This window comes from Mobula birostris, chromosome 13, assembly GCF_030028105.1.
Source record: "Mobula birostris isolate sMobBir1 chromosome 13, sMobBir1.hap1, whole genome shotgun sequence".
NCBI lineage: Eukaryota > Metazoa > Chordata > Chondrichthyes > Myliobatiformes > Myliobatidae > Mobula > Mobula birostris.
In genome coordinates, this window is record NC_092382.1 from 63,570,228 (window position 1) to 63,642,316 (window position 72,089).

The window sequence follows — 72,089 nt, forward strand, 5'->3', positions numbered from 1 at the left end:
CTCCGGGGAGGGAGAGAGTCTGAGGTGAGGGAGTGTCCAGTGTTTAGTGAGGGTCTCGGGGGAGGGAGAGAGTCTGAGGTGAGGGAGTGTCTGGTGTTTAGTGAGGGTCTCGGGGGAGGGAGAGAGTCTGAGGTGAGGGAGTGTCCGGTGTTTAGTGAGGGTCTCGGGGGAGGGAGAGAGTCTGAGGTGAGGGAGTGTCCAGTGTTTAGTGAGGGTCTCGGGGGAGGGAGAGAGTCTGAGATGAGGGAGTGTATATCCTGTTCCTGTGGTGTGTCAGCCTCCGTATTGGTGAGAACAATGTAGATTCGGGTTCCGCATTGTAGAACACCATCGGTTCGCAGACACCCTCTGAAATCCATGCCTTTGGCATCAGCGACTGAATGTGTAAACAATTTTTCCCAGTATTCCTATCCAAATGGATCTACCGCCGATCAACAAGTAAGGATACCCAGTGAATCCCAGTTTGATTGGCAAATTGAGCTTAAAACTGCCTTGCAACAGAAGGCAAAGTTTCATTGTGAAGACTTGCTCTGCGACTAGCCTTTTAAAATATCCTACTTTGGTGGCAAAAACAGGAAAACAGATTATCTGAATGGTGGCCGATTAGGAAAAGGGGAGGTGCAACGAGACCTGGGTGTCATTATACACCAGTCATTGAAGGTGGGCATGCAGGTACAGCAGGCGGTGAAAAAGGCGAATGGTATGCTGGCATTTATAGCGAGAGGATTTGAGTACAGGAGCAGGGAGGTACTACTGCAGTTGTACAAGGCCTTGGTGAGACCGCACCTGGAGTATTGTGTGCAGTTTTGGTCCCCTAATCTGAGGAAAGACATTCTTGCCATAGAGGGAGTACAAAGAAGGTTCACCAGATTGATTCCTGGGATGGCAGGACTTTCATATGATGAAAGACTGGATCGACTAGGCTTATACTCGTTGGAATTTAGAAGATTGAGGGGGGATCTTATTGAAACGTATAAAATCCTAAAAGGATTGGATAGGCTCGATGCAGGAAGATTGTTCCCGATGTTGGGGAAGTCCAGAACGAGGGGTCACAGTTTGAGGATAAAGGAAAAGACTTTTAGGACCGAGATGAGGAAAAACTTCTTCACACAGAGAGTGGTGAATCTGTGGAATTCTCTGCCACAGGAAACAGTTGAGGCCAGTTCATTGGCTATATTTAAGAGGAAGTTAGATATGGCCCTTGTGGCTAAAGGGATCAGGGGGTATGGAGGGAAGGCTGGTACAGGGTTCTGAGTTGGATAATCAGCCATGATCATACTGAATGGCGGTGCAGGCTTGAAGGGCCGAATGGCCTACTCCTGCAACTATTTTCTATGACTACGGGGTCCTCTGGGAACATGGGGATTCCTGACTGCCTCTGACCACCCCATTAGTAATGCCACCTTTGTAAACAACTTACTCACCGCTGTACAGCTACCTTGAGTTTTGTCTATTATTAAATGTGCGGCCTACACCCGCATATCCGACCGGGTCACTACAGGCAATGTTTTAGCGGATAAGACAGCCAAAAGTGCGGTCGAACCCTTGGTAGTTGTAGTTCCCTCGGTTTCCTTCAAGCAACCTTCCGTGACTTAAGCAGAATGGATTTGCTAGACATGCGGGAGGTACGTACTTTTCAGGGGGATGCCTCTGAGGAGGAACGCAAACTGCGTCCCAGATGGGGTGCCAGAAAGACCCCGATATAGGTTTTTGGATCACCCCAGTGGGACAGGTTTGTGTTCCTGCACAGTTTTTACCAATATTGTACACATCCCGAAAAGGAGGGAATGGTTGGTAACCTGTACCCTGTACACCGGGTATGTCTCCCTTGACAGGTGAACCTTTTTCACGTCTACAAGTTGATTTTATTGAATTGCCTAGAGTGCATTGCTATAGATACTGCATAGTTATTATAGACTTGTTTAATAGATGGATTGAAGCTGTTCCAACTACCAGTAATGCTGCTATGACTGTTGTGAAGGTATTATTACAGGAAATAATTCCCAAGTACGGCCTGCCAGAGATGCTGAGCTCTGACAATGGCCCACACTTAGTGGCGAAAGTAAACAAAGGGGTCTGTAACAAACTAGCTATCAAGCAACAATTCCACTGTGTACACCACCCACAGGCTGCTGGCATAGTGGAGAGAACCAAAGGCAAGGAAATTGGCCGAACTAACAGCAGAGACTGGACTCACTTGGTTGAAGGTCCCACCGTCACCCCTATTCCACATGAGGGTTACCCCACAGGGAAAACAGGGTTGTCACCAGCTGAAATCATTTATGGACGGTCCATGAGGACACCCTAGGGACCAAGACCTTGTCTACCATTGCTCCCAGAAAGTCTACCAGCAAAATTGGATATGCATACCCTAGGGGAAGAGATGGGGAAATACATATGCCAACGAACCAAAATTCTCCAAGCATTACATTCACAGGTATGACATGCTTACAAGGAAGAGAACTACCCCGCAGAGAGGAGTGACTATCCCACCATAGAACCTGGGAATTTTGTCCTGATCAAGAACTGGGATTGAGGGAAACTCAGACCTCGGTGGAGAGGACCATATCAGGAGTTACTGACCACTCCCACGGCTGTGAAACTGAAGGGGCAATCTCGGTGGATACATCGAACAGACAACAAACCTGTTACTGAAGGAACTGAGTAGAAGGACTCTCTCGACTAAAGGAAAATGTATTGGTTGATAGTGGTGTTCGTGTTTATGTCTTTGAGAGGGCTCACCCCAGCATCCGGGGGCCCCATGTTAACACCTTTCTGTCACACCTATGCCAAACAGGTGGAACTAGGGCCCTGCTGGGTTTGTGCCGAAATTCCCCAGCATGGTAAAACTATGGTTCCAATGTCAGTCATGTTACATGCTTAAGGAGATCTGTGTTTTTTGTGAGAATGCGGTAATGGTCTTTTGGAGGTCACCTGATGTGATTTTCCCGCCGATGTGAGGTCAGGTGATGACATGTGCCCCGTGACGAAATAAGGGTTGACTCAGGTGACGCAGTGGGTTTTTGAGTTTGTGGATTTCCAGGTAGAACGTGTTGTGCCTCTGTTTCTGTTACGTGTTTGTTTTTGTGACGCAGTTTCATTTTTAAAACAGAAGGTGTGTTCTCTTACAAGATATTGTATTTGAGCTGGGAATTTGTGGCTGGAAGTGCCAATTTACTCAATTCTGACAGTTTTGAAGGAAGAGTGAAGAATTCATCTAAGTGAAGGATCGAGAGAAGTCGACATCGGTTGGCAGTTTAATAAAGGATCGACCTTATTGAGTCTTCATTGGAGAGAACCTGCATTGAGATAACTCTTGCAATAGCGCAATGAGTTCATGCACAAACGCTCTCTCTCTCTAAAAGGAATTTGAGGTCAGTCGATTTAAACTGTTTATTTTTGGCATCGGGAATCCTGTGGACAGAACCGGCAGTAAAGGTGCGTCGGTGAAGAAATCGTTCTCCAGAGAAGTCTCTCCCAATTGAATGTGTAAAACTGTTGGACTTTCGAAGTTATCGCTTTAAGAACTGTACCTGACTGTATCGCTTTAAGAACTGTTTTCAGCATTTAACACTTTAAGAACCAGAGTCGAGTGGCGAGCTGGTGAACAACTGCGTACCTGTTAACCTCCAGTTAAAGTTTTCCTTTGTTTTTACCTCCTTATCGTTTATACGTGTTTAATAAATGTTTGGTTGTTTTTATAAAACCTGTCTCGGTAAATATTCATTGTTGCCGGTTACGCAACAGTAATCCCACTGAACCAGAGTGAGGAACTCTCAGCCTGAGCTTTCTCAAATAACACCCAGGGAAGTGAGGTGAGGAACTGTGGTCCAGTCAGAGATGACTGTGGCTGTCAGTGTTCTGAGGGATGGTATCTCTCAAACAGAACTTCCTATACTGGGAATCATGCATCCTGGCCATACTTGCAGGTGCCCAGCAGCGGAGAAGCTGAGACTGAGCGATTTTGGATGATCGCTTTTCTCTCCTATGGAGTAGCCAGGAATTCACGAGAGATAATCAATTTGGCTACAGCACTTGAGGAGCTGGCCACAATACTGCAGGGGCCCTGACAGAATCACAGGCCCAAGTAACAGAAATATCCACTGAAATGATTGCAATCCGGCAAACAATCCCACAGAATCGTATGGCTTCAGATTTTATCCTGGCTGAGAAAGGGGGAACCTGTGCTATTATTGACACAGAATGCTGCACCTATATCCCTGATGACTCTACTAACATTACATCCCTCTCCAAGCACACTGCCAAGGAGACTGACAGCATCAAGAAAGTAGGGCAGGATTTACATGGGTTCACCAAAGGGTCGAAATGGTGGTCTTCGAAGGCCTGTTCAGTAATATGTGGGGCATTATATTGCATTATGGCCGAATAGTTGTACATATGATTGTTATCATTACCGTTGTTGCTTTCTCTGTAAAAAATTACTGCTTTGTAGATCAAGTAATAATCAAAAGGAGGGAATGATAAAGTATGTAAAAGGGTTAACACTTCGTTAAACAATAGCAGCCTATTTTTCTGAAAGAAAATGCTGATGATCAACAGATGTGCTGAGCCATTTCTTCTTCAGGGTAGCTAGCTGGGGTTTCAGGATGCTTATCTCCCTGTGCACTCATGTGTAGAGATAGGACAGCTTCAGTCTGTTCTATGTGTATAAGCCATTATGACTATTTTGTAACTTGTCTTGAAAGGTTGTCATGTAGTAAATAACTTTGGCTCCAGCCTGTCTTGTGTGGCGGGGTATCTGGACAGATATATCTGTGGTGTAAGGGGAATTGTTAGTCAGTTAGTGGATTGGGCGGGAACAGTCATAGACTGAGTAAGCCCCGGGTGCTTGGAATAAAGAGTTTGTACTTAAACGGTCTCTGAGTGACTTTATCTGGATTCGACTTCCACAGAATGGGAGTGGTTTTAAAGGGCTGGGCTGCTGGAAACACATTACCAGACCTGGAGTGATTGCAGCTGGGTCTGACAGAGGCATAACTGGCTCTTCTGGGCACATTCAGTCTCACCCCAACTGCTTCCTACCTTCTCTTGTACAGATATGTAATGTCTAAAGGACTAGTGTTTGAGTAAATAAGACTCACCAAACTTTCTCCTGACTGAATCACTGGAATCTCCGAGTCAGATGAGTTCTCTCCAGTTGATGCTCTCAATCCTCGGGCTGGTTCACTTGTTGCTGTTCCCTCGTCTTCAGTCGTGGTTTGCTTCCATTTGGGGTTTTTCTTCCAATAAATCTCTCACCGCAGGTCTAACTTTAACATGTAATGAAGCCCATTAACAATAAAAAGGAGAATCAAATATATCTGCTTCATGTTTCTAAGAACAAAACTCACTGAAATTTAAACATTGAAGGCAAATATAATCATCTCAGTGAACAATCTTTTATTGTCCCTCACACGTCACAAAACGATATGGGATAAGAAGGAGCCATCAGTCAGTCATGGTAAGACATAAGACACAGGAACAGAATTAGGTGATTCGATCCATCTGGTCTGCCCCATCACTCAACCATAGCTGAGTTTTATTCCAACACCATATTCCTGCCTTCCTCCTGTAACCCTGAAGCTACTTAGCAATCATGAACATATTAATTTCTGTCATAAATATACCCAAATGGCAGCTTCAACCAACCTCTGCGGCAACAAGTTCCACAGATCAGACATATTTTCCCCAATTTTTTTTTCTCATCTCAGTTTTTAAGGGAAGCATTTTTATTCAGAGACTGCTGTAAGATTACAGACTCGCTCTCTAATGGAAACATCCTCTCCATGTCCAGTGTATCCAGGCTTTTCAGCATTCAGTAGGTTTACTTAACTATACATCCCCTCACCACCCCCCCCCCCCGTCCCTCTGAACTCCATTGACCACAGGTCCAGAACCATCAAATGCTCCTCATACATAAAGCTGATCATTGCTGAAATGCCATGTGGTGATTGGTAAGTTCGTGGCCTGAGGTGGAAGGAGCCAATTTCAGAAAAAGTAGCAATTTTCAATTATCTGAAATACCACAGAAGTTATTAACTCCAAACTTTCTGCCTAATCACTCAAAGAGTTGAACTACACGTGCATGTAACGAGAGCTGTATAACTTTAGGCCTTCTAACTTAGGCCACGAACTTATCAATCGCCCCTCTTACAGCTCCGGCACCTAAAAAAATTGCCTGCACCCCTGCTCCGGCCGTCCGGCAGAATAGTGCTCCTTTCCCAATGCCCTAACCCAGATTTACACAACCATGAGGAAATCTTACTCACCGCCGCCCGAACGGCACACACCGGCAACTGCGCATGCGTTTAGCGGGAGGTTCTCCGCAGCACCTCCGGTGGCCGGAGGTCTGCTCATCCCACCAGTGGCTGGAGGTCCATGCAGCGCCACCAGCGGCTGGAGGTCCATGCAGCGCCACCAGTCGCCGGAGGTCCCTGCAGCGCCACCGGTGGCCGGAGGTCCATGCAGCGCCACCGGTTGCCGGAGATCATTCAGACAGACCTCCTCCGGCAGGCACTGCACAAGGAGGGCATTAAAGTGGGCGGAAGCGTTTCCCTGACCAAAGTTGGGATCCCCGGCATACGTGGCGTAAATGGAAGCAAACCTGTCAAAAAACTCGGGACCGTCCTCGTCTTTCCGAGGTTTACAATTCAATACTCTGATGAGATCCACTGGTTGGGACAAGGCCCTTCTCAGGGTGTCTCCAATGCGTTGGATCTGGTCCGGGCCCTGGGGGAAAGCGGCACTAAAAGCCGCCCAATCTGCATGGCCCCCTTGGGCCTAACGCCATTTCTCCTGTTCCACAGGATTAAGGGCCATGTAACAGAGGCAATAAAGGTCCTGGGGAGCAGCCTGATAGATTCGGATTACGCGTAGTAGGTGATCTATGAACCCTTCGGGATCGGTCTTTTTGTCGGGGTCCCCTTGCATTATCATGGTCATTTCCCGAGGCTTCCAAGGAGTGTATACCTCAATAGTTGGTCCCTGATTATGCTGGCCTGCCTGGGGATTAGGCACAGTCCTAAATGGGAACTGTCGGGTCACGGAGGCCAGTCATTCTCGGACTCATGATCAAAATTAGAGTTGGGGTCTGGATCATCAGGGTCCTGGGGATCTCGGGTGGGACCATGGCCCAACAGTCCGTCAGTTGGGCGAGCCACCGCGTTGCGCTTCGGCCGGGGCTTTGAGACTGGAAGCTGTGTGGTCCGCCAGTGAGTTCGGGTAGCAATATAGTCCGAAAATTGTGGGGTACCTGATCTGCTATCAGTGATAGTCCCGGGAAGTACGGAGGATGCCGGGACGGGGGCCGTCACGGGGGCTGATGTGGGGGTAGGAGAATAGGGGGTGGTTTCGAGACCTGACCTGAAGGATTTGGTAATCCAGGTGGGGGAGGGAGTGGGATTCCTGCAGGGGGCTGAAGGAACTGTTACATCCTCATTGTCGGTTTCTTCGACGGTGTCAAATGAAATCCGCAGTCCTGACATATCCAAAGGTGCATCTTTCCCGGTTGATTTAATTTGTTGTTTATCAAATAATTCACATAAGGCCTTTACAACCACATATGGTCGGACCTGGCCCTGATCATCGGTAATAGGGATGTTTCGTTTTTTGGCATTTTCTTCCCAGGATGTCTGTCTGGAACGCTCATTTAATCTGTCCGCTACTTTTACCCACATTGTAATCAAATCTTTCCATTATTGAGAGCAATTTTGCTTCTAGACTTCAGTCTCTGTTTTTTTGCATTTGTCCATGTCCCAAGTTCCCCCCAACGGCCAATTTCCACCCCCACCACCAATCTTTTATTTAAGCGCGCACTAAGACGTCTTAGGTTCTTTTCTAGCTCCGGATTTTCCTTACACATCTTTCCGAGTGGCGTGGTAATGTCCCCCTTATCCACAGTCTGACCCATGTTTATCACTTTACTCCCGAATCCACTTCAAGGTCCTGACCTTCGCGTGGGGGATTTCCCCTCTAACAACCGGTCTGAGGCTGGCTGCAGTTTCAGTGAAATATCACCCGTCCCTCCCCGAATCTTTTACTGCAGTACTCGTGTGCGAGGCGACCCCAACTCAGTCACTCGTAGAAAAGCGAGATTTCCACTAGTTCACAAGTGTACCTAAAACGTTGCTACAGCATCCGGATGGACTGCAGGGGAGAGCCACTTCCCCTGTGTTTGGCCAAACGTCTGCTCTGCCCTGTGCTGATCAATTTAATCTACACACCCCGTCCCCTCCTACGCCAATTAGAATGGTTACCAGCTTCAAAATGTAATAGGATATTGCCACTAACCCGCTGACCAATTTGCTGTAACACACTCAAAGAAAAATGTAATAGGTCACTACCAATGATCCGCTGCCCAATTTATTAGCACCGGCAGGCTTTAATACTCACAATACTTCGTCGGGGATTGTAACCCCTCATTGAGGTCCTGGACCTCCAAAACAAATCCTGCGTGTCGGCCCCTGGCCTCGGAGTCCCGACTCCCCGACTCCCTGTTTCTCAGACGCTATTTCACTGCGTGTCGGCCCCTGGCCTCGGAGTCCCGACTCCTTGTTTCTCAGACACTATTTCACTACGTGACGGCCCCTGGCCTCGGAGTCCTGGACTCCCCGACTCCCTGTTTCTCAGACACTATTTCACTGCGTGTCGGCCCCTGGTCTCGGAGTCCCGACTCCCTGTTTCTCAGACACTATTTCACTGCGTGTCGGCCCCTGGTCTCGGAGTCCCTGTTTCTCAGACACTATTTCACTGCGTGTCGGCCCCTGGCCCCGGAGTCCCGGACTCCCCGTTTCTCAGACACTATTTCACTGCGTGTCGGCCCCTGGTCTCGGAGTCCCGGATTCCCTGTTTCTCAGACACTATTTCACTGCGTGTCGGCCCCTGGTCTCGGAGTCCCGACTCCCTGTTTCTCAGACACTATTTCACTGCGTGTCGGCCCCTGGTCTCGGAGTCCCGGATTCCCTGTTTCTCAGACACTATTTCACTGCGTGTCGGCCCCTGGTCTCGGAGTCCCGACTCCCTGTTTCTCAGACACTATTTCACTGCGTGTCGGCCCTGGTCCCGGACTCCCTGTTTCTCAGACACTATTTCACTGCGTGTCGGCCCCTGGCCCGGAGTCCCGGACTCCCTGTTTCTCAGACACTATTTCACTGCGTGTCGGCCCCTGGCCCCGGAGTCCCGGACTCCCTGTTTCTCAGACACTATTTCACTGCGTGTCGGCCCCTGGTCTCGGAGTCCCGGATTCCCTGTTTCTCAGACACTATTTCACTGCGTGTCGGCCCCTGGTCTCGGAATCCCCGACTCCCTGTTTCTCAGACACTATTTCACTGCGTGTCGGCCCCTGGTCTCGGAGTCCCGGACTCCCTGTTTCTCAGACACTATTTCACTGCGTGTCGGCCCCTGGTCTCGGAGTCCCCGACTCCCTGTTTCTCAGACACTATTTCACTGCGTGTCGGCCCCTGGTCTCGGAGTCCCGGACTCCCCGTTTCTCAGACACTATTTCACTGCGTGTCGGCCCCTGGTCTCGGAGTCCCCGACTCCCCGTTTCTCAGACACTATTTCACTGCGTGTCGGCCCCTGGTCTCGGAGTCCCCGACTCCCTGTTTCTCAGACACTATTTCACTGCGTGTCGGCCCCTGGTCTCGGAGTCCCGGACTCCCCGTTTCTCAGACACTATTTCTCATACAGAAATCCGTCAACGTTAAAACCACTTCCCCTCGTGGCCTCTACCGACTGTGGTCCGTGGAGTCCGCTGAGCAGCTCAGCAGGAACCCTGAGGGGAACAAGCAACCAAAGGAGACCGTGAGAGGACCGGGGGAAAGTCACCCCGTGGGCCCGCCCGTCTCAGCGGCGTCCAGTGGATCGCTAGTTCACTAACACCAGGGCCGCTGGAGGCTCCCGTTGGGACTCCTGGCTGGCTCGCCAAGTTGTCCTTATCAATTCACCATTCACTCAGAGACCACGATCAATTCTTTATTCAACCTGATCCGAGCAGAGGTAACCACCATACGCTTCTACAGCGTCTGGCAGTCAGCTCTGCCCAGCACGAGTACAAGGTTACATTTATATCCAAAAGAAAGGTTTCAGTTAGCAGCTGGTTCCCCTGTCCACGCTTATGACGGTTTAGTGGTCAGCAATTTCATCAGGGTCACAACAGCTTCAGGTGCAGAGGTACAGGTCAGTCAGCGCTTCTGTTCTGAGAGATGAGCATGCAGTTGCAACACCCTAACCGTGCCCGGTTCTGTTGTCTAGTTCCCGCCCCTGCTATATTTTCCAGGTCACATACACCATTTAACCCTTCCTATCCCGTACTCCAACCCCCTTTTCACTTACACAAAGAAGGTTGAAAAGTTTGTCTGGACCGAGCCTTGTCAGGATGCATTTGATCGATTGAAAGTTATTATTTGAGATTAGGCCAATCAATGTAGGGTCGTCAGTGAATTTAATTAGCAGATTGGCACTGTGGGTTGCGACACAAGTCATGGGTGCACAGTGAGTAAAGGAGGGGGCCAAGGAGACAGCCCTGTGGGGTATGTGTGCTGAGGGTCAGAGAGACAGAGGTGAGGGAGCCCACTCTTACCACCTGCCGGCAATCTGACAGGAAGTCCAGGATCCAGCTACACAAGGCAGGGTGAGGGCCGAGGTCTCTGAGCTTCTTGTCGATACTTCACGCCTTCGCATGGCTACTGCTCTGCCCATGACTGCAAGGAACCGCAGAGAACTTTGGTCTCACATGGGAACATCAGATAAACAAGCCTCCCCTCCATGGACTCTTCCTACACTTCCCCTGCGTCGGAAAAGCAGGCCGTGTACTCAAAGATCCTCACAACCCGGACATTCTTGCTGCCAACCCGCTCCCCCATCGGGAAAGAGATACAAAAGCCTTAAAGCGCGAACCACCAGGCTCAAGGACGGCTTCCTGTCTGCGGTTATAAGCCAAATGAATGATAAAATGGACTCGACCTCACAATGTAACTCGATGTGACCCTGCACCATATGTTTATCTGCACTGCACTTTCTCTGCAGCCATAATGCTTTGTTACAGTTACTGTTTTGTCGTATATCAGCTCAATGTACTGTAGTAATGTAGTGATCTGTGTGGATGGTACGTCAGGCAAGAATTTCACTGTAGCTCAGTACGTGATGATAATAAACAAATTCCCATTTTAATTGTGTGGAAATATTAGACAGACTGAGCTTCTGCTCTGGAACCACAGAAGGAAACTTAACTGTTGTCATTTCTGAGGAATGCAGATAAATGGAAAAGGCTTCAATCTCGCTTTACGATCTGCGGTAACTGGGATCAGGTGACCGGTGTGGGTCTCCCATATCAATATCAGAATCAGGTTTAATAGCACCAGCATATATCATGAAATTCATTGTCTCTGCAGCAGCAGTAGAACCTAATTCATAACAATAGATTTTAACAATTGTGATTTAAAATAAGAACATACATATTAAGCAGTTAAATTATGTAAGTAGTACAACATAAAAATAAACTATTTTAATTGTGTGGAACTATTTGACTGACTGGGTTGTTGCATTGCAAATTCTGGAGTGAAGCTTAACTAAACTACACATTTATGAGAAGCTCAGATAAATAGAAAAGGCTAAATTCTCACATAAATGGGTCATACACACAGAAACATTGGCTGCACTTCAGCAGGTAAAAACAGTGGAATGAAACATGCTGAAAATATTGCAGATAAAAATATATTGCCCACCCACGACGAGAGGACGTGACAGATCCGGATCTCACTGCCTTGTCTGAATGGGCAGAAGATGAAGCTACACGGACACGTAGAGCAGTGAGCGGCAGATGCTGCAGATCTGCGGGGAAATGTGAACAGGAAACGGGATCAGGTGATGGGTGGAGGGTCTCCCACCTGAACAGGTGACTCTGCTCCTCGCCCCTCACCCGCTGCCCGACCCATCCGCCGCATTTCCCACATTATTCCCTATTTACACCAGATACGTATTTACCTTTTCCCTCCATATCTTCCCTCTCCCTTTCCCTCCACCTCCAGGTCACAGAGTTATGGGGTCGATTCCCATCCCGATCCGACAAACTTTTCAGACACAAACTGGAAATGTGCAGGTTTCACTTAAATCAGTCTGTGTTTATAAACACTAATTTCTATTCACATTCCTCCGGCCTCACTGGACAGGAACACTGAAACACCAAGTGAGAAACAGCAGGAGGTGGCCATTCAGCCCCTCTAACCATCAACAAGATGGCTGCTGCTCTCCCATCTCAGCCACATGTTTCTGTCCGATCCTCATTTCCTCGATCCCTTCAGTCTCCACACATCTGCCGGCCTCTGTTTTATGTGAGGACGATCACTGAGTCTTCACCGCCCTCTGTGGTGGGGATTTACAGACATTCACCACCTTCGGAGTGGAGACATTTCCCCTCATCTCAGTCCCGGACAGTCCACCCCCTTTTTCAGAGACTGGGATCCCTGGTTCAACCGGTAATGATGTTGTGCATTTCAATGTGTTCAACTCTCAGTCCTCGATTCTCTAAATGAAAGGGTTATCACATTTGATCTTTCTTCATATGATGACCCACCACTCCAGGGATCAGTCTGGTGAATCTTCATTGCACTCTCTATAACAAATACTCTCTAACCTCTTTGTTAATCCTCTATGGAATTAATTTCCATCTTGTGCAGCCCCGTGTTGCCCCAACCACTCACCTCCCACCCCTGTCACTATTTCCACCTTCCCACCTCCCCCTCACCTGGATCCACCTCTCACTCCCCAGCTCTTGCCCCATCCCCACCCCTCACCTCTTTTCTCGGACTATTTCCCGTCCACTCTCAGTCCAGAGGGAGGGTCTCGGCCCGAAATGTTGACGGTCCATTTCCCTCCACAGATGCTGCCCGACCCACTGAGTTCCTCCGGCAGTTTGTTCTTTGGTCTGTATAACCCGTGTTAGTGTGGGGAGCGGGATTTTACACCATATTCCCGGTACAATCTCAACAAAACACAAATAATTGTCACTTTGCCCGGACCATTGGCCCCGCTCGCAGGGCAACAGTCTGCCGGTGTTTGCCCCCAATGTGGTGAATCGCCACCACCGTGGGCTCAGACATTTCCACAGATGAGCCCCTCCTGTCCCCACCGGGACAAACATCCTGTCCGCCCCCTCTCTCACCGTCTTCATCCTCTCCCTCCCCGGGGAACCGGCATCAAACCGACGGGCCGAGCGGTCTCCTCCTACCTCTCAGCGATACATCAGACTCCGGCCGCAGGAGACGCTTCACAAACGCCCCAACTTCCCTCGGAGGGAAATGGAAATAAATCAGAAAGCGGACATTTACTTTGGGATTTGTTCCGCTTTAATGAGGAGTTTGACACTTGTGCGACGACGGTGTGAGTGGGGGTAACGCCCTCTCGGCTGGTCCGCCTCCACGACTGGTTGTAACCAATGATTGACATCCGTTCGCACCAATGGGAATAGCGCAGCTCCTGAACCCTCTGTTGACAGCGGTGGGGAAGGGGCTCGTCACGTGATTAGTAGCCCAGCCGTTAAACCGATAAAGCTCGAGCTCTCCAGCGCATGGGTGACGTAAGACACCGCCCACGTGAGGGCAGATGCCGGTGTGGGGAGCCCATGTGTGACGTCAGGCGCGTGGGTGCGCGTGTGTGACGTCACCTGTGGGAGAGCACTCGTGTTTAAAAGCACCTCAATGGACATTTCTTATGATTTCAGTGGGACAACAACATTAATCACGGGTTTCATCACTGAATCCAGTGTTGTGAGATGTAAAGTCCCCTGTTATGTGTCCGGCTGTGCCGTGTTGTTGGTGGAGTGGGCAGCGTGGTGTTTGTCTCGATTCGGGTCACAACACCAGAATTGCCAGCGGGGTCCACACACAGTGTATTAGTGACCAGAAAACCTCCCGTCCCTGCAGTCTCTGTCTCCTGGTAAACTCAACACCCTGACAATGTGGACCATAGATACCCCTTCCTCTCAGAGTCAGGGAATCATTCAGACAGCTGATCAAAGAGAGGAATTATATTTATTGGTCATTAAAGTTCACCCAGATTCGTTTGTACGGATTTGATGTGGAGTTCGGGGGTCACAGTGAAAGGGCCGGACGGCCGAACTCTCTCCGTTGTCCAAACATCCTTCCAGGTGAGGCGACCCTTCACCTGTGAATCTCCCGGGGTCGCCCGTTGTGTCCGCTGCTCCCGATGCGGCTCCTCTACACCGGTGACACCGGCTCCTCCGCAGCTGTGCGGGGTCGGGTTGTTTTTTCGGGGGGATCGATGTTATTTTTCCCATTTGCGGGAGGGGTGGGTTTTGGGGGTTGATGATCGGGATGCCGTTCTTTTTTATGCGGGGGTTGGGTGGGAGTTTGATGTTTCTCTCTGAACGACTTTCATGTTCTTTGTTCCGTGGCTCACTGGAGAAGAAATAAAAAACGTCAGAGTTGTTTATGGATATCTGCTTTGATAATTAATTAACCTTTGAACTATCTGCTCCGAGCGGGACTTCCCGGTGTATAAACATTTTCATTCCGATTCCCATTCCCGTTGCGACGTGTCAACCCATTGCCTCCTCTTGTGCCAAGATGAGGCCACCCTCAGGGTCCAGGATCAGCGCCTCATATTCCGTCTGGTTACCCTCCAAACTGATGGCATGAATATCGATTTCTCCTTCCGCCGAACAAATCTCCCCCTCACCTCTCCCTCCCACTCCCTCTCTTCCTCTCTGACTTTTCACGTCCTCTCACCTGCTGAACACTTCTCTCTGGATCCACTGCTCCATCCCTTTCTCCTATTCTCCACTCTCCTCTCCTATTAGATTCTATTTTCTTCTGCTCTTGTGCTTTCCCACCTACCTGGCTTCACCTATCACCCTCCAGCTCGGCATTTCCTCGCCCGCCCCGATTTTATTCAGATATTTCCCCTATTCCATCTCAGTCCTCAGTTCAACTGGAAACGTCGACTGTTAACTCTTTTCGATAGTTGCTGCCCGGCCTGCTGAGTTCCGCCAGCATTTTGTTTGTGTTGCTCTGGATTTCCAGCATCAGCAGACTTTGTTGTGTTTGTGATTTACATCTCCGCTGTCACTCACGCCTCCGGCCACTAGTGGCGCTGCAAGGACCTCCGGCCACCGATGGCGCTGCACGGACCTTCGGCCACCGGTGGCGCTGCACGGACCTCCGGCCACCGGTGGCGCTGCACGGACCTCCGGCCACCGGTGGCGCTGCACGGACCTCCGGCCACCGGTGGCGCTGCACGGACCTCCGGCCACCGGTGGCGCTGCACGGACCTCCGGCCACCGGCGGCGCTGCACGGACCTCCGGCCACCGGCGGCGCTGCACGGACCTCCGGCCACTGACCTCCGTCCACGGGTGGTGCTGCGGCGAATGTCCTGCTGAACGTCGGCCCGGTGCCCAGCACAGTTGTCGCCGGCGGTTCTGCTATCGGGGAGGTGAGTAATGGAGTTTGTGTAAATCGGGGGTTTGCTGCAGTTGGAAAGGGCCGGGACCGAGTTCTGCTGGACGGCTGCAGGCTCCGGGCTGTCCGGTCCCGCAGCCCCGGTTTTAGCTTTGCGTCCGAGCCCGGGCTGTGGGATCAGTCAGTTGTGGTTCCCAGGCTGGGAGGGGGTTTGGGGTGAAGGGGATCTGTCTGTGTGTGGGTAGAGGTTACGGGTGGACTGTGGGTGTGGGGGTGAGTGGTCGGAAAGATGTGGGACCCTAGGCCTGAAAGGGGGCGGTTGTTAGAAAGTGGGATGTCCTTTCAGCAGGGGTGCAGTGCTAATTGTTTTAGGTGCCGGAGCTGACAAAATACTTGCCATTTCCTATATCCCCTCTCTCACCCAGTTTGTGTATCTGCTGATTTCATGTACTGGGCAACCTCCTTGCCCCAATCGAGTAATGAACAGGTAAACAAATTGAGTGTGGTATATATATATATATCTTATGTCAAAATCAGATTTATTATCACAGGCAATTGAAGTGAAATTTGTTTGACTCAGCAACAGCAGTTGAATGCAATACATAAATACATATTCTGGCATAGATAATAAATTAAAACATAATAAATAAAAAACTAAATCATTATGCATAGTGAATAGACCATAAGACAAAGGAGCAGAAGTAGGCCATTCGGCCCATCGAGTCTGCTCTGCCATTTTATCATGAGCTGATCTATTTTATCCTATTTAGTCCCACTGCCCCACCTTCTCACCATAACCTTTGATGCCCTGGCTACTCAGATACCTATCAATCTCTGCCTTAAAGACACCCAATGACTTGGCCTCCACTGCTGCCCGTGGCAACAAATTCCATATATTCACCAATCTCTGACTATAAAATTTTTTTCGCATTTCTGTTCTGAAAGGGCGCCCTTCAATCCTGAAGTCATGCCCTCTCGTACTAGACTCCCCCATCATGGGAAACAACTTTGCCACATCCACTCTGTCCATGCCTTCTAACATTTGAAATGTTTCTATGAGGTCTCCCCTCATTCTTCTAAACTCCAAGGAATACAGTCCAAGAGCGGACAAACGTTCCTCATATGTTAACCCTCTCATTCCTGGAATCATTCTAGTGAATGTTCTCTGTACCCTCACCAAAGTCAGCACATCCTTTCTTAAATAAGGAGACCAAAACTGCCCACAGTACTCCAAGTGAGGTCTCACCAGCACCTTATAGAGCTTCAACATCACATCCCTGCTCCTATACGCTATTCCTGTAGAAATGAATGCCAACATTGCATTCGCCTTCTTCACTACCGACTCAACCTGGAGGTTAACTTTAAGGGTATCCTGTACGAGGACTCCCAAGTCCCGTTGCATCTCAGAACTTTGAATTCTTTCCCCATTTAAATAATAGTCTGCCTGTTTATTTTTTCTGCCAAAGTGCATAACCATACACTTTCCAACATTGTACTTCATTTGCCACTTCTCTGCCCATTCTTCCAATCTATCCAAGTCTCTCTGCAGACTTTCCGTTTCCTCAGCACTACCGGCCCCTCCACCTATCTTCGTATCGTCAGCAAACTTAGCCACAAAGCCCTCTATTCCATAATCCAAATCGTTGATGTACAATGTAAAAAGAAGCGGCCCCAACACGGACCCCTGTGGAACACCACTGGTAACCGGCAGCCAACCAGAATAGGATCCCTTTATTCCCACTCTCTGTTTCCTGCCAATCAGCCAACGCTCTATCCAGGTATGTAACTTTCCTGTAATTCCATGGGCTGTTATCTTGTTAAGCAGCCTCATATGTGGCACCTTGTCAAAGGCCTTCTGAAAATCCAAATATACAACATCCACTGCATCTCCCTTGTCTAGCCTACTGGTAATTTCCTCAAAAAATTGGTTGAATAGATTGTTAAAGATGTGTAAAAACAGAAATGATGTATATTAGAAAGTGAGGTAGTGTCCAAAGCTTTCAAAGTCCATTCAGGAATCAGATGACAGAGGGGAAGAAGCTGTTCCTGAATCGCTGAGTATGTGCCTTCAGGCTTCTGTATCTCCTGACTGATGGTAACAGTGAGAAAAGGGCATGCCCTGGGTGCTGGAGGTCCTTTATAATGGATGCTGCCTTTATGAGACACCGTTTCCGTAAGATGTCCTGGATACTTTGTAGGTTAGTACCCAAAATGGAGCTGACTAGATTTACAACCTTCTGCAGCTTCTCACGGTTCTGTGCAGTAGCCCCTCCATACCAGACAGTGATGCAGCCTGTCCAAATGCTCCCCACAGTGCAGCTATAGAAGATTTTGAGCTTGTTTGTTGTCATGCCAAATCGCTTCAAACTCCTAATAAAGTACAGCTGCTGTCTTACCTTCTTTATGACTACATCGATATGCTGGGACCACGTTAGATCCTCAGGGATCTTGATGCCCAGGAATTTAAAGCTACTCACTCTCTCCACTTATGATCACTCTTATGATGATCGGTACGTGTTCCCCCGTCTTACTCTTCCTGAAGTCCACAATCAGCGCTTTCGTCTTACTGACATTGAGTGCCAGGTTGTTGCTGTGGCACCATTCCACTAGCTGGCATATCTCACTCCTGTACGCCCCCTCGTCACCACCTGAGATTCGACCAACAATAGTTGTATTGTGGGTAAATTTGTAAATGGTGTTTGAGCTGTGCCCAGCCACACAGTCATGTGTATACAGAGAGTAGAGTGGTGGGCTAAGCACACACCCCTGAGGTGCGCCAATGTTGATCGTCAGCGAAGAGGATATGTTATTACCAATCTGCACAGACTATGTTCTTCTGGTTAGGAAGATGAGAATACAATTACAGAGGCCCAGGTTCTGCAACTTCTCAATTAGGATAGTGGGAGTGATGGTATTAAATGCGGAGCTGTAGTCGATGAACAGCAGCCTGACATAGATGCTTGTGTTGTCCAGGTGGTCTAAAACCGTGTGAAGAGCCATGGAGATTGCATCTGCCATTGACCTATTGTGACGATAGGCAAATTGCAGTGGGTTCAGGTCCTTGCTGAGGCGGGAGTTCATTTCAGTCATAACCGACCTCCCAAAGCATTTCATCACTGTCGATGTAAGTGCTACCGGGCAATAGTCCTTAAGGCAGCCCACATTCTTCTTCTTTGGCGCTGGTATAATGGTAAACCAAGATGAAAGAAATATATCAATTCCAGAGCTCCACAGAAATATAGTGATAGTTAAAACATTAACAATAGTATAGCCTATCAGTACATTTCAGTGTATAACTGGTACAATAAAACATATAATAATTTAATAATATGACAAAGTATTACATGGTTGTACTCACTAATTATCATAAAATATAATTATCAAGCAAGTAAAGAAAAAGACAGTAATCATGTATTTTACCAATTTAAAAATAATTACCTACTTACCAAATGCCACCAATGAGAAGTTTCACAATAATTTCCACAAAGGGTCAGGTGTAATATGTGTTCGTGGGTCTGAAGCAACTCTTGTCCTGGTATCATCTGCTGATCTGTGGTACTGCAGCCATGTTGTGACATACGGCTCAGATTCCACTGAGCTAGAGGAGGTCTGTGTAGTTTAACAAACATAAGTGCTGATACATGATCTATGAGAGTCCTTGAGTGTGTTGTTGTTATTATCAAGTTGATGTGACTGAATCCTCTCTCACACTCAGCAGTACTAATAGGAATAACTTGTGAACAGCTCAGTAATGGGCGTAAATCTTGGGGGATGCAGCGTCCACGATCCTCCACATAATCTCTGAAGGCATTTATTACAGAGGAAGAAGAAAGCTTAAGCCTCTTACAGAGAGATGATATTGCAGCTTCTCCATCATTCTCCATCAGGCAGAAGGTACCGAAGCATCCGGGCTCACACAACAAGACTGCGTAACAGCTTCTTCCCCCAAGCCATCAGACTCCTCAATACCCAGAGTCTAGACTGACATCCACATCATTTATTATTATATTGTTATTTGTCCGCTACTGTGCCTATTGTCTTGTTTATAAATTATTGTACTGCCCTGCACTGTTTTTGCACACTTTATGTTGTCCTGTGCAGGTCTGTAGTCTAGTGCAGTTTTTTAATGTTGTTTTATGTAGTCTAGGGTAGCCTTGTGCAGTCTCACATAGTCTAGTGTAGTTTTGTGTTGTTTTATGTAGCACCAGAATCCTGGAGAAACGTTGTCTCGTTTTTACTGTGTACTGTACCAGCAGTTTATGGTCGAAATGATGATAAAATACGACTTGACTTGGAAAAAAAAATTAAGCAGTATTTTAGCAGGCCAGTTATCTTTATCAAGGACACACATTTCATTTGGCTGGGAATTAATACATACTTTGAGGTTTAGAAGTTTGAGAACTTTTCAAGGATGTTGCCGTGAACATAAGGTGCTGCAGATTGTTTATAAGACGAGCAAGAAATTGTCGATAGTTAATGGAGACAATTTTGTTGTTGCTTGTTAAGGTAATTTCTCCAAACTTCCCCTTTTCAACTGCCTCTTGAGCTTCTAGAGTTTTTGTACCAGGTTGGTCTTTCAGTCCATGCAGTGATCTTATGCTCCATTGAATCAGTTTGTCTGCATAAACAGTCGTAGTAGTGCGTTTCTGTAAACACTCTGACAGTAAACCAAGTTCATGCAACGTGTCATACGTTAGAGCTCAGTCCGATAGAAACTGTCCTGAAGAATCTTTTCAACAGACCTTCATAGGTTTTTCTGTCACTCCCAGATCCTGTTTCATTCTTCATTGCTTTTTCAAAGTGAAAACACAGTGCTTCATAATTTTGTCACACTGCTGAAACTGTTCGAAATGAGCTAGCCACGCACCTGGTGCCCAGAACACGGCCTATTTTGCAAATTTGTTGTTCTAGTTGAGAGGCACATTCAGACAGTTCCTTTTGATTTAGAGATGATCTACTGTAAACAGAATATAATTTGTCCATAAGTAATTGAAAATGATTTATTCTATGAACTTCTCTCACTGAATCACCTACTGCAACTTCTAATCTGTGACTAAGACCGTGCCAATTTGTCACAGGGTAATGTTCCTTGAGAATTGTAGCAACACCAGATTTGACAGCAGGCATTACGTTCGCCCGATCACTAGCAAATGCTACAAGGTTCTGTTTCAAGTAAGAGTCATCAAACCCATGGTTCATGAGACAATTCAGAAGATGCTTAACAATAGTTGCAGCTTTCTGATCAGGCAGTTCAATTAGATCTAAAAACATAAAATGGGGATCACCTTCCTTATCACGTTTCAAATAAACTATTTCGGTGGTCTTAATGCTCAGGCTTGTTGATTGATCAATGAGAACAGAAAATTTGCCATTTTTTCTGTTTGATATGCTAGCAAATTTTCTTTTTCATATTAATGGCTACTGTTGAAGTCAGAAGTTTACATACACCATACACCACTCAGTTTTACACAATTCCTGACATTTAATCCAAGAAAACATTCCCTGTCTTAGGTCAGTTAGGATCAGTACTTTATTTTAAGAATGTGAAATATCAGAATAATAGTAGAGGGTGTAAAAGAGGCTTACCAGGATATTGTCTAGATTAGAGGGCATGAGCTATAACGAGAGGTTGGACAAACTTGTGTTGTTTTCTCCAGAGCGGCGCAGGCTGGGCTGAGACTAGATGAACGTTTATAAGATTACGAGAGGAATAGATAGAGTGGACAGACAATATATTTTTCCCGGGGGTTGAAATGTCTAACACATTTAAGGTGAGAGGAGATGTGAGCGGCAAGTTTGTTTCTTTCCACAGAGTAGTGAGTAGCTGGAATGCTCTGCTTGGGTTGATGGGAGACCCCCACCAGTCACGTGATCCCATTTGCCCGTCGCATTTAACCACAGATGTAACAAGCCCTTTGTGCATGCTCACAGTCTCCGGGTGAGCCGTGTTTTCCTTTCCGCTCAGTGCTGGACTGGATTGGATCATCTGCAGGATTGGGAAAGTGTCTTTGCCTCCTGGGTCGGGGTGCCAGGGGTTGGGATCACTGTCTGTGGGCCAAAGATATCACTTTCCCATCGGTGTGTATTGAGACCGATCCCGAGCGGGGAGATCTGATGTTGGCCGTGAGCCCTGAACCGAAAGCCAATTACTCATTTAGTACCCAGTTATCTGGGCTCTTCAAAAAATGTGTCGACTTCACTTAATCTGCATTGAACGATCCAAACCAGGAGCCCAGGCTGCCTATTTCCGCAGAATTCCCGCCAACAGCTTCAGTGAGGCTGTGTGCCACAGATCTGCCCCACCCTCCGCTTTGCGATGCAAATTCATGTCGTGTGTCCCTCAGTCACCGGATGGGTGGTGATGCTTCCTCCATGTTGCGTTGGGGAAATCTGATGTTGGCCACCGAGTCCTGTTAACTTCCCCCAACTCGCCTCATTTCCTGAGGCTCCTCGCATTTGTCCTGAAGCTTTATGGATCTTGTGTCTTCTCCCCGACTAGAGTGGGTGAGAAAGGAGAACGTCCCAGGTTTTGGGGATCTTTGATTTCACTGCCTACTTTACCGAGGGACTGGGAAGTCTAGGGGGAGAGAATGGTTTCTGTGATGTGCTGATCTGTATCCAAAGTTCTCTGCTGTTCCTCGCAGTCACAGGCAGAGTAGTTACCATGCAAAGTGTGAAGAGTCTGGGTGGGAAACTTTCTATGGTGTGTTGATAAAAATTTGGTGAGGGTCAAAGGGCATATGCCAAAATTCTTATTGTTTGTTCTAACTATGTCATTTTATGAGCTTTTATTATGTGCGATTAATTCAGTATCTGTGTATCAGTGATCGTCCTTGATCCCTTCTCCCACCTGGTTCCTTCTGCTCATCCCTGCCCATCTTGTTCAACCTCTGTTTAGTCTCCTGCCGCCCGCTTCAGTGGTATGCAGCAACCATCTGGGTCAACCTCGGTCCACCCTGTATCCCACCACCTCAATGTTATATATCAGCAATCTTTCTTTTACCCTTTGTCTTCATTGTGAAGTGTTCTTTTGCACACTTGGCCTTGCTGAGTTATTTCCAGAATCAGTTTTTGTTAGCTGGAATGCCAGAGGGTCATCAGGTTCCAGTTCTGTTGTGCATTGGTGTGGAGATGCTAGTTATTGAACTGTGACTGGCTGACACACTGCAGCATTTTACTGGCAGCAAAGAGTACTGGGAGAGTTGGTGCTTCGGCTATAATCCTGTGATCTACATTCCAGGCATATGGAACTGTTGGTGTTTTGGCTTTGACTTTGGTTAGTGCTTCTACAGATGGGGCTGGATGGTCGTCCTTCTGCAATGAAGCAGAAATTTCGAGCAGCTGGAGGAGGGATGTATGGTTAAGTAAACCTACTGAATGCTGAAAAGCCTGGACACAGTGGATATGGAGAGGATGTCCCCATTAGACAGAGAGTCTGATCTGACAGCACAGTCTCAGAATAAAAATGCTTCCCTTTAAAACTGAGATGAGGAAAATTTTTTGGCCTAAAGATATCTGATCTGTGGAATTTGTTGCCACAGAGGTTGGTTGAGGCTGCCATTTGAGTAATTTTATAACAGAGATTAATACATTCATGATTGCTAAGTAGCTTCAGGGTTACAGGAGGAAGGCAGGAATATGGGGTTGGAATAAAACTCAGCCATGGTTGAGTGGTGGGGCAGACAAGATGGATTGAATCACCTAATTCTGTTCCTGTCTCTTATGTCTCACCATGTCTTATGCCATATCGTTTTGTGACGTGTGAGGGACAATAAAAGATTGTTCACTGAGATCATTATACCTGCCTTCAATGTTTAGCTTTCTGAGTTTTGTTCTTAGTAACATTAAGCAGAAATGTTTGGTTCTCCTTTTTATTGTTAATGTGCTTCATTACCTTTCGTGTTACAGTTAGACCTGCGGTGAGAGATTCATTGGAAGAAAACCCCAACTGGAAGCAAACCACGACTCAAATGAGGGAACAACAACATCTGAACCAGCCCGAGGATTTTGAGCATTAACTGGAGAGAACCCATCTGATTTGGAGGATCCAGTGATTCATCAGGAGAAAGTTTGGTGAGTCTCATTTACTCAAACACTGGTCCTTTAGGCATTACATACCTGCACAAAGGAAGGTAGGAAATAGTTGGAGTGAGACTGAATGTGCCCAGAAGTACCAGTTATGCCTCTGTCAGACCCAGTTGCAATCACTCCAGGTCTGGTAATGTGTTTCCAGCAGCCCAGCCCTTTAAAACCACTCACATTCTGTGGAAGTTGAATCCGGATAAAGTCACTCAGAGACTGTATAAGTACAAACTCGTTTTTCCAAGCACCCGGAGCTTACTCAGTTCGTCGCTCAAACAGGAACAGTCTATGACTGTACCTGCCCTATCCAGTAACTGACTAACAATTCCCCTTACACCACAGGTATATCTGTCCAGATACCCCCCACACAAGACAGGCTGGAGCCAAAGTTATTTACAACATGACAGCCCCTAAAGACAAATTACAAAGTAGTCATCATGGCTTACACACACAGAACAGACTGGAGCTGTCCTATCTCTATGCATGAGTGCACAGGGAGATAAGCATCCTGAAACCCTAGCTAGCTACCCTCAAGAAGAAATATGGCTCAGCATGGCTCAGCACATCTGTTGATCATCAGCAGTTTCTTTCAGAAAAACAGGCTGCTATTGTTTAACGAAGTGTTAACCCTTTTACATACTTTATCATTCCCTCCTTTTGATTATTACTTGATCTACAAAGCAGTAATTTTTTACAGAGAAAGCAACAATGGTAATGATAACAATCATATGTACAACTATTAGGCCATAATGCAATATCATGCCCCACATATTACCGAACAGGCCTTCGAAGACCACCATTTCGACCCTTTGGTGAACCCGTGTAAATCCTGCCCTACTTTCTTGATGCTGTCAATCTCCTTGGCAGTGTGCTCGGAGAGGGATGTAATGTTAGTAGAGTCATCAGGGCTATAGGTGCAGCATTCTGTGTCAATAATAGCACAGGTTCCCCCTTTCTCAGCCAGGATAAAATCTGAAGCCATACGATTCTGTGGGATTGTTTGCCGGATTGCAATCATTTCAGTGGATATTTCTGTTACTTGGGCCTGTGTTTCTGTCAGGGCCCCTGCAGTATTGTGGCCAGCTCCTCAAGTGCTGTAGCCAAATTGATTCTCTCTCATGAATTCCTGGCTACTCCATAGGAGAGAAAAGCGATCATCCAAAATCTCAGTTATTCCTCTCCGCTGTTGGGCACCTGCAAGTATGGCCAGGATGCATGTTTCCCAGTATAGGAAGTTCTGTTTGGTGGGGGCCTGAGATACCATCCCTCAAGACACTGACAGCCACAGTCATCTCTGACTGAACCACAGTTCCTCACCTCACTTCCCCGGGTGATATTTGAGAAAGCCCAGGCTGGGAGTTCCTCAGTCTGGTTGAGCGGGATTACTGACATTGGAATCATAGTTTTACCATGCTGGGAAATTTCAGTACAAACCCAGCAGGCCCCTACTTCTACCTGTTTGGCATAGGTGTGACAGAAAGGTGTTAACATGGGGGCCCCCGGATTCTGGGGTGAGCCCTCTCAAAGATGTAAACACGAACACCACTATTAACCAATACATTTTCCTTTAGTCCAAGAGAGTCCTTCTACTCAGTTCCTTCAGTAACACATTTGTAGTCTGTTTGATGTATCCACTGAGATTGCCCCTTCAGTTTCACAGCGTGGGAGTGGTCAGTAACTCCTGATGTGGTCCTCTCCACTGAGGTCCGAGTTTCCCTCAATTCCAGTTCTTGATCAGGACAAAATTCCCAAGTTCTATGGTGGAATAGTCACTCCTCTCTGTGGGGTAGTTCTCTTCCTTGTAAGCCTGCCATACCTGCGAATGTAATGCTTGGAGAATTTTGGTTAGTTGGCCCGTAGTCATGTACAATTTCCGGAAGATTATTTATGTACAACTCCAAATGCATAACGGGAATCTGTGTAAACGTTCGCACTTTTGTCTGTTGCAAGGATACAGGCACGAGTCGGAGCAAGCAGCTCAGCCTTCTGGGTGGAGACAGCTGCCTCAAAAGAGGCTTGCTCAACTATTTCACTGTCCGTCACTATCGCATAGCCAGAATATCGTGCTGGATTCACAAAGAGCTTCCGTCCTCATAAAATATTGCCTCGGGATTGAGGGGATGTTGCGAAATGGGTGGGAGAGTCTGTCCTTCTCTCACGGTGATCCGGATAGGGAGCAGTTGGTGTGGCCGACTTCGTGGCCTGAAATTGCCCAGAGATGGGGTATAACATCTTGGGTTCGGTCAATATTAAAAGTGTGCCTTACCAGATGTCCCGTCTTCACCTCAGACTCCTTCCAGTATCGGAGTTGGCCCGCGGCAGAGTCTTGCCAGTCTCCCTTGGTGCTGGGGACTTGTTTCGTCAGGGTGTAGGCAAGGAACTCCAGGTTCTTCCCTCGGAGAGGTCCCAGAGTGCTATCCTTGTCTGTGCAGAGAATCTTGACTTACAATGGTTAGAGCAAGTCTCTCCCTGCTAGATTACACCTCAGACTGGTGGTGACTGTAAATGAAACCACACACTGGGTCCCCCTGGAATTCCACCTTCAGTGGCTGGGTACGTGAATACGTACGTTCTGTGCCTTCAAACCCAGACAGAGTGATTGTAGAATCTGATAGCTGGAATCCCTTTTCCAGTACTATTTTCCGATACCTGGTTGAGAGTGGTTGTGGTTGTCCCCATATCAATCATAAACAGAATTGGAATTCCAGCAACTTGCAATATTACATTGGGCTCTTCCCGAGGGGTGGTACTCATGGTAGGAAGCATCCTTGCTTGTCAATTTCTATATGGATTGTTGTCCCCACCTGTCCCTTGGTAGGTTTTTGTTCCCATTTCTGATCCCCAGATATAGCTTGCTCGCGTCCTTCACCCTGCTGAACATATTCACCTTTAATATTAGTGCCCTTCGGGGTTGATCAGGATTCGAAAGTCGGCTCGCAATAGTATGTCAAAGCTCGTCGCATTCGATTTTGTTCACTGTCAGGCCAATCCATATTACTTGTTTTAATCATGTTGGCTAACTTGGTTGGTAAGCATTGGAACAGTAAGGTATTAAACTGGGGGACGGATTCCCATCATTAAAGGCTTGGTCTCCTGCGAAAGTGCCATAGCAGGCCACAAATCGCTCCCAATAGTCTGGTCCCGATTCCCCAGGCTTAGCTTTGCATTCAAGTACTTTAGTGATGTTCACAGGTTGCCGGAGAGCCCTTTCCAAGGCTTGAATAATCCGGTCTGTCTGTTCATTCTCATTATGGTTTCCCACTGGTAACTCCTGATAGGTTTGGTATCTCAATTCTGCCTTTCACTTCCCCCTCCTCAGCTCAGAGAATCGTGCAGCAGAGACAGAATAAATCTTGCGGTGTCACTTTATACATTTGTAGAGTACTGCAGACATACTGAACAAACTGCACTGGTTTTTCTTTTCTATCTGGGGCCTGATTCATGATCATTATCATTTCTTAAGGCTTCCAGGGTGCAGACACAGGAATCACTGAGGGCTGTCCCTCCTCCTGCTCGTGGATTGGGCAGCATTTGGGTGGGCAATTGTCTTTGTGGAGCCATTAACTCTGGGGTTTTATTGGATTCTTCCCTCCCTGTCTCGGAATAATCCTCAGTATTCCCTGTGTGGATCTCTTTTACCCGAGCAGCCGCCGTATCTGAGCACTGGGAGGATTGGGGTTCAGGAGCACTGGGTGCACTTGGACAGTGTGCAAAGGCTCTTGTGAGAAAATCCTTCATTACCCGTTAACAGGCCTACGAGATAGGTTGTGCGAGAGTGCAGATGAACCCAATCGAACCCAAAGGAGATCAAAGTTCTTAGTGCCAGTGATTTGCTAGCTGTAAGAATGAATACCTCTCTATATAAAATTCACTGTGCACATTTTGTCACTGGGTGGAAAAAATGCACAGTACAAGATTTTTGTGCGCACTGGTCATTACCAATTAGAAGGGACATTGGTGGGAAGGTGGGGAGACCTCCAGTGTCCCTGATGCCCTCACCTGAAACAGGGGTTCCCAACCTTTTTTGCACCGCAGACTGGTTTATTATTGACAATACTCTTGTGGACCGGCCGACTGGGGGTGGGGTGGGGTGGAGTTACCAAGGGACAAGGATAGCAGTCAAATAAGTTGTGTTTACTCTGAGAAAGACTACAATGACCATGAAGCCTTGCACGGGCACTTGTGTGTGCATGCGTGTACGTACCGATTTTTTTTCTACAAATTGTTTTTGGCGATTCTGTTCAGTGAAACTACACTGTACATACATTATTTCTACTTTACATAGGCTGTGTATTTATCGTATCATTCCAGCTTTTACTTTATATTACTGTTATATAGTGATAAGTCAATTATAAGTCACTTGTAACTCATCATAACATTTTAAGTAACGTTTGGATATTAAACACACAGCACATATTTTCCCCGTATGAACATATAAAATCATTGCAACACACCAATATCGCTGAATCAATGGGAGCCCTGGGCTTGTTTCCCTGCAACAAGACGGTGCCATCGAGGGGTGATGGGAGACATCGATATTCGAAGGGAGTTCCTTATGTCCAGTCTATTCCACAATTTAGTTTTCATTGCATTCATTGCAGAAAACCCCGCTTTGCAGAGATATGTTGGAAATGGAATCAACGTTTTTCGTGCTTTCGTGGCTATCCCAAGATATTCAGCCTTGACTTTGATCCGGAATGCCGGCAGAGATGTTATGTCAAACGTACTTTTCAGCCCACCGTCATTTGCAAGCTCGAGGAGTCGATCTTCTTCCCGTGCTGACATGGATGACGTGTGCGGTTTGACCTCTCATGCGTTCAAGTTCAGCAGAGCAGTGGGCATGATAGAGAATGAGGAAGGGTGCAGCTGACTCATATCGCCAAATCATATCGTTGCCTCGCGGCCCGGTACCGGTCCATGGCCCGGTGGCTGGGGACCACTGACCTACAAGATGTGCATCCAGCTGCAGCTTGTAACCCTGCACTTTAAGGAGTTGGAACTTGAGATGGATGAATTCCGGATCATCCAGGAGTTGGAGGGGTTGATAGATATAACATGAAGAGAGGCGAGTTACACCCAAGGTGCAGGACACAGGAAACTGGGTGAGAGTCAGGAAGGGGAATGAGGTTAAATAGCCATCGCAGAGTTCTCTTGATGTTATCCTGCACAACAACAGGTGGGCCACTTTAGAAACTGCTCGGGGTCGGGAAATTACCTGGCAGAGGAAAGTCAAAGCGGTGACAAGGGATTTGTTAGTTCAGGAATTTAAACTAGCAGAGGTCTAATATTCTAGTGGTAAGTTTGGCTTGTGCGAGTGTGGGGAGTCGGGGGTGTTGGTTAAACACAGTTGGAAAGAAACTGTTCCCAAATCTGACCATATGAGTCTTCAAGCTCCTGAGCCTTCTCCCGGAAGGAAGAGGGATGAAAAGTGTGTTGGCTGGGTGGGTCGTGTCCTTGATTATCCTGGCAGCTCTGCTCCGACAGTGTGCGGTGTAAAGTGAGTCCAAGGACGGAAGATTGGTTTGTGTGATGTGCTGCGCCGTGTTCACGATCTTCTGCAGCTTCTTTCGGTCCTATGGATGTTATGTTGACTTGTAGAAGACATTGGTGAGGCCTAATTTGGAGTCTTGTTTGCAGTTGTGGTCACCTACCTACAGGAAAGATGTAAAAGAGGTTGAAAGAGTTCAGAAAAAATTCACAAGGATGTTGCCAGGTCTGGAGGACTTGGGTTATTGGGAAAGATTGAACAGATCAGGACTTTATTGCTTGGAATGTGGAAGATTGAGGGGAGATTTGATTGTGACAGAGGGGCATAGATAGGGTAAATGCAAGCTGGCTTTCTCCACTGGGATTGGGTGGGCTACAACCAGAGGCCATGGGTCAAGGGTGAAAGGTGAAAGGGTAGGGGAACATGAGGGGAAACGTCTTCACACAGACCATCATGCAGGTGTGGAATGAGCAGCCAGCACGCCCAGTGCCTGCAAGCTCAAGTTGAACATTTCAGAGGTTTGTACAGGTACCTGGATGGTAGGGGTATGGCAGTAGAAAGTTTAAGCAGCTCGGCACCAACCAGGTGGGCCAAAGGGCCTGTTTCTGTATTGTATTATTCTATGACTGTGACAAGAACCTGAAATAATACAAAAACTCACTTTAAGTCCTTTTACTAGCTGTGCGGACCAACCATTCATCTCAGCAGGAATTGTTTATATGGTGTTAAAACTGTGGCACTTTAAGTTAATAATACATAAAAGAAAAGTTAATAATACATAAAAGAAAATTCCAGCTGCATGTTAACAAAGGCTATTCGTGTGAGAGTGTTTCAGTTACTGTGGGGCCAGGCACCCATGCAGCTCAGTGGGAACAGGGAATAATACCAATGGAGAGAGTCAAACTGAGCCAGGTCACAGATTGGGGATGGTAGAAACATAGAAAAAAAAACTACCCCATAACACGGGCTCTCTGGCCCACAAAGCTGTGCCGAATATGTCCATACCTGAGAAATTACCTCTAATTTTCTGAGCTCCATATACCTGTCCAGGGGTCTCTTAAAAGGCCCTATTGTATCCACCTCTGCCACCGTTGCCAGCAGCCCATTCCACACACTCAGCACTCTCTGCGTAACAAAACTTACCCCTCAGATCTCCTCTGAACCCATTCTCATAGAGACAGGAAGAACATCAGAGAATTTGATGGTCATTCCAGATACCATCACTGTGCGCAGTTAGAAGATGATTCCTTGCTCTAACTTGGGTTGAACTTCACTGTAACAGTGTGATGCCAGATCACACCTTGACAGCTCAAGTGATCTCATCTGAAATGTTGTCCTGCACCCATTGATGGATTTTGTAAATCTTTTTACAGGTTAAAAATGAAAGGGAATTTGTCTACGGGAATCTTGAACACAACACGCTAGTTTTGCTGTCTCTGTCCAGATATTTAAGAAGTGGAGCAAGGGATTCACTCGATCATCTGACTGACTGGCACGCTCGTCATTTTACACAGGGCTCAGACTGTGGGAATGGATTCAGTCGGTCATCTCAACTGAAGATACATTAGCAAGTTCACACTGGGACGAGGCCCTTCACCTGTTCTGTGGGTGAGAAGGGATTCAGTCGGTCTTCCCACCTGTGGACACACCAGTCAGTTCACACTGGGCAGATGTTGGTAATCTGCTGAATTTGTGGGGAAGGATTCACTAGGTCATCTGACCTAATGGCTCACCAGCGAGTTCACACTGGAGAGCAGCTGTTCACCTGCTCAGACTGTGGGAAGAGATACACTCGGTCATCCGCCCTACTGAGACACCAGTCAGTTCACACCGGGGAGCGGCCGTTCACCTGCCCGGACTGTGGGAAGGGATTTACTTGCTCATCTAAACTGAAGCTACATCAGAGAGTTCACACTGGAGAGAGGCCATTCACTTGCTCAGACTGTGGGAAGGGATTCAGTTCGTCATCTCAACTGAAGATACATCAGCGATTTCACACTGGGGAGCGGCCGTTCACCTGCTCAGACTGTGGGAAGGGATTCACTTCGTCATCTGAACTGAAGGGACATCAGCGATTTCACACCAGTGAGAAGCCGTTCACCTGCTCAGACTGTGGGAAGGGATTCACTCGGTCATCCGACCTACTGGTACACACGTCAGTTCATACTGGGGAGAGGCCGTTCAAATGCTCAGACTGTGGGAAGGGATTCACTCAGTCATCTAAACTGAAGGTACATCAGAGAGTTCACACTGGGGAGAGGCCATTCACCTGCTCAGTGTGTGGGAAGGGATTCACTTGGTCATCCAACCTAAAGGCACACCAGCGAGTTCACACAGGGGAGCTGCCGTTCACCTGCTCAGACTGTGGGAAGGGATTCACTTACTCATCTCATCTGAAGGGACATCAGCGAGTTCACACTGGGGAGAGGCCGTTCACCTGCTCAGACTGTGGGAAGGGATTCAGTCGGTCATCCCACCTACTTGTACACAAGTTAGTTCACACTGGGGAGAGGCCGTTCACCTGCTCAGTGTGTGGGAAGGGATTCACTCAGTCATCTCAACTGAAGGGACACCAGTCAGTTCACACTGGGGAGAGGCCATTCACCTGCTCAGAATGTGGGAAGGGATTCACTCGGTCATTCCACCTACTGAGACACCAGCGACTTCACACTGGGGAGAGGCCGTTCACCTGTTCAGACATTGGGAAGAGATTCTCTCAACCAAATCAACCAAATGTGCATCACTGAGTTCACACTGGGGAGAGGCCGTTCCCCTGCTGTGAATGTGGGAAGCGATTCACTCAGTCATCTAACCTTATGTAACTCTCGCTTCAGCTAGCAGATTAATATAGGGGGTGATAGCCCCCCTGCCCGGCCAAACTTAAGAAATCTCGTTTGGGTGGATGCTGCGTGATGTGTCCCCTGTTACAAATCAGTACCCGGAAATAATAAACAGTAGACAATATCTGATTAAACGATTGAGCTTTATAATTCTTACTTTGACTGAGGCTGAGGAACTGGTGTAGGGGGCAGGGTTTCAGATTTCAGGATCATTGGGATCTCTTCTGGGGCAGGTGGGACCTGTACAAGAGAGACGGGTTACACCTGAACTACAAGGGGACCGGTATCCTTGCGGGGAGGTTTGTTAGTGCTATTGGGGAGGGTTTAAGCTAGGTTTGCAGGGGGATGGGAACCAGAGTGCCAGAGCAGATAGTGGAGCGGGGGTGAAAATAAATGATGTTAAAAGCTCGTGCAAAGCCACAATTAGAAGGGTTGTGAATAGTGGAAATAATCTCCTGAGGTGTGTCTATTTCAATGCAAGGAGTATTGTGTGGAAGGCAGACGAGCTGAGGGCGTGGATTGACACATGGAATGACGACATTATAGCCATTAGTGAAACTTGGCTGCAGGAGGGTCAGGACTGGCAGCTTAATGTTCCAGGGTTCTGATGTTTCAGACGTGATAGAGGCAGAGGAATGAAAGGTGGTGGGGGGTGCAGGTGGTAGCATTGCTAGTCAGGAAAATGTTACAGCAGTGCTCAGGCAGGACAGATTAGAGGGCTTGTCTATTGAGGCCATATGGGTGGAGCTGGGAAACAAGAAAGGTATGGCCACATAAATGGGGTTGTATTATAGACCACCCAGTAGTCAACGAGAATTGGAGGAGCATATCTGCAGAGAGGTAGACAACTGCAGGAAGCAAAAGTTAGTGATAGTAGGGGATTTTAATTTTCCACATACTGATTGGGTCTCCCATACTGTTAAATGTCTAGACAGGTTAGAGCTTGTAATATGTGTTCTGGAAAGTTTTCTAAATCAATATATGGAGGTACCAACTAGAGAGGATGCAATATTAGATCTCCCATTCGGAAATGAGTTAGGACTGGCGACGGAAGTGTGTAGGGGAGCACTTTGGTTCCAGTGATCATAACGCCAGTAGTTTCAACTTGATCATGGATAACGATAGATCTGGTACTCGGTTTGAGGTTCTAAACTGGAAAAAGGCGAAATTTGAAGAAATGAGAAAGGATCCAAAAAGCATGGATTGGGACAGTTTGTTCTCTGGCAAGGGTGTGATTGGTAAGTGGGAAGCCTTCAAAGGAGAAAGTTTTGAGAGTGCAGAGTTTGTATGATCCTGTCAGGATTAAAGTCAAAGTGAATAGGAATAAGGAACCTTGGTTCTCAAGGGATATTGGAGCTCTGATAAAGAAGAAGAGAGAGTTGTATGACATGTATAGGAAACAGGGAGCAAATAAGGTGCTAGAGGAGTATAAAAAGTGCGAAAAAAAACTTAAGAAAGAAATCAGGAGGGCTAAAAGAAGACATGAGGTTGCCTTGGCAGTCAAGGTGAAGGATAATCCAAAGAGCTTTTACAGGTATATTAAGAGTGAAAGGATTGTAAGGGATAAAATTGGTCCTCTTGAAGATCAGAGTGGTCGGCTATGTGTGAAGCCAAAAGAAATGGGGGAGATCTTAAATGGGTTTTTTACGTCTGTATTTACTAAGGAAACTTGCATGAAGTCTATGGAATTAAGGGAAACAGGTAGTGAGATCATGGAAACTGTACAGATTGAAAAGGAGGAGGTGCTTGCTATCTTGAGGCAAATTAGAGTGGATAAATCCCCAGAACCTGACAGGGTATTCCCTCGGATCTTGAAGGAGACTAGTGTTGAAATTGCAGGGGCCCTGGCAGATATATTTAAAATGTCGGTATCTACGGGTGAGGTGCTGGAGGATTGGAGGATGGCTCATGTTGTTCCGTTGTTTAAAAAAGGATCTAAAAGTAATCTGGAAAATTATAGGCCGGTAAGTTTGACGTCGGTAGTAGGTAAGTTATTGGAAGGAGTACTAAAAGATAGGATCTACAAGTATTTGGATACACAGGGGCATAATATGGAGAGTCAACATGGCTTTGTGCGTGGTAGGTCATGTTTAACCAATCTGTTTTTCGAGGAGGTTACCAGGAAAGTGGATGAAGGGAAGGCAGTGGATATTGTCTACATGGACTTCAGTAAGGCCTTTGACGAGGTCCCACATGGGAGGTTAGTTAGGAAAATTCAGTCGCTTGGTATACATGGAGAGGTGGTAAATTAGATTAAACATTGGCTCAATGGAAGAAGCCAGAGTGTGGTAGTAGAGGATTGCTTCTCTGAGTGGTGGCCTGTGACTAGTGGTGTGCCACAGGGATCAGTGCTGGGTCCATTGTTATTTGTCATCTATATCAATGATCTGGATGATAATGTGGTAAATTGGTCCGGGTGCAGGTCAGTGGGACTAGGCAGAAAAGTGGTTCAGCAGAGCCAAGAAGGGCATTCTGTGTGGTAGTGTTCTGTGGTTCTATATGGTTAGTGAAGTAAACAAAAAGAAAAGGGCCCACTCTCTCCATTCGCATCTTCTCATTTCTCCCCAACAAAAGAACACGAAAATCCCTCTTCCAGACTCACAAGAAAGAACATTTCTCTCACTGGATGACCTCGCACTCCAAAACCCTGTTATCTCCAGTCATAACCTAAACATTGCTGCTACAGAGAAACCATTACCTCAGCAGTGAAACACTGCACAGAGGCCGTTACATTAGCAGTGAAACCTTACAGCGTGTTACACTTGTGACATACTGCTGGGTTCACACTGGGGAGAAAGCTTCAATAAGCTGCATGCTGGATATTTGTCCATCACCGTGCTGAATGCAATTTCGAGAGTGACTGTCAGTGCTGAACTCTGCAATTATTGCTGCTGCTCACCACACCCAGTTCTGCACCCTGGTCACTGGGCATGGGAGGAGTTTCTTCTGCTGCATATTCACCTTTAATGGGGCTGGAGTTTAATATTCTGGATCTGAGACAAATAAATCAGTTCTATTTTAAACTCTGTCTCCGGTACTTAGTGAATTTATAACACACCTAGTGTACAGTAGAGAGTCAACTCAGGCCGGCTGGACCCTGCCAGTGATTCAGTGCCACAACAGTCCTTTGAAATCCTGCACTGTTGTTCATCTCTCACTCTCCCTGTGGTGATGGGTTCCAAACAGTCACCACTCTGTGGGTGAAGAGGTTTTGCTTGAATTCTCTGCAGACTGAAGTCGTCGAGCTGACTGCAGCTCTGTCTGAGATGTTCTTCGCCCCTCTAATCTCTGGGCTGAGGAAGAATGACATTGGTAGTTAACCTCCTTATTCAGGGCTCATTTCCACATTATGGGTCACTTTCCCTGCTTGTATAGGGTTGTTAGAAAACACCACTGTCCTCTAAAGACTGAAAGCAGAATGGGAAACTATCAGTTGGATGTTCAACGGAGCAGAGTCAGAAACCAGAGGGGGGTCTGCACAGGGCAGAGTTTGGGGCTCTGGACGATGGTCAGGGTAAGAATGTATGATGAGGAGAAGGGAATCAGCAGCGGGGCGTGGCAACGAATGACAGAGTAGCAACATTTGGAAGCTGATTGACAGGGAATATAATTCGGTTGTCTGACTGATGACACAAGCAATGCCCGTGGTGAGGTGCTCCACTTCGAGGAACATGTGTGTGTTGGGAATAGTTTTATCTATTGAGGGAGTTGTTCCTGCTTGTTTATCCTGTAATATTATATCCAGATGGTTATTTGAGATTGTCCTGTCTGTAATAATTTATTGATTATCATATGAAATGTGAGATTCTGTCCCGAACTGGACCAGGTTTGAATTTATGGTGCCTTAATGAAGTTATGGTGGTCATTCATGAGTTTTTATTTTAAAGCAAGATTTTGGTGACTGATATTTGCCATTTCATTGTGCCTTCATAAGTAATCAGATTGATTCAAACTGCTGGATCCTGGAATGTGTTGGATTGTGTCTGGTTTCTCGGCATTTGCTGGATTTATTGCCTTGTTTGTTTGTATTGTATGTATTTTTGATTTTTTTTTCCTTTGTTTAAACACTTTGTCCTGTATTTCTGCAAGGAACCCCTCTGTTTCTGGGAAGAGGTCTCCAACTCTCAGTCAGGTGCTCGATGCTTCCTTGTCACCATCTGGTCTGCTCAGATCGTTGGGATGTCTCCCATGGAGGGTCATACTCGTTCCACTGGTTAATGTTTTCTTCCATAGTGATGATTCATTTCTCTGAGTTGTCCTCTCATTGAAGTTTTCCGGTCTGTATTTCTTATCACGATGGCATACACACACCTGGAGTGCTGAATCCTGTTCATTTTTGATGAAAATATATACTTAGAAGTTTTATCTGACTGTTGTGTGATTTTTTTTTTCGTGTGTGTTACTTCTCTTCCTCCTGTCCAAGGTAATGTTAATCTAAGTGGGTTTGAGTGTCAATGGTCTATTCTAAACTTTTCTAAAGTTCTTATTTATCTTTGTAAATTTGACTGATTGAAATGGGACCAAGATATTTTTTTTATTTCAAAAAAAAGTCAATTGATGAAGATGTTTATTGCCTTTGTTGAATTTGTTAACTATTGAGCTCTGTTTGGCAGTTTTTTAAAAAACTTTGAACTAAATTTTGTTAAAGGTTTTCCCTATTTTGCACTACTTCCTATTTTCTTTGCTTGTTGATATTCCAGATACGTGGGTGTCAAGAGTCCCAATGAAGGGTCTTGTCCCGAAATGTTGATTCCCATCCATAGATGCTGCCTGACATGCTGAGCTCCTCCAGCACTTTGTGTGTAGTTCTCTGGATTTCTAGCATCTGCAGGTCCTTTTGTTTCCCAGATACTTGCATGTTTCTTAAAAGAACAAGCTGGTAGTGGGGTTGTGTGGCTCTGTTGGTAAAATATTAAACAAAATCATTAGAAAGAGGTGGCATAGGGTTGGAAGGTGTAGAATCTGTGGGTAGATTTAAGGAGCAGCAAATGTAAAAAAAAAAAAATCCTTGATGGGAATTGTATGGAGACCCCCAAACAGCAGTAAGTATGTGGTCCACAAAATAAAATGGGAGATAGAAAATGTGTGCCAAAAGGGCAATGTTACAATAGTCATGGAGGATTGTCATGCAGGTGATAAGGAAAATTGGGATGGTGTTGGTCTCAAGAGGAGAAATTCGTAGAGTTCCTACAAGATGCTTTTTCAGAGCAGCTCATGGTTGAACCCACTTGGGGAACAGCTATTCTGGATTGGGTGTTGTAATGAACCGGATTTAATTAGGTCACTTAAGTTCAAAGAACCCTGAGGGGCAAGTGATCTTAATATGATCAAATTCACCCTGACATTAGAGAAGGAGAAGCTAAAGTCCGATGTGGAATAAAGAGAATTACAGAGGCATGAGAGCAGAATTGGTCAAAATTGATTTGAAAAAAGATGGGCAGGGATGAAAACAGAGCAGCAATGGTTGAAATTTGAGAAACCAAAGACGACATAAAAAACAAACACAGAGCATAGAGCAAAAATTTCTAGGAAGTTAGAGGATTGGGAAGCTTTTAAAAACCAACAGAATGCAACTAAAATAAATAAGGGAAAAGATGGAACACATAGGTGAGCTAGGCAGTAATATTAAAGAGGATACTAAATTTTTCTTCAGGTACATATGGTGTAAAAGAGAGGTGGAAACCACTGGGAAATGATGCTGGAGAGGTATTAATGGGGTGGGGGTGCAAGATGATGGCAGGTGAACTGAATAAGTATTGTACATCACTCTTATCTGTCGGAGACACTGGCAGGAATATGAAAGTCCCAGATGTCAGTGGTCAGAATGTGTAAAGTTACGTTACTCGGGAGAAGTTTCTTGGGAAACAGAGATGGTCTGAAGGTAAATAGATCACCTGGACCAGATGGTGAACACCCCAGAGATCTGAAAGAGGTGGCTGAAGGGATGTGGAGGCATTAGCAATCATCTTTCGAGATCTTACCCCCACTACCCGAAATCTCCTCTCCTCACCCACCCTCCCAACTCCAGTCCTGTCCCCGCTTGCAGGGCAACAGTCTGCCGGTGTTTGCCCCCAATGTGGTGAATCGCCACCACCGTGGGCTCAGACATTTCCACAGATGAGCCCCTCCTGTCCCCACCGGGACAAACATCCTGTCCGCCCCCTCTCTCACCGTCTTCATCCTCTCCCTCCCCGGGGAACCGGCATCAAACCGACGGGCCGAGCGGTCTCCTCCTACCTCTCAGCGATACATCAGACTCCGGCCGCAGGAGACGCTTCACAAACGCCCCAACTTCCCTCGGAGGGAAATGGAAATAAATCAGAAAGCGGACATTTACTTTGGGATTTGTTCCTCTTTGAGAAGAGATGCCAGCGGGGTAACGCCCTCTCGGCTGGTCCGCCTCCGCTATTGGGCGGAAACAGTGATTGACATCGCCTCGGGCCAATGACTACAGCGCAGCGGAGGAGAGGGGTGGAGGGGTCTCGTGGTCGGTAGCTCAGCCGTTAAACCGCCTCAGCACGAGCAGAGCAGCGCGTGTGTGACGTCAGGTACGCGCGGGGGGGAACCATGTGTGACGTCATCTGTGGGGGAGCGCTTGTAATTAAAAACACCTGAATGGACATTTCTTATGATTTCAGTGGGACAACAACATTAATCACGGGTTTCATCACTGAATCCAGTGTTGTGAGATGTAAAGTCCCCTGTTATGTGTCCGGCTGTGCCGTGTTGTTGGTGGAGTGGGCAGCGTGGTGTTTGTCTCGATTCGGGTCACAACACCAGAATTGCCAGCGGGGTCCACACACAGTGTATTAGTGACCAGAAAACCTCCCGTCCCTGCAGTCTCTGTCTCCTGGTAAACTCAACACCCTGACAATGTGGACCATAGACACCCCTTCCTCTCAGAGTCAGGGAATCATTCAGACAGCTGATCAAAGAGAGGAATTATATTTATTGGTCATTAAAGTTCACCCAGATTCGTTTGGACGGATTTGATGTGGAGTTCGGGGGTCACAGTGAAAGGGCCGGACGGCCGAACTCTCCCCGTTGTCTAAACATCCTTCCAGGTGAGGCGACCCTTCACCTGTGAATCTTCCGGGGTCGCCCGTTGTGTCCGCTGCTCCCGATGCGGCTCCTCTACACCGGTGACACCGGCTCCTCCGCAGTTGTGCGGGGTCGGGTTGTTTTTTCGGGGGGATCGATGTTATTTTTCCCTTTTGTGGGAGGGGTGGGTTTTGGGGGTTGACGATCGGGATGCCGTTCCTTTTTATACGGAGTTGGGGTGGGAGTTTGATTTTTTTCGCTCTGAAAGCCTTTTTCTTTCCTTGTTTCGTGACTCTCTGGAGGAGAAAAAAACTCAGAGTTATTTATGGATACCTACTTCGATAATAAATTAACCTTTGAACTATCCGTGCCGAGCGGGACTTCCCGGTGTCCAAACATTTCATTCCGACAAACTGAAGCTATCAGCTTTTCCAGTCTCTCTCTCTCTCTAGACTGGCCGACTGCCTGTCTGCAGACCGCTCTCTCTCTCTTATGGTTAAATCCACAGTCAGCGCCGTCAGCCTGTGACTGACGTCATAGTCCCGCCTCCTCACTCCGGCGCTCTTAAAGACACAGTCACAGTCCGACCGCAGGCTCGCAACAGCCGCAACACAACTTCCCGACTTTTCAACTCAGTGCTTCAACTAATAAAGACAACCGCGTCATTTGCCTTCTTAACCACCCGATCAATCTGTGCAGTCTCTTTCAGGGAGCGATGAACCTGGAGTCTAAATTCCTCTAATCATCAACACTGTTCAGGGTTTTGCATTTAACAGTGTACTGTCTCACACATTCGACCAACCGAGCTGCCAAGTTCACAAGTACGGGAAGGTACAGGGACAGAGAAACACTGACTTGTGGCAGCATCACAGGCAAGTACATTCAGATAACACACGGAACACAAATTATACGATTCTCTGTCAGTAACAACCTATAAATACGTTTTATGTTATTAACAATATGTAAAATACATTGTGTCGTGATCAATATTAAAATGTGCATTTTGTGTCAATAACAGACTTGGAAATGTTGAATTTGGTCCCTGTCTCCATTCCTCCTGGAGTCCACAACCAGCTCCTTTGTTTCTGTGACATTGAGGGAGAGGTTGTTTTCTTGATACCACTGTGTCGGGGTGATGACTTCTTCTCTGTAGGCTGCCTCGTTATTATTTGAGATTATGCCAATCAGTGTAGTGTCGTCAGCGAATTTAATTAGCAGATTGGATCTGTGGGTGACGACGCAAATCATGGGAATACAGAGAGTAAAGGAGGGCGCCAAGGAGACAACCCTGTGGGGTATGTGTGCTAAGGGTCAGAGAGACAGAGGTGAGGGAGCCCACTCTTACCACCTGCCGGCGATCTGACAGGATGTCCAGGATCCAGCTACAGAAGGCAGGGTGAAGGCCGAGGTCTCTGAGCTTCTTGTCGATACTTCACGCCTTCTTATGGCTACTGCTCTGCCCATGACTGCAAGGAAAAACAGGCCATGTACTCAAAGATCCTCATAACCGGCACATTCTTGCTGCATTCCTCCCCATTTTAATTGTGTGGAAATATTAGACAGACTGAGCTTCTGTTTTGAAACCGCAGAAGGAAACTTATCTGAACTATTGTCATTTCTGAGGAATGCAGGTAAGTAGAAAAGGCTTCAATCTCGCATTACAATCTGCGGTAACTGGGATCAGGTGACCGGTGGGGGGTCTCCCATATCAATATCAGAATCAGGTTTAATAGCACCGGCAAATGTCATGACATTCGTTGTCTCTGCGGCAGCAGTAGAACCTAATTCATAGCAATAGATTTTAACAATTGTGAATTACTATAATATACATATTAAATAGCTAAATTACGTAAGTGGTGCAAAACTAAAAATAAAAAAAATGTAATAAACTTTTAATTGTGTGGTAATTCTGGAGCAAAGCTTAACTAAACTGTACACATTTATGAGAAGCTCAGAAAAATAGAAATGTCTAAATTCTCAAATGCATGGTTTTGTGTTAAATGTTTCACCAATATGGTGACTGAAGGCAGCTGCAGGTTCATGAGGGACTGTTACTGTCAGGTTCTGCAGTTCTTGCGGCTGCTCATCGCACCCAGGACTGAACCCTGGTCACTGAGCATTGGAGGAGTCTGTTCTGCTGATGTTAGCCTTAAACTAGACTGATGTTTAATATTGTGGATCTGTGAAAGATAAATCAGTTCTATATCAAATCCCGTGTCTCAGGTACTTACTGTCTCTACCCCACTCACAATGTACACTAGAGAGTCCTCTCGGCCCATCTGGTCCCTGTCCATGTTTCTGTTCCATATCAGTATATCAAAATCTATCCCTGCTGTTCCCCTCTCACTCTCCCTGTGATGACAGGTTGCAACTAGTCACCACTCCGTGGGATAGGAGATTTTCCATGAATTTCAGAGAATCATAGAAATCTATAGCACATGACATATCCTTTGGCTCTAAATGATGTCACGACCATGTAACTTACTCTGGAACCTGCCTAGAATTACCCTACCGCATAGGCCTCTATTTTCTTAATCTCCATGTACCTATTTAAGAGTCTCTTAAAAGACCTTGTTGTATCCGCCTCTATCACCGTCGTAGGCAGTGCATTCCACACACACACCACACTTTGTTTAAAAAACGTAGCTCTGACATCTCCTCTGTACCTACCTCCAAACACCTTAAGCCTATGCCCCCTTGTGTTAGCCGTTTCAGCCCTGGGAAAAGCCTCTGACTATCCACACAACCAATGCCTCTCATCATCCTATACACCTGCATGAATTTCCTGCATGCTTCTGTCCAGGCTGAATAACACAATGAGCTCACTGTGGTTTTAACGTTCTTCAGGGCTCTGGTCTAAGGCGGTTAAACTCCTTCTTCCCTGCTCTTTTCAAAGTTTTGTGTCATTTTCACTCATTTCAAAGGTCTGTGCCTCAGACAGCTGGTTTGCTTAAATGCGCCTCTAAAGTCTGACAGCAGATGAGCAAATGAATCTTCGATTGTGTAGAGTCAGAAACCAAAGAGTTACCAGCTTGAATCAGTGTGTTGGGGCTCCAGAAAGAGATGGGAATTAAGAGTTTACAAGGACGAGGAGGAAGAGGAATCCAACCAGCAGAATATGGCTACAAATGAAAGATCAGAAACATTTTGAAACTGTTTGATTGAAAAAAAAGGTGGTTAATTTCAGCAAAATACTGGAGGAAATCAACAGATCAGGCTGCAAATGTGGAGAGGAGTAAATAGGCAACGTTTAGGCCGAGTCCCTTCAGCATGCCTAGATTGTGTACTCCTCTGCTTAGTTGGTGCCTGAACTGCGGAGTTCTTCCAGCATTATGTGTGTGTGTGTGTTTACATTTCCAGCAACAGTAGAATCTCTTGTGTTTCATATCTGCATTTGTAACAAGGTTCTACTTTGGCATTAGACACGCGGAAAGTTTGCTGATAGTTTATGCATTGCTTATGGGAGCTGCTTTCTGCATTAAAAGAGCTGCTGAGTTTTCTACACACAAAAAAACCTGAGGTATGGACATGGAACCTGTGCTTGCAGAAACTTTTAATGGCTCCGTGATGACCCAGAAAGCTCTGCGCAACAATCTTCACTGTCGCTGAAACACCGATTGAATTGCAGTCTGTTCCTGAAAATTGCGCATGCGCGCAGTACTCAAAGGCCTCGAGAAATCGGCTCCAGGTAAGAGATATTCCCCGGCTGCGGGTGGGGGTTTTCAACACCGAATTCGGGACAATTGCTGTGAGCTCCGGACACCGTGAACCATAATCCCGGGACAGTCCTGTTCTCTTCCCTCTCTCTCAGCCCCACGATCCGTACATGGGCCCCGGGGAGCTTCCGGCTGATGAGGGAATGGGAACCGATGGATCTCTCAGACAGAGCTGAGCTCCAGCTGTCTAAATGCAAGGATTGGGAACTCGGAGAAAGGGAACAAAATCTTTTACATCACCAGCTGAGAAAAAAACACCTCTGTTCTGCCTTCAATCACAAACGAGAAAACCTGCAGATATTGGAAATCCAAGCAACACACACAAAATTGCTGGAGGAACTCTGGAAATCCAAGCAACACACACAAAATTGCTGGAGGAACTCAGCATTAGTACTGTTTTCCATAATGCTGTCTGTCCTGCTGAGCTCCTCCAGCATTTTGTGTGTGTTGCTTGTTCTGCCTCCTCTTGTTCTGGACCTTTGTACCCGTGGGAACATGTTTTGACCCATTCTCTCTGGGTACATAATGATATCAAACGCCTTTGTCCTGATCAACAAGTAGCTTTCACACACAAATGTGCCATTCTCCAATGAGACCTGCCCTTCCGTTCATATTCATTGGTCATCAGTCCCCTGGGGGAGGGTTCAGGGGAAATATTTATGTACAATACAGAAACCGGTGTTACCTGTGTGTGTTGTGGCAATGCAAAAGTTGCTGGAGAATTTGCAAGTGCGAGGAAGTGGAGTGATTTTGGAAATCTGACTTTTTAAAGCATCATTTAGCGAGCAAATCAGATATGGACGGTGTGCAAAAGGTCTGGCGAGAAAATCCTTCGTAACCCTCTACAGGCCTGCTGTATAGGTTGTGTGAGAGTGCAGATGAACTCAATCAAACCCAGAGGGCATCAGAGTTCTCATTTGCTAGCTGTTAAAATAAATACCTCTCTATTTAAAGTTCAGTGTGCACATGTTGTCAATGGGTAAAAATTGCACAGGCAAGATTTTTTGGCACACCGGTCATTACAAATTGGACGGGACATTGGTGGGAAGCTGGAGAGACTTCCAGTGTCCTTGACACCCTCACCTATAAGATGTGCATCCAGCTGCAGCTTGTAACCCTGCACGTTCGGGAGTTGGAGCTGGAAATGGATGAATTCCAGATCATCCAGGAGTTGAAGGGAGTGATAGATATGTCATGAAGAGAGGTGCATTGCACCCAAGGTGCAGGACACACGAAACTGTGTGAGAGTTAGAAAGGACCCTGTACAGATTACAGATGTGGAGGTGTTTGTTGTCTTAAGGCAAATTACCATGGATAAATCCCCAGGGCCTGACAAGTTGTTCCCTGGGACGCTGCGGAAGACAAGTGCAAAAATTGTTGGGGCCCAAGCACAAATATTTAAATCATCCTTAGTGACAGGTGAGGTACTGGAGGATTGGAGGACAGCCAGTGTTGTTCTGCTGTTCAAGAAAGGCTCTAAAGGTAAACAAGAAAATTTTATGTTAGTGAGCTTGACATCAGTAGTGGGAGAGTTATTGGAACATATGTGCAGCAACTGGATATATAAGTATTTGGATAGATGTGTTCTGATTAGAGATAGGCAGCATGGTTTTGTGCATGGTAGGTCATGTCTAACCAATCTTATAGAGTCTCTCGAGGATGATATCAGGCAAGTGGACGAAGGCAAGGCAGTGGATGTTGTCTACATGGACTTTAGCAAGGCACTTGACAAAGTCACATATGGGAGGTTGGTCAAGAAGGTTCAGTCACTCAGCATTCAAGATGGGATAGTAAATTGGATGATACACTGTCTTTGGGAGAAGCCAGACTGTGGTAGCAGATGGTTGCCTCTCTGACTGGAGGCCTGTGACTAGTGGTGTGCCACAGGGATCAGTGCTGGATCTGTTGTTGTTTGTCATCTATATCAGTAATCTGGATGATAGTGTGGTTAACTGGATCAGCAAAGTTGTGGATGACACCAAGATTGGTGGTGTAGTGGACAGCGAGGAAGATTATCATGGCTTGCAGTGTGATCTAGACCAGCTGGGAAAATGGGTTGAGAAACATAAAATGGAATTTAATGCTCACAAGTGTGAAGTGTGGCACCTTAGTAGGACCTAGAATTGCACAGTGACTGGTAGGGCACTGAGAAGTGTTGTAGAAGAAAGGGGTCTGGGAATACAGGTCTATATTTCACTGATAGTGGTGTCACAGTTTGATAGGGATAGAAAGAAAGATTTTGGCACATTGGCCTTCATAAACCAAAGTACTGAGTACAGGAGATGGATGTTATGTTGATGTTGTACAAGACATTGGTGAGGACTAACTTGGAGTATTGTGTGCAGTTTGGTCAGCAACCTACAGGAAGATGTAAAAGAGGTTGAAAGAGTTCAGAGAAAATTTGCAAGTATGTTGCCAGGTCTGGAGGACTTGGGTTATGAGGAGAGATTGAACAGGTCTGGGCTTTATTCCTTGGAATGTAGAAGATTGAGGCGAGATTTGATGGAAGTGTATCAAAATTGTGAGGGTTATAGATGGGGTAAGCGCAAGCTGGCTTTTTCCACTGAGATGGTGTGGGACGCCAAACAGAGGCCATGGGTTGAAGGTGAAAGGTGTAATATTAAGGGGAACATGCAGGTAAACGTCTTCACACAGGCAGTCATCCAGGTGTGGAATGAGCAGACAGCCCAACTGGTGCATGTGAGCACAATTTCAACATTTAAGAGGTTTGTATTGGTATCTGGATGGTAGGGGTATGGGTGTAGATAGGTTAAATAGTTCAACACAAGCTAGATGGGCCAAAGTGCCTGCTTCTGTGTTGTACTTTTCTGTGACTCTGTGACAAGAACAAGAAATAATACTAATGTTCATTTAATTCCTTTTAACAGCTGTGCGGGCCAACCATTCATCTGGGCAGGAAATGTTTACATGGCGTTAAAACTGTGGCACTGTAAATTGACAGTAGATAAAAGAAAATCCCAGCTGCACGTCCGTCAACATAGGCTATTTGTGTGAGAGTCTTTCAGTTACTGTGGGGCCAGGCACCCATGCAGCTCAGTGGGAACAGGGAATAATACCAATGGAGAGAGTCAAACTGAGCCAGGTCACAGATTGGAGATGGCAGAAATGCCCCATTCTTATAGAGACAGGAAGAGCATCAGAGAGTTTGATGGTCATTCCAGATACCAGCACTGTGCCCAGATAGAAGATGATTTCTCTCTCCAACTTGGGTTGAATCTCACAGAAACAGTGTGATGGCAGATCACACCTTGGTGACTAAAGTGATCTCATCTGAAATGTTGTCCTTCACCCACTGATGGATTTTATAAATCTTTTTTCAGGTTAAAAACGACAAGGAATTTATCTATGAGGATCTCGAACACAACACGCCAGTTTTGCTGTCTCTGTCCACGCTTATAAGAAGTGGAGCAAGGGATTCACTTGATCATCCTTCCTGCTCAGACTGTGAGGAGGGATTCACTCGATCATCTGACCGACTGGCAGGCCTGTCAGTTTACACAGGGGAGTGGCCGTTCACCTTTTTAAACTGTGGGGATTCAAGGTCATCTCATGAAGGTACATCAGCAAGTTCACACTGGGACAAGGCCATTCACCTGTTCTGTGGTGGGTCTTCTCACCTGTGGACACACCAGTCAGTTCACACTGGGCAGAGGCTGGTCATCTGCTGAATTTGTGGGGAAGGATTCACTCGGTCATCTGACCAAATGGCTCACCAGCGGGTTCACACGGGCGAGTGGCCATTCACCTGCCCGGAAGGTGGGAAGGGATTTACTTGCTCTTCTAAACTGAAGGTACATCAGAGAGTTCACACTGGAGAGAGGCCGTTCTCCTGCTCAGACTGTGGGAAGGGATTCAATCAGTCATCCACCCTACTGACTCACCAGCGAGTTCACACTGGAGAGAGGCCATTCATCTGCTTGGACTGTGGGAAGGGATTCAATTCTTCATCTAATCTACAGAGACACCAGCGAGTTCACACTGGAGAGAGACCGTTCACCTGCTTCGACTGTGGGAAGGGATTCACTGAGTCGACTAGCCTACAAGCACACCAGTCAGTTCACACTGGAGAGAGGCCATTCACCTGCTCAGTGTGTGGGAAGGGATTCACTCGATCAGCTCAGCTGAAGGAACATCAGAGAGTTCACACTGGAGAGAGGCCATTCACCTGCTCAGGCTGTGGGAAGGGATTCACTCGGTCATCTGACCTAATGGCACACCAGCGAGTTCACACCAGGGAGCGGCCGTTCGTTTGCTCGGACTGTGGGAAGGGATTCACTTGGTTATCTAATCTGAAGGTACACCAGAGAGTTCACACTGGGGAGAGGCCGTTCACATGCTCAGTCTGTGGGAAGGGATTCAGTCAGGCATCAAACCTGCAAGAGCACCAGAGAATTCACACTGGGGAGCGGCCGTTCACCTGCTCAGACTGTGGGAAGGGATTCACTTGCTCATCCCAACTGAAGGTACATCACAGAGTTCACACTGGGGAGAGGCCATTCACCTGCTCAGACTGTGGGAAAGGATTCAATTCATCATCCCAACTGAAGGTACATCAGAGAGTTCACACTGGGGAGAGGCCGTTCACCTGTTCAGACTGTGGGAAGGGATTCATGCAGTCATCCGAACTAAAGGTACATCAGCGAGTACATACCGGAGAGAGGCCATTCACCTGCTCAGACTGTGGGAAGGGATTCACTTTGTCATCTAAACTGAAGGTACATGAGCGAGTTCACAACGGAGAGAGGCCATTCACCTGCTCAGACTGTGGGAAGGGATTCACTTTGTCTTCTCACTTACTGAAACACCAGTCACTTCACACCGGGGAGTGGCCATTCACCTGCTCAGTCTGTGGGCAGGGATTCTCTGAATCATCCTCCCTGCAGAGACATCAGTCAGTTCACACTGGGGAGAGGCTGTTCACCTGCTCAGACTTTGGGAAGAGATTCTCTCAGCCAAATCAACCCTATGTGCATCATTGAGTTGATTGAGCTGGAATGAGGCTGTTCACCTGCTCTGAATGTGGGAAGCAATTCACTCAGTTATCTGAACATATGTAACTCTCGCTTAGGCTAGCAGCTTAATATAGGTGGTGATAGCCTCCCAGCCCAATCTTATCTAATTCTACTTTAGTCTGTTTTTTAAGCTTAGCTGAATAAGAAATGATCTGGCCATGCAAAAATGCTTTAAATGTATCCCATATAATTCATTTGGACGTACCCACTATATCATTAAAATGAAAGAATTCTTTTATCTGGGTTTCAATAAAACCAACAAAGTCAGAGTTTTGCAATAATGTCTGAGACATGTGCCATGTGCTATGTTGAGCAGGCAAGAATGACATAAATTCAAAACACAAACTCAAAGGTGCATGATCAGATATAGCAATAGCGTCATTTTCACAATTTTTAACACTAGGCAGGAAGCGGGGATTGATTATAATATAATCAATCCTCGAATATTTTTTGTAAACATGTGAAAAGAAAGAATATTCTCTGTTACCGGGGTGCAGATATCTCCATAATTCGATCAATCCAAAATTGATCAAAAAGGAGTTAATAAGTGACACAGAGTGAGTTGGAAGTCGCTGATTGGATGAGCTCTTGTCAATCATAGGATTTAAACAACAGTTAAAATCCCCACCCATTATCACATATATTCATTTGAATCAGGCAGTAAAGCAAATATCTTTTCTAAAAAAAGAAGGATCATCTAAGTTAGGACCATACAGATTGACCAAAACAATTTTTCTGTTACAGATCACTCCTTTGACAATTAAAAATCTACCATTCGAATCTGACTCAATATCCTCTTGAATAAATATATTAGATTTAATAAAGATGGACATGCCTTTAGTTTTACTCTGAGAAGTAGAGTGGAACTGCAAACCTCTCCACCATCCAAAAAAAATCTATTTAGATCTCCTGCCCTGATATGTGTCTCTTGAGCAAAAATTATATCAGTTTGGAATCAGTTAATAGTTTTGTCTATTTTTCGTTTAATAGGATGATTCCAACCACAAACATTCCAACTTATTACATTAATCTGTTTAAATACCATATTATAATTTTATTATACTTTATACCTGCACAGAGCACATACCAATACAGGATGATCAAAAATGGTGGTGATGAAGAATACAACCACATAGAAAACACCCATGCTCCAGAACCACCCAAGAGGAAAAAAAAAACTCCTAATTCTAACCCCGCCCACCTCCCTGAAAGCCCAAAATAAAAGGCAAGCAACCTATGATAGCATACGAAGCCAGGGACCACTCTGTCTGTACAGACTCTTGATGCCCAAATTACTGAAGCCGAAATTCATAAAGCTATTTTTTCAATGCAATCTGGTAAGGCCGCTGGACTTGATGGCTGTCCTGGAGAATTTTGTAAAAAAATTGGAAAATTGCTTTTTCCGGATATATGTTGGAAATGTCTAAGGATTCTGTTTTGAAAGGTGATTTACCCTCTACTTTCTATGAGGCTTCTATTTCTTTAATTCTTAAAAAGGATAAAGATCCTACTGACCGTACTTCATATAGACCTATTTCATTATTGAAAGTCGATGCTAAGATTCTGTCAAAGATAATGGCCAATTGGTTAGATAATATTTTGGGTAAAATTATTTTTAAAGATCAAATAGGCTTTATAAAGGGTCGTTTTTCCTTTTCAAATGTTTGGAGACTACTTAACATTATATATTTATCCTCTTTTAAAACTCCACAATGCGTCGTCTCTTTGGATGCTGAAAAAGCATTTGATCGAGTTGAAATATTTCTTTAATGTTTCAGAGAAATTTGGCTTTGGTGTTAATTTTAATAATTGGTTTGGAACGATATATAAAGCTCCTATTGCTACTGTTGTCAATAACAACTGTAGGTCTCCTTTTTTTCAGATTTCACAGGGGACAAGACAAGGTTGTCCATCAAGTCCTTTGTTATTTACTTTAATATTAGAACCCCTTGGTATTGCTCTTCGTGAAGCTAAAAATATTCATGGGATTTTTGTGAATGAGACCATTCATAAGATTTCTCTTTACGCTGACTATTTATTGGTTTATGTATCTAATCCCGAAGAATCTATTCCTGCCTTGCTAAAATTATTCAATAAATTTGGAGATTTTTCAGGATATAAAATAAATGTTAGTAAAAGTGAATAGTTTCCTTTAAATGAACCTGCCTCTATAAATGATAATACTCCTTTCAAAGTCACAGATTCTTTCAGATATTTAGGTGTTATAATCACTAAAAAATATAAGGATCTTTATAAAGCCAATTTTGTTCCTTTGGTAGACTCTATGAAGTATTGATTTAATAGGTGGAGTCCACTTACCTTTTCACTTGTCGGTCGTATCCATATAGTTAAAATGATGATTTTCCCAAAATGTTTATATTTATTTCAGAATATCCCTGTTTTATTGACTAAGAAGTTTCTTTGATCAGATTGATTCTATTATTTTAACTTTTATTTGGAATAATAAAAGACCAAGAATTAGTAATTGTCACTTACAAAAGTTGAAAAGGGATGGAGGTCTCACTTTGCCTAATTTAAGAATGTATTACTGGGCTGTTAATGTGTGATACATGTCCTTTTGGTTATATTGGGTTGATAAGAATGATTGGCCAATTTGGGTAGACCTGGAATTGAAAGCTGTGAAACAGTTTTACTGAACCTCGTTATTAGGAGTTGCTTTACCTATACAATTAGCTAAAGTTGTTAATTTAAATCCATACCCTGTGATTAAGCATTCATTACACACTTGGCTCCAGTTTTGCAATTTTTGAAAATTTTAATCTTAAAAAATTTAAACTTTGTAGTTTAATTTATCAAAATTACTTTTTTAAGCCGCCTTTGAGTGATCCAATTTTTTTACTTTGGAAAAATAAAGGGGTTTTTTTTGTTTTTTTTAAAGAAGATAGATTGGTGTCTTCTGAACGATTAGTTGATAAATATTATCTTTCATACTCACACTTTTTACAATACCTTCAAGTTAGACATTTCTTACAAAGATATTTAAATAATTTTCCTTGCGTATTGGAGGCTGACCTGTTAGATACTATTATGAGTATGAACCCTTTGACGAAGGGTTTATTGGAAGAAATTATATTTTTTTTATTACAATGGGATAAGTGTTCTTTATTTAAGATTAAACAAGATTGGGAGAAGGAACTCAATTTATCTCTTATGACGAAGGATTGGACACGGATTCTGAAGCTGAACTCTTCTTCAATATACGCTCGTCATTCACTATTCAATTTAAAATTGTACATCGTTACCCTTTGATGAAGGAGAGACTGTCTAAAATATTTCCTAATGTTGATAGTTATTGTGATAGATGTAAAACTGAGACAGCTATGCTGACACACATGTTTTGGTCTTGTTCTATACAGGAACAGTTCTGGAAGTCAGTTTTTTCGACAATTTCTAAAGCGCTTAAAATTAATTTACAACTTAACAAATTAACTGTGCTTTTTGGAATAATTCCTCAAAATATCCGTGGTCTCTCTATATCTGACCAACATGTTATTGCATTTGTTACTTTGATAGCTGGGAGGGCCATTTTGTTGAAGTGGAAGGATACATCAGCTCCCACTTTGTCACAATGTTTCTCTCAAGTGATGCTATGTCTTAGTTTGGAGAAAATTCGAAGTCGAACCTTTGAACCTTTATTTGATTTTGAGAAAAGATGGGATTCATTTGCTCGTTATTATTATTTGAGTTAATTGGTAGATTTCCTCCACGATCTAATTGTAAATTTTGGTATATATTTTTTTTTCTTGCTGGCGGATTGCTGTTTATTTTTAGAAGCTTTTTGTATGACGCATGGCTCCGGGTTGTACACCTAATGGGGTTTCCCCCCACTTTTTCCTGCTGAGTAGGGTTTCTATTTAATATCAACAAAATTTTTCAATCTAGAAAATAATGTTTTTTTCCTTGAGACATTGTAAGTATCGCTTACTTTGATGTACTCGTGTTATTTTTGAATAATAATAAAAAGATTTGAAAAGAAAGAAAGAAACTGCCGAGATACAGTCGGCTAAGAGCCAAGTGCTGATAAATGGGACCCGTGTAGAATTGATGAAGTTCCTGTCTCTTTCTCCATTAATGTTTCCTCCTTACGGCAAAACTAACCCTCTCACTGTGTCAGAATCAGTGATGAAATCCGGCCCCAAACACTGTGCTTTCATCCCTGCACATTATAACTTGAACCATCTCACTGAGGGTCTGATGGAGACACAACCCCTGCCCTCTGCACATGTGATCACATCTCCCCTGCTTCTGACATTTCAAATACCCTCAGAATGGTTTTCTGATTCAGTCTGAAGGTTATGGTACATTCAGCTCATCATCAGACCTGACAAACCATGTCTTCCCACAGCTGGTTCCACCTGTTGGTGTGTCCTCTTTCCTCCACCTCCAGGGAAGCTGCATCTCCACACAAACTCCTCACTTGAGATGAATGTCTGTACCCGTGACACAGGAAATCACATCACTGTCTCTCTCCTGATACCATCCGGGACGGGAAGCGGTACCGCAACATAAAAGCCAGGACCAACAGGCTCCGGGACAGCTTCTTCCACCAGGCCGTCAGACTGATGAACTCACAGAGATTTGAGTGTACTCTATATTACATTGTCTGTTTTATTTATTGTAAACTATTATAAATTACTATGACTGCACGTTGCACATTTAGGTGGAGACGTAATGTGAAGATTTTTACCCCTGATGGATATAAGAAATAAAGTCAATTCAATTCAAATCCTGATTCCGTGTCTGACCTGCTCGCCTCCGGCTATCCTCCGTCAACAAGCTTCTTCCTCAGTCACCATCTGTCAGATTATAAAAAACAATTAAAACGATCTATCAGACAGCTGCTGTACCCCTCCACCCCTGAACAGGTTCCCCTGTTAAAACTCTCTGCTCAGCCCCTTCCCTATTCCCTTTCCCTTTCAGACTCTCGATGTGCCAGCAGATCCGAATTCACCGTGTGGACATTTCTACCCCACAGGAGGCTGTACAAACCCGTGTCCTTCTCTGATGCACAGCTCAGTGACCCCAATCCCTGTCTGCACTCGCAGCCCATGACGGTGACAGCTGTCCTAGACTCTGTAACTCACAATCTTGTAACACATAATCTTGTTCACAGCAAGTTTAGACAGTCATTAATATGAAGAGAGAATTGTTGTTTCCTGAAAGGACAGGCGAGCGAAGCTGTCTGATCCAATTCACCAGATGGTCCGGTGTTTACAAGTTAATTTGTCCCGGGACCCACACCCACACCCACTCATAACCCCGACCCACACAGACAGACAGACAGACAGACAGACTGTCCCTTCGCCCCAAACCCCCTGCAGAACCACAAGGAATTGATCCACGGTCCGGGCTCGGTCGCAAAGTGAAAAGCGGGGCTGAGGAGAGCCCGGAGACGAACACCCCGCTGCCCACTCCACCAACAACACGGCACAGCCGGACACATCTCACAACACCGGATCCGGTCCCGATGAAACCCGAATTTAATTTTGTTGTTCCAGATCGGACCCAACAAAAGGTGTTTTAAAATTGAAGCGCTCCTCTCACGTGACGTCACACAACAGCCCCTCCCACGCGCCTGACGTCACCCATGGTCTCCCCGTATCTGCATCTGCTGTCACGAGCACGGTGCCTTACGTCACACACGCGCTGCTGTGCTCGAACTTTTTCGGTTTAACGGCTGAGCTACTCAGCACGAGCCACGCCCCCTCCCCGAGCAGTCAACAGAGGAATTGAACTGATTGCGGAGCTGCGCTATTCCCATTGGTGCGAAGCGATGTCAATCACTGGTTACACCCAATAGTGGAGGCGGACCAGCCGAGGGGGCGTTACCCCGTCCTCTGGCGCAGCGCGACCTGTCCGTTAAAGCGGAACAAATCCCAAAGTAAATGTCCGCTTTCTGATTTATTTCCATTTCCCTCCGAGGGAAGTTGGGGCGTTTGTGAAGCGTCTCCTGCGGCCGGAGTCTGATGTATCGCTGAGAGGTAGGAGGAGACCGCTCGGCCCGTCGGTTTGATGCCGGTTCCCCGGGGAGGGAGAGGATGAAGACGGTGAGAGAGGGGGCGGACAGGATGTTTGTCCCGGTGGGGACAGGAGGGGCTCATCTGTGGAAATGTCTGAGCCCACGGTGGTGGCGATTCACCACATTGGGGGGCAAACACCGGCAGACTGTTGCCCTGCAAGCGGGGCCAATGGTCCGGGCAAAGTGGGGATGGGAGTCGCGTTGGGGGCCCGGGTGGACCGGTCCGAGGTTTTATTGAATGACAGGACGGTGTGGAGGGGCCGAGAGGCCTGCTCCTGTTCCTGGTGTCTGTGTCTTCAAATACAAGGAATAACCAGACCCTTCCCGGGCCTGCAGGATGTCCCAGTCGGTGTTGTAGAGACCGGTGCTCGGAGTCCAGTTGTTCCCAAACTGTGTCAACTATTTGGCTGAGAGACCAAATCCAACATTTCCAAATCTGTTACTGACACAAAATGTATGTTCATAGAAACATAGAAAACCTACAGCACAATTCAGACCCTTCAGCCCACAAAGCTGTGCCGAACATGTCCTTACCTTAAAATTACCTAGGTTTACCCATAGCCCTCTAATTTGCTCAGCTCCCTGTACCTATTCAAAAGTCTCTTTAAAGACCCTTTCATATCCGCTTCCACCACCATTGCCGGCAGCCCATTCCACACACTCACCACTCTCTGAGTAAAATACTTACCCCTGACAATCTCCTCTGTCCCTACTCCCCAGCACCTTAAACCTGTGTACTCTTGTGATAGCAATTTCAGCCCTCGGAAAAGCCTCTGACAATCCACATGATCAATGCCTCTCATCATCTTGTACACCCCTATCAGGTCACCTCTCATCCTCCAGCTTGAACTCCATCTGTCACTTCTCAGCCAAGTTTTGCATCCTATCAAAGTCCCGCTGTAACCTCTCCTCCGTCGCTCCAAGGAGAAGAGGCCGAGTTCACTCAACCTATTCTCATACAGCATGCTCCCCAATCCAGTCAACATCCTTGTAAATCTCCTCTGCACCCTTGTATAGTTTCCACATCCTTCCTGTAGTGAGGCAACCAGGATTGAGCACAGTACTCCAAGTGGGGCCTAACCAGGGTCCTATATAGCTGCAACATTACCTCTCAGCTCCTAAGTTCAATTCCGCGATTGATAAAGGTCAATGCACCATATGTCTTTTTAACCACAGAGTCAACGTGCATAGCAGTTTTGAGTGTCCTATAGACTCGGACCTCAAGGTCGCTCTGATCCTTGGCACTGCCAAGAGTCTTACCATTAATACTATATTCTGCCATAATATTTGACCTACCAAAATGTACATAGAAACACTTATCTGGGGTTAACTCCATCTGCCACTTTACAGCCCAGTTTTGCACCCTATCAATGTCCGATGTAACCTCTGACAGGCCTCCACACTATTCACAACACCCCCAACCTTTGTGTCATCAGCAAATTTACTAACCCATCGCTCCACTTCCTCATCCAGGTCATTTATAAAAAGAGTAGGGGTCCCAGAACAGATCCCTGAGGCACAGCATGCCTCCTTACTTTCTCAGTGAGCCTATCATGGGGTACCTTGTTAAAGATCATCTGAAAATCCAAGCAAAACAACATCCACTGGCTCTGCTTTATCTATCCTGCCTGTTATTTCCTCAAAGTATTCCAAGACATTTGTCAGACATAATTTCCTCCAAAGGAGTCCTGCTGAGTTTGCCCTACTTCATCAGGCGTCCCCAACTACAGTACCCAAAAAACTCACCCATAATACACACTATCACCTTCCTGACCACTGTGGTCAGCCGAACTGTCCTATAACTCCTTTATTCTGCCTCCCTCTCTTAAAGAGTGGAGTGACATTTGTACTTTCTAGTCTACCAGAACCGTTCCCAAATCTAGTGATTCTTGATACATTTTAAGAGAAAACTAAGGGGGAAATTATTCATTCAGAGGCAGGGACAGTGTGCAATGAGCTGCCAGAACAAGTGGCAGGGATGATTTCAACCTTTAAGAGAAGTTTCCTTTGGTCCATGGATGAGAAGGATATGGAGGGCTATTGTCCAGGTGGAAGTTGTTGGAACTCGGCAGCTTTGGCACAGACTAGATTGGCCGAATGGCATTTTCCTGTGTTGTGGTGTTCTATAACTCTAATAACTTCACAATCTCTTCAGCTATCTCTTTCTGAATCCCGGGGTGTTCACGTTCTTGTCCAGGAGTCTTATCTACCTTCAGGCCTTTCAGCTTCCGAAACACCTTCTCTCCTGGGTAAAAGCATGTAACCTCACTTCTGCCCCAGTTACTCCCAAATGGTTGGCATTTATGTAATAAATTTAATGACACAATTGTAGTGGGTTACTTCAATCTGTAGGACAATTGGGAAAGTCAGCTTTGTGTCAGATCGGAAGAGAGGGAATGTATCAAATTCCTACGAAAGGGCTTTTTAGAGCTGCTGATGGTTGAGCCTACTCGGGGAACTACAATCTTTGATTGGGTATTGTGTAATAACCCAGATCTTATTAGGAAGGTTAATGTAAAGGAACCATTAGAAGGCAGGGACAATAATATGATTCAATTCCTACTGCAATTTCTGAGGGAGAAGCATAGGTCACATGCGTAGTATTGCAATGGAACAAAGGGAATAACAGAGGCATGAGAGAGGTGATTCCCCAGGTGGATTGGAGAAGGATACTCGTGGGGATGATACCAGAGCAGAAATGGCTGACGTTTCTGAGAATAGTTCATAATGTACAGGATCGATGTGTCCCGATGAAGTAGCTCTCAAACAGCGGGGCAAGGCTACTGTGGCTGACAAAGGAAGTTAAGGACTGTATAAATGTGAAGGAAAGTGCATATAAGGTAGCAAAAGTGAGTAGGAAGTTAGATAATTGCGTAGCTTTTAAAATCCAAAACAGGCAACGAAAAATAGATGAGAATGCTAAAGGTAAAATATATGGGCAAACTAGACAATAATATAAACTAGTTATAAAAATGCGAAAGGGAGGCGAGAGTTGATATTGGACCGCTGGAAAGTGATGCTCATGAGGTAGACATGGGGAAGAGATGGTAGATGAACTTGATAGGGACTTTGCTTCCGTCTTCTCTGTGGAAGACTCTAGCAGTGTGCCAGAGATCCGTGAGTGTCAGGGAGGAGGAGTGAGTGCCATTGCTGTTACAAAGGAAAACGTGCTAGGCAAACTCAGGTTCTTAAAGTGGATAAGTCACCTGGACCAGATGGACTACATCCCAGAGTCCTGATAGAGGTTGCTGAAGAGATAACAGACGCATTGGTCATGACCTGTCAAGAATCACTTGATCCTGGTCTGGTCCTGGAGGACAGGAAGATTGCAAATGTCAATCCACTCTTTGAAAACGGAGGAAGGCAAAAGAAAGCAAATTATAATCCAGTTAGCCTAACCTCGGTGGCTGGGAAAGTGTTTGAGTCTATTATAACAGATGAGGTTTTGGGCTACAAGTAGACTAATGATAAAATAAGTCAAAGCCAGCATAGCTTCTGTACAGGGAAATCTTGCCTGATCAGTCAGGGCAGTACAGAATATATCAAGGAGGCAGGTGCATGGGGTTGAGTCTGAACAATGATCAGCCATGATAGAATGGCGGAGCAGACTCGATGGGGCTGAATGGCCTAACTCTGCTCCTATATTTTATCGTCTTATACTGCTTGTGTTTTACACAGTGAAGATTGACACAAAATACTTATTACATTTGGCTGCTATTTCTTTGCTCTATTACTAACTCGCCAGCATCATCTTCCAGCGGTTCAGTATCAGCTCGTGCCTCCCTTTTACTCTTTATGTATCTGAAAAAGAAATTTTGATGCTTGATATTATTGGCTCACTTACCTGAATTTTTCATCTTGTCTCTCCTGTGTGTTTTTTTCAGTAGTCTCCTGCTGGTTATTTAAAAGCTTTCCAATCCTCCAACTTCCCACTATTTTCTTGCTATTTTATATGACCCCACTTTTGTTTTTATCAAAACAGGAGAAAATCTGTGGATGCTGGAAATCCAGGCAACACATACACAAAATGCTGGAGGAACCTAGGAGGCCAGACAGCATATATGGGAAATAGTAAACAGTTGACGTTTAGGTCAGAGACCCTTCATCAGGACAGGGAAAAAAAGATGAGATGTCAGAGGAAGAAGTGTGGGGGTGAGAGGGGTGGAAGAAGTTGGAGGTGATAGGTGAAACTGGGAGAGGGCGAGTAGTGAAGGGAAAAACTTTCTAGGATATCATTTCCTTAACGATTCTCGAAAGATCATTTCCAATGCCTCCACATCTCTTCAGCCACCACTTTCATATCTCTGGGGTGTACACCATCTGGTCCAGGTGATTTATTTACCTTCAGACCATCTCTGTTTCCCAAGAACCTTCTCCCGAGTAACGTAACTTTACACATTCTGACCACTGACATCTGGGACTTTCATATTCCTGCCAGTGTCTCCGACAGATAAGAGTGATGTACAATACTTATTCAGTTCATCTGCCATCATCTTGCACCCCCACCCCATTACTAACTCTCCAGCATCATTTTTCAGTGGTCTGACATGCACTTCCGCCTGTCTTTTACACTATATGTAGCTGAAGAAAAATTTGGTATCCTTTTTAATACTACTGCCTAGCTCACCTATGTATTCCATCTTCCCCTTCTTATTTATTTTAGTTGCATTCTGTTGGTTTTTAAAAGCTTCCCAATCCTCTAACTTCCTGGTAATTTTTGCTCTCTGCACTCTCTTTGGTATTTATGTTGTCTTTGGTTTCTCTTATCAGCCACGGTTTTGTCACCTCACCTTTAGAATACTATTTCCTCTTTGTGATGTATATATCCTGTGCCTTCTGAATTGCTTCCAGAAATTCCAGCCATTGCTGCTCTGTTTTCATCCCTGCCCATGTGCTTTTCAAATCAATTTTGATCTTTTATTTTCTTATGCCTCTCTAATTCTCCTTATTGCACATCTGACATTGGCTTCTCCTTCTCTAATGTCAGGGTGAATTTGATCACATTAAGATCACTTTCCCTTAAGGGTTCTTTGAACTGAAGTGACCTAATTAATTCAGGTTCATTACAACACCCAATCCAGAATAGCTGATCCCCAAGTGGGCTCAAACTCGAGCTGCTCTAAAAAAGCATCTTGTAGGCATTCCAGGAATTCCTCCTCTTGAGACCAACACCATCCTAATTTTCCTAATCACCTGCATGACAATCCCTCATGACGATTGTAACATTGCCCTTTTGGCACGCATTTTCTACCTCCCTGTGTAATCTGTGGACCGCATACTTACTACTGTTTGGAGGTCTCCATACAATTCCCATCAGGGACTTTTTTTTTTACATTTATTGTTCCTTAATTCTACCCACAGATTCTACACCTTCCAACTTTAATTTTACCAGAAGAGCCACACAACCCCACTACCAGCTTGTTCTTTCAAGAGGCATGTAAGTATCTGGGAAACAAGAGGACCTGCAGATGTTAGAAATCTAAAGAACTACACAAAGTGCTGGAGGAGCTCAGCATGTCAGGCAGCATCTATGGACAAAATTTAGTTCAAGGTTGAAAAAAAAACTGCCAAACAGAGCTTAATAGTTAACAAACACAACAAAGGCAAGAATCACTACTGTAGCCTACTGACTCTCACAGCTATCTGGACTATTCCTCTTCTCACCCTGTCCCTTGAAAAAATGCCATCCCCTTCTCGCAATTCCTCCATCTCCGCTGCATCTGCTCTCAGGATGAGGCTTTTCATTCCAGGACGCGGGAGATGTCCTCCTTTTTTAAAGAAAGGGGCTTCCCTTCTTCCACTATCAACTCTGCTCTCAAACATATCTCTCCCAATTCACGCACATCTGGTCTCACTCTATCCTCCCGCCACCTCACTAGGAATAGGGTTCCCCTTGTCCCCACCTACCACCCCACCAGCTTCTGGGTCCAACATATAATTCTCCATAACTTCCGCCACCTCCAACGGGATTCCACCACTAAGCACATCTTTCCCTCCCCCCCCCGCTGCTTTCCACAGGGATCATTCCCTACGTGACTCCCTTGTCCATTCATCCCCCCTATCCCTCCCCACTGATCTCCCTCCTGGCACTTATCCTTGTAAGCGGAACAAGTGCTACACATGCCCTTACACTTCCTCCCTCACCACCATTCAGGGCCCCAGACAGTCCTTCCAGGTGAGGCGACACTTCACCTGTGAGTCGGCTGGGGTGATATACTGCGTCCGGTGCTCCCGATGTGGCCTTTTATATATTGGCAAGACCCGACGCAGACTGGGAGATCATTTCGCTGAACACCTACGCTCTGTCCGCCAGAGAAAGCAGGATCTCCCGGTGGCCACGCATTTTATTCCACGTCCCATTCCCATTCTGATATGTCTATCCATGGCCTCCTCTACTGTAAAGATGAAGCCACACTCAGATTGAAGGAACAACACCTTATATTGTCTATTTTCTATTGTCTATTCCATCTGGGTAGCCTCCAACCTGATGGCATGCACATTGACTTCTCAAACTTCCACTAATGCTCCACTTCCCCCTCGTACCCCATCCGTTATTTATTTATATACACACATCTTTTTTTCTCTCTCCTTTTTTCCCTCTGTCCTTCTGACTATACCCCTTGCCCATCCTCTGGGCTCCTCCCCCCTTCTTTCTCCCTAGGCCTCCTGTCCCATGATCCGCTCATATCCCTTTTGCCAATCACCTGTCCAGCTCTTGGCTCCATCCCTCCCCCCTCCTGTCTTCTCCTATCATTTTGGATCTCCCCCTCCCCCTCCCACTTTCAAATCTCTTACTAGCTCTTCTTTCAGTTAGTCCTGACGAAGGGTCACGGCCCAAAACGTCGACTGTACCTCTTCCTAGAGATGCTGCCTGGCCTGCTGCGTTCACCAGCAACTTTGATGTGTGTTGTTTGAAATTCCAGCATCTGCAGATTTCCTCGTGTTTGCACGAAGAACTTGCATCAATACAGTACTGACATTGGCTATTTTTTATCAAAATATCTTGGTCCCATTTCAATCAGTAAAATTTACAAAGATAAATAAGAACTTTAGAAAACTTTAGAAAAAACCATTTATACTCAAACTCACTTCGATTAACCAATTGCCCACTATTGAGAACATCTACCATAAACGCTGCCTGGGGAGGACGAAAAGCATTATCAGGAATGCATCTCACCCTAACCATGGACTTTTTACTCTCCTCCCATCCGGTAAGCGCTATAGGAGCCTCCGCTCCTGCACCAGCAGGCACAGGAAGAGCTTCTTCCCTGAGGCTGTGACACTGCTGAACTTCTCATCACAGTGCTAAGCAGTATTGCATCTGTATTGTACTGCCTCAGTACTTTTATATTTGTGTGCTGTAGCACTTTTTTTTATTAGCAGTTATTTTGTAAATAACGCTATTCTTTGCATTTCTGGTCAGATGCTAAATGCATTTCATTGGTTTTGTATCTGTACTCGGCACAGTGACAATAAAATTGGATCTGATCTAATCTAACCTAATCTACCTTGGACAGAAGGAGAATGAGGAATAACACACATGAAAAAAGAAATCACACAAAAGTCAGATAAAACTTCTAAGTATATATAATCTTTCATCAAAAATGAACAGGATTCAGCACTCCAGGTGTGTCTATGCCATCGTGATAAGAAATACAGACCAGAAAACTTCAATGAGAGGCCAACTCAGAAAAATGAATCATCACTATGGAAGAAGACGTTAACCAGTGGAATGAGTATGACCCTCGATGGGAGACATCCCAATGATCTGAGCAGTCAAGATGTTGACAAGGAAGCATTGAGCACCTGACTGAGAGTTGGAGACCTCTTCCCAGAAACAGAGGGGTTCCTTGCAGAAATACAAGGTGGTTAACAAAAGGAAAAAAAAATACATGAAATACAAACAATCAAGGCAGCAAGTGCAGAAAATGCCAAGAGAAACTAAACACAATATAACACATTCCAGGATCCTGCAGCAGTTTAACTCAATCTGATTACTTACAAAGTTACAGTCAAGTGGCAAATGTTATTCACCAAACTCTTGCTTTAAAATACAAACTCATGATTGACGCCCATAACTTCATTGAGGCACCATAAATTCAAGCTTACATAGAAACATAGAAAATAGGTGAAGGAGTAGGCCATTCGGCCCTTCGATCCTGCACCACCATTCAGTAGGATCATGGCTGATCATACAACTCAGAACCCTGTACCAGCCTTCCCTCCATACCCCCTGATCCCTTTAGCCACAAGGGCCATATCTAACTCCCTCTTAAATATAGCCAATGAACCGGCCTCAACTGTTTCCTGTGGCAGAGAATTCCACAGATTCACCACTCTCTGTGTGAAGAAGTTTTTCCTAACCTCGGTCCTAAAAGGCTTCCCCTCTATCCTCAAACTGTGACCCCTCGTTCTGGACTTCCCCAACATCGGGAACAATCTTCCTGCATCTAGCCTATCCAATCCCTTTAGGATTTTATATGTTTCAATCAGATTCCCCATCAATCTTCTAAATTCCGATGAGTATAAGCCTTGTCGACCCTGCCTTTCATCATATGAAAGTCCTGCCATCCCAGGAATCAATCTGGTGAACCTTCTTTGTACTCCCCCTATGGCAAGGATGTCTTTCCTCAGATTAGGGGACCAAAACTGCACACAATACTCCAGGTGTGGTCTCACCAAGGCCTTGTACAACTGCAGTAGTACCTCCCTGCTCCTGTACTCTAATCCTCTTGCTATAAATGCCAGCATACCATTCACCTTTTTCACCACCTGCTGTATCTGCTTGATCCAGCCAGAGACAGAACCTCACAATTTATATGACAGTAAATACATTATTACAGATAGGATAATCTAAAATAACCATCTGGATATAATATTACAGGATAAACAAGCAGGAACAACTCCCTCAATAGATATAACCATTCCCAACACACACGTGCCTCGACCAGTGGAGCATCTCACCACAGGCATTGTTTGTGTCATCGGTCAGACAACCAAATTATTTTCTCTGCCAATTAGCTTCCAAATGTTGCTACTCTGTCACTCGTTGCCATACCCCGCTACTGATTTCCTTCTCCTCATCATACATTCTTACCTCGACCATAGTCCTGAGCCCCAATCTCTGCCCTGTGCAGACCTGCCTCTGGTTCCTGACCCTGCTCTGTTGAACATCCAACTAATGGTTTCCCATTCTGCTTTCAGTCTTTAGAGGACAGTGGTGTTTTCGAACAACCCTTTAAGAAGTAGGGAAAATGACACACAATGTGGAAATGAGCCCTGAATAAGGAGATGCCAATGGCATTCTTCCTCAGCCCTGAGACTTGAGGGGGGAAGAACATCTCAGACAGAACAACTTCTTCGGTCTGCAGTAAATTTAAGGGAAACCTCTTCACCCACAGAATGGTGACTGTTTGGAACCCATCACCACAGGGAGAGCAAGAGGGGAACAACAGGGGAGGATTTAAAAGGACTGTCATGGAACAGAATTACTGGCAGGGTCCAGATGGCCTGAGTCGACTCTCTACTGTAAACTAGGTGTGTTATAAATTCATTAAGTACTGGAGACAGAGTTTAAAATAGAACTGATTTATTTGTCACAGATGCAGAATATTAAACTCCAGTTCCATTAAAGGTGAATATGCAGCAGAAGAAACTCCTCCCATGCCCAGTGACCAGGGTGCAGAACTGGGTGTGGTGAGCAGCAGCAATAATTGCAGAGTTCAGCACCGACAGTCACTCTCGAAATTGAATCAGCAACAGTGATGGACAAATATCCAGCATGAAGCTTATTGAAACTTTCTCCCCAGTGTGAACCCGGTAGTGCGTCACAAGTGTAACACGATGTAAGTTTCACTGCTAATGTAATGGCCTCTCTGTAATGTTTCACTGCTGAGGTGATGGTTTCTCTGGAGCAGCAATGTGAAATGAAATGAAATATCTTCATTGTCATTGCATAGTACAATTTGACATGCACCAATACAGCGAAAAAGAGTTTGCAACTCTCATACTCAATGCTATAAAACAAATAAAATGAATAAACAATAAATAAAATCAAGTAACCAGCCAGTACAAGCAATGTCCAGCAGTACAAAAACACAGCTCAGATGCATAACAGCCATAAAACCAGTATTAAAGTAGCAATATAACACATTTATGGATGATGCTTGGCCAAATTAGTTCAGAGCAATTATAGCTCTGGGGCAAAAGCTATTTTTCAGTCTGGAAGTGCGGGGCATAGAAAGTCTTATAATGTCTGCCAGATGGAAGAAGCTCAAACAGATGATTGCATGGGTGTGTATTGTCCTTACAGATGCTTGTAGCTTTCCTTAGGCAGTGAGAGCTGTAGGTGTTCTTCAGGGCTGGGAGCTGTGTCCCGATGATCTTCTGTGCACTAGAGATGACCCACGCAAGTGCTTTAGACCAGCTTTCTTCAGCTTCCTGAGGAAAAACAAGGGACTAGGTTACGAATAGAAATAACAGGGTTTTGGAGTTCAGGGCTATCCAATGACAGAAATATTCTTCCTTGTGAGTCTGGAACAGAGATTTTCGTGGTCTTTTGTTGGGGAGAGATGAGACAATGCGAATGGAGAGAGTGGGCCCTTTTTCTTTCTTTTTGTTTACTTCATTCGCCATATAGTCAAAGTAAGAATTATAAAACTCAATCATTTATTCACATCTTGTGTACCATTTGTTATATCAGGTTACTAATTTGTAACGGGTACAAATCACGCAGCATCCACCCAAACAAGATTTCTTAAGTTTGGCCGGGCTGGGGGGCTATCACCCCCTATATTAAGCTGCTAGCCAAAGCGCGAGTTACATAAGGTTACATTACTGAGTGATTTGCTTCCCACATTCAGAGCAGGTGAACGGCCTCTCCTCAGTCTGAACTCAATGATGCACATTTGGTTGATTTGGCTGAGAGTATCTCTCCCTTTCTTTATTAATCTTTTTATTGATTTAAAAAGCACATATATACAAACACGAGAATTATGTCAAATATAAATATCAATAGCAATACAAACAGACATTATCAAGATCATACATAGTATTAAACTAATTAGTATATAATAAAAAAGGAAAACAGCTAATTCTCTTATCAATTCATAAAGAGAGAAAAAATGTTTAATTTTTTAAAATGAAAAGCAAAAGAAAACACCCACAGCTCTATATAAAAAAAAGGTGGTGGTGGGGGAGAAGGACTGGGCAGTCCATTCTGAGGACACGACCAATAAAAAGGAAAGAGTTCCTGATCAAATCTAAAACTTTGAAAATAAATAGTTGGAAGAGTTATAAATCAAATCAAATGAAAATATTGAATAAAAGGTCGCCAGATTTGCTCAAATTTAAAAGATGTATCAAGTGTCTGACTTCTTATTTTCTCTAAGCTTATACAGGACGTAATGGCGGAAAGCCAATAAAAGACAGTAGGTGGATTAGAATCCTTACACTTCAATAAAATGGTTCTCCTAGCCAATAAAGTTGAAAAGGCTATCATACATTGACTGGAAACAGGAATATTTCCTGCTTCTGATGGGATAATCCCAAAGATTGCCGTAGGTAAATTAGATTGTAGGTTCAGATCCAAGACTTTTGGTAGCATTTTAAAAATGTCTCTCCAAAAATTATCTAGCTTTACGCAAGACCAAAACTTATGAGTTAAAGTGGCCACCTCAGTATTACATCTCTCACAAATAGGATTGATGTTGGAAAAAATACATGCTAGTTTATCCTTTGACATATGGGCCCGATGCATTACCTTGAATTGTATCAAGGAATGGCGGGCACAAATAGGTGAGTTATTAACAAAATGAAAAAATTTACTCCATTGATTACCTAAAAATGACTCTTGAAATTTCAATTCCCAAGCATGTTTAATTTTATCATTAGGTATCATTCGTGAATTCAATAACCGTTTATAAATTATAGCTATCAACCCTTTTTGAAGTGGTTTAAGCTGAAAGAAAGCATCTGTCATATTAGTTGGATAAGTAGAAGGGTAATTTGTCAGCATACCACGTAAAAAAAAATCCTAATTTGTAAATATCTAAAAAAGTGTACATTAGATAAGTCATATTTATCCACTAACTGAGAAAAAGACACTAAACAATCCCCTAAAAACAAATCTGAAAAAGTTGTTATTCCCCTGGTTTTCCAAGTTAAAAAGGCCTTATCCAAAAGTTTAAAACAATAATTGAAATGGATATTACTAGAGAGAACAAAATTATTTAACTCAAAAAAATCTATGAAACCAAATCCAAATTCTTAATGTATGTTTAATAATGGGATTAAAGTCTTGTCTACTAATCTTAGAAAACAAAAAGGGAAGGGGAGCTCCCAGTAAAGAGGCCAAAGAGAACCCCTTTACTGAGTTTTCCTCCAAATCCAACCATGAAGGATATTCATGTATGTCTGAATAATGAATCCAAAAAGTAATATATTGAATATAATAATTCTAAAATTTGGCAAAGCCATACCACCATCCTTTTTTAATTTCTGCAATAAGGGTTTACTCAAGCTAGGATTTTTATTATTCCAAATATAAGATAAGATTATAGAGTCTATTCTGTCAAAAAACGTTTTAGGAACAAAGGAAGGAACAGCCTGAAATATATCTAAGAATTTCGGTAGAACTATCATTTTAATAGTATTAATTTGACCTATTAATGATAATGTCACAAGTGACCATTTAGAAAGCATTTGTTGAGTGTAATAAATTAATGGAAGAAAATTATATTTATACAGGTCCTTAAAATTTTTAGTAATTTTATTACCAAGTAAAGTAATTTTTTAGCAATACTAAAGGGTACTTGATGATATTGATCTGAGTAATTATTAATGGGAAATAACTCACTTTTACGTAAATTTAATTTATATCTAGAAAAACTACTGAATTCAGGAAATATAGATAACATAGAAGGAATAGATTTCCTAGGATCTAAAATATAAACTAACAGGTCATCTGCATACAACGAAGCCTTGTGTACTTTGTCCCCTCTCTTAATAACCTGAACAGTATTGGAATCTCTAACAGCAATAGCAAGGGGTTCTAAAGCCAAGTTAAATAATAAACCGCTAAGAGGGCATCCCTGCTGAGTACCTCTGTTTAATCTAAAGTAAGGAGATTTTTGATTATTAGTTATAACCGCAGCCATAGGGACTTGATAGATCAATTTGATCCAGGAAATAAATCACAGTCCAGAATTAAATTTTCCAAAACCTCAAATAAGTAAGACCACTCCACCCTATCAAAGGCTTTCTCTGCATCAAGAGAAACAACACATTCAGATTCTTTAGATGGAGAAGAGTGAATAATGTTTAATAATCTTCAGATGTTAAAATGTGAATATCCATTTTTAATAAATCCAGTTTGATCATTGGAAACAACACTAGGTAAAATACTCTCAAGTCTGTTAGTCAAGATCTTAGAAAGAATTTTAAAATCCACGTTCAGTAGAGCTATTGGTCTGTAGGAAACACATTCAGATAAATCTTTTTCTTTTTTAGGAATTAATAAGATTGATGCTTCATAAAAAGTTTTCGGGAGATTCCCAGAGGATATAGATTCAGTGAAAATTTGACATAAATGAGGTGTAAGTATTTCAGTGAAAGTCTTATAAAATTCCACTGTGTATCCATCTGGTCCCAGAGCCGTACCTGGTTGGGAAGAGGACATAGCCCTTGCTATTTCCTCTTGTTTAATAGGTGCATCTAATGTATTCATATCTTGGATAGAAATTTTATGTATATTCAATTTTTGCAAAAAGTTATTCACAAAAGAAATATTGTCTGAAAATTCAGATTTATAAAGGTTAGAGTAGAAATCCATAAATACCTTATTAATTTCATAAGGAGCTACCATTTCAGTTCTATCAGGTCTTTGTATTTTCAGGATCTGTCTTCTAGCCATATTTGCTTTTAATTGACCAGCCAATAATTTGCCTGACCTGTCCCCATGTATATAAAATTGGCTTTTAGATTTAAGAAGTTGTTACTCAATGGGAAAGTCAAAAGCAAATCATGCTGTGTTTGGAGTTCCACCCTTTCCTTAAAGAGATCTTCACTAGGCATTACTGAATACACCTTATCTATTTCTTTAATCCTATTAGTAATCACTAAAAGTTCCGCCTTGGTTTTCCTTCTTAAACCTACTGAGTATGAAATCATCTGACCCTAAAAAAGATTTCATCGAATCCCAAATAACCAAATTTGACATTCCTTCAGTTGTATTTAATTCAAAAAATAGAGAAATTTGCTCTTTAATAAAATTTACAAAGGTTGAATCTTGTACCAATGCAACATTAAATCTCCACTGTGGTATCTTCAGAATATTATCAGAAAACATCGAAGTTAGTTTCATGGGGGCATGATCCGACAACGCAATAGTATCATATGCACAATCAGCGACAGAGGACACCAATCGCGTGTCCAGCAAAATATAATCAATTCTTGAGTATTTATGGTATACATGTGGAAAAAAAAGAAAAATCCTTATCTTTAGGATGCCTAAATCTCCAAATATCGACCAAACCGCATTCTAATAAATAAGTATTAATACAAGTCACAGATTTATTAGGAAGTGACGAATTGGTGGACGATCTGTCAATCAACTGATTGAGACAGCCCATAATCAACTGATATTCCTTTAAATTCGGCAGCACAGAAGATAACTTCTTAAAAAATTCAGGGCCATCTATAATTAGGTGCATAAACACACACCAAACCCACTTCTGACCACATAACAGACCAGTAACAATTAAATATCTTCCAATTAAGTCAGTGACAGTATTAAAATGTACAAAATGGATTTTAGAATGAATACAAATAGATACCCCTCTTATTTTATTTACCGATAAAGAATGAAATAAGGTCCTTTCCAATACTTAAAAAAAACTATTTTCATCCTGCCTACGGATATGAGTCTCCTGCACAAAAACAATATCCTCTTAAAAATCTTTCTGTGCTTAATAGGTTGACTCATACCGTTCAGATTCTAAGATATTATACTAATTTTATTAAGATCCATATTTAAAGTGTAATTTAAAATTGTCTAAAGAAAGCTAATGCGCAGGCACAAACTAAATCTGAAGAAAGGACAAAGCATGACTTGATCAGAAAGAAAAGCAAGATAATTGACAAAAAAAACCTATCAGGATTGCCCAGTCCAAAAAAAAATTAATGTAATAGATCCACCCCCCTCCCCCGGAAACTGTCCACTAGGCAGACAGCATGCTACTCAAACCCTTGGCCCCCGTCTCCAATTAGCAGCCACTGCTTACAAAGTAATACGTTACCATCACCAAACAGACACAATAAAGGGTACATAAAAAAAAACAAGTTCCAAATCTTTTCATATTATGTCTACCAATAGATAACACCTAACTAAAACAGCCATCTTAAATTCATTTAAAATACTTAACCATGTATTCAAAAAAAGATAAATCCAACCAACTAATATACTACAACTAATGTTAAAGACTGACAATTAAGTAAATAATAAGTAAAAAATAAGTAAATAAATATATAAAATCCAAAACTATATTAACTATTAAAGCAAACAACAGAAGATCTAAGTCAACCAAGTCCATGTCTGGGCACTCATAAAATGAGGAGCAGACTTTCATTGAAGCCATTACAAACAGCTCCCAGATAAGGATTAACTTTTGAAATTGTTTATGAAATAAGCTTAAACTCCTTTAAAATTTTCCAACCGTCTTCTGGGCAGTCAATCTGTTTTGGACGAGTGTTAGGTGGAGTAATTATCAGACAAGCCAAATAGCGCAGAGAGGAATGACAGTTAAATCTTAAAAAGTTCAGCCATGACTTCCCAATATTTGATTCTATCAGCATAAATCTCTGTGGTGAAATCTTCAACTATATGAATCTTTATATCGTTATAAATTAGCTCATCCCTTTTCCTTGCATCCTGAAGAATAGCTTCTTTGGTTGTAAAATAATGGAAAAACTATCACAGGACGTGGTTTCATTTTGGCTGAAGGCTTAGGACGTCGAATTCGGTGGGCTCTATCCAGTATCAGACAGGCTTCAAGAATGTCACTAAAAAGTAAATATAACACGTTCAAAAAGAACTTTAATGGCTTCTCTTCCCAAAGTCTGAGCAGGCGATTGGCCTCTATCCAGTGTGAACTTGCTGGTGTCTCTGCAGTTGAGATGACCGAGTAAATCCCTTCCCACACACTGAGCAGGTGAATGGCCGCTCCTCGAAGTGAACTGACTGGTGTGCCATGAGGGATGATGACTGAGTGAATCCCTTCCCACAGTCTGAGCAGGTGAATGGCCTCTCTCCAGTGTGAATTCACTGATGTACCTTCAGATTAGATGAGCAAGTGAATCCCTTCCCACAGTCTGAGCAGGTGAACGGCTGCTCACTGGTGTGAACTCGCTGGTTAGCCAATAGGTCAGATGACCGAGTGAATCCTTCTCCACAAATTCAGCAGATGACCAGCCTCTGTGCAGTGTGAACCGACTGGTGTGTCCACAGGTGGGAAGACCAACTGAATCCCTTCTCACACACAGAACAGATGAACAGCCTTGCCCAGTGTGAACTTGCTGATGTACCTTCAGTTGAAATGACCGACTGAATCCCTGCCCACAGTCTGAGCAGGAGGAATGATCGAGTGAATCCCTTGCTCCACTTTTTCAGTATCTGGACAGAGACAGCAAAACTGGTGTGCTGTGTTCGAGATTCCCGTAGACAAATTCTTTGTCATTTTTAACCTGTAAAAAGATGTACAAAATCCATCAATGAGTGCAGGACAACATTTCAAATGAGTTGCAAATGGCATCTGGCATGAAGTTCAACTCAAGTTGGAGAGAGAAATCATCTTCTAACTATGCACAGTGCTGGTCTAGGACCATAACTAAATCATTATGCATAATGAATAGACCATAAGACAAAGGAGCAGAAGTCGGCCATTTGGTCCATCGAGTCTGCTCCGCCATTTTATCATGAGCTGATCCATTCTCCCATTTAGTCCCACTCCCCCGCCTTCTCACCATAACCTTTGATGTCCTGGCTACTCAGATACCTATCAATCTCTGCCTTAAATACACCCAATGACTTGGCCTCCACTGCTGCCCATGGCAACAAATTCCAGATTCACCACCCTCTGACTAAAAAAAATTCTTCGCATCTCTGTTCTGAAAAGGCGCCCTTCAATCCTTAAGTCATGCCCTCTCGTACTAGACTCCCCTATCATGGGAAACAACTTTGCCACATCCACTCTGTCCATGCCTTTTAACATTCGAAATGTTTCTCTGAGGTCTCCCCTCATTCTTCTAAACTCTAAGGAATACAGTCCAAGAGCGGACAAACGTTCCTCATATGTTAACCCTCTCATTCCCTGAATCATTCCAGTGAATCTTCTCTGTACCCTCTCCAACATCAGCACATCCTTTCTTAAATAAGGAGACCAAAACTGCCCACAGTACTACAAGTGAGGTCTCACCAGCACCTTATGGAGCCTCAACATCACATCCCTGCTCCTATACTCTATTCCTCTAGAAATGAATGCCAACATTGCATTCACCTTCTTCACCACCGACTCAACCTGGAGGTTAACCTTAAGGGTAGCCTGTACAAGGACTCCCAAGTCCCGTTGTATCTCAGAACTTTGAATTCTCTCCCCGTTTAAATAATAGTCTGCCCGTTTATTTCTTCTGCCAAAGTGCATAACCATACACTTTCCAACATTGTACTTTATTTGCCACTTCTTTGCCCATTCTTCCAATCTATCCAAGTCTCTCTGCAGACTCTCCGTTGCCTCTGCACTACCGGTCCCTCCACCTATCTTTGTATCATCAGCAAACTTAGCCACAAAGCCCTCTATTCCATAATCCAAATTATTGATGTACAATGTAAAAAGAAGCGGTCCCAACACGGACCCCTGTGGAAAACCACTGGTAACCGCAGCCAACCAGAATAGGATCCCTTTATTCCCACTCTGTTTCCTACCAATCAGCCAACACTCTATCCACGTATGTAACTTTCCCGTAATTCCATGGGCTCTTATCTTAAGTAGCCTCGTGTGGCACCTTGTCAAAGGCTTTCTGAAAATCCAAATATACGACCTCCACTGCATCTCCCTTGTGTAGCCTACTTGTAATTTCCTCAAAAAATTGTTATAGGTTTGTCAGGCAGGATTTTCCTTTAAGGAAGCCATGCTGAGTTCTGCCTATCTTGTCATATGCCTCCAGGTACTCTGTAACCTCATCCTTGACAACTGACTCCAACAACTCCCCAACCACCGATGTCAAACTAACAGGTGTATAATTTCCTTTTTGCTTCCTTGCCCCCTTCTTAAATAGCGGAGTGACATTTGCAATCTTCCAGTCCTCCGGAACCATGTCAGAATCTATCGACTTTTGAAAGATCATTGCTAATGCCTCCGCAATCTCCACAGCTACTTCCTT

General features: G+C 44.7%; 2 protein-coding genes across 2 annotated transcripts; both read left to right on the plus strand.

Moving 5' to 3' along the window:
• The first annotated feature begins 15,351 nt into the window (after nucleotides 1–15,351).
• On the plus strand, nucleotides 15,352–42,640 carry LOC140207971 (uncharacterized). The gene is made up of 4 exons (XM_072276504.1): nucleotides 15,352–15,448; nucleotides 23,323–23,487; nucleotides 30,358–31,215; nucleotides 42,524–42,640. Exons 3-4 carry the CDS (start codon nucleotides 30,709–30,711, stop codon nucleotides 42,638–42,640), a joined length of 624 nt encoding a protein of 207 aa, XP_072132605.1. The 5' UTR covers nucleotides 15,352–15,448; nucleotides 23,323–23,487; nucleotides 30,358–30,708.
• On the plus strand, nucleotides 42,452–52,340 carry LOC140206907 (uncharacterized). The gene is made up of 2 exons (XM_072275186.1): nucleotides 42,452–42,553; nucleotides 45,923–52,340. Exon 2 carries the CDS (start codon nucleotides 46,307–46,309, stop codon nucleotides 47,579–47,581), a length of 1,275 nt encoding a protein of 424 aa, XP_072131287.1. The 5' UTR covers nucleotides 42,452–42,553; nucleotides 45,923–46,306; the 3' UTR covers nucleotides 47,582–52,340.
• Nucleotides 52,341–72,089: the final 19,749 nt, after the last annotated feature.

Bases quoted from the DNA above. Each gene is read 5' to 3' on its own strand.
- LOC140207971 (XM_072276504.1), top strand. From the start codon at position 30,709: ATGGCTCACCAGCGAGTTCACACTGGAGAGCAGCTGTTCACCTGCTCA. The intron at 31,216-42,523 runs GTACATCAGAGA...GCATGCGCGCAG, and splicing joins CTCAGTCATCTAAACTGAAG to TACTCAAAGGCCTCGAGAAA.
- LOC140206907 (XM_072275186.1), top strand. From the start codon at position 46,307: ATGGCTCACCAGCGGGTTCACACGGGCGAGTGGCCATTCACCTGCCCG.